Source organism: Nerophis lumbriciformis, linkage group LG13 (assembly GCF_033978685.3).
Source record: "Nerophis lumbriciformis linkage group LG13, RoL_Nlum_v2.1, whole genome shotgun sequence".
Lineage (NCBI taxonomy): Eukaryota > Metazoa > Chordata > Actinopteri > Syngnathiformes > Syngnathidae > Nerophis > Nerophis lumbriciformis.
Window position 1 is genome coordinate 39566012 of NC_084560.2, and position 69269 is coordinate 39635280.

The following is a 69269-nucleotide window of genomic DNA, read 5'->3' on the forward strand; positions in this document are numbered from 1 at the left end:
TTGAATCCGAGCTAATGTCGCTATAGCTTGCTGTTCTTTCCGCCATGTTTGTTTGTGTTGGCTTCACTATGTGACGTCACAGGAAAATGGACGGGTGTTTATAACGATGGTTAAAATCAGGCACTTTGAAGCTTTTTTTAGGGATATTGCGTGATGAGTAAAAATTTTGAAAAAAACTTCGAAAAATAAAATAAGCCACTGGGAACTGATTTTTAATGGTTTTAACCCTTCTGAAATTGTGATAATGTTCCCCTTTAATACTGACACGGACACTCGTAAACATGTTAGCATATTAGCAAATGTGTAACAACGCTCGCTTCCTTATGATAGCATGTACAAATATGCATGAAAACACTCCTACAGAGATTCTACTTCCGGTTCAAAGCTTTAAACAGTGGGAATTCACATTCACCTACTGTAGCCGCACCTGCAGTGGGCGAACTCAACTAGGAGATGGCGCCACAGCACAAACAATAACACACCATTTAATTGTTTTTGCATGTGCTTTATGGCTGTAAGTGAAGAAAAATCCAAAGCCGCAGGGTTCAAAGCATGGGAAAAAAGTAGTGGCTTATTGTCCGGACTTTTCGGTATATCCAGAAAATAATAGGTCCCAAGTACCACCAAGTGCTAACCCACAGATGACCAAAGACTAAATTTGGTCTTAACTCTTGGAATAAACTAGAAACATGTATAAATAAATAAATCATGACAAATAAAGTTCTGGACACTTTTTAAAAAAAGATCTACACCAGAACTAAACTAGAAGTAGATTAGCACTAATGTAAAACTGTGCTATTGAGAATGTTTGAATTCATATTTTTAAAAGGAAGCACAATTGTCTTTATTTTACAATTTTTTTAGTCATAGATAAGCTGGGTCTTCCACTTGAGACTCAGCTTTCATTGACTAATGGGACGGGAACAGAAGCGGATGCTGATGTGTTTGAGGACCTGTTAAAATGGCTAACCTTACCATAAGGATTCAGCTCTTCGTAATTTTACATTTAATCAAGTGGTGTTTTCTGCCACACTTGCACGTTTTTGGACAATTTTGCAGCCGAATCCGCCAATTTCATAAAACATGACATAGGCCAAAGTATGACTCAGAGTCATATAACTTGGTTTCTTGCGCAACAGCTATAAGGTATAATGCAACCGTAACTTAAAAGGGTTGGCTGAACAGCTACTAAGGCATGACGCAATCACCACCCATGTTAACTTTATTTATTGACCTGCAAAAGGCTTTCGATACCATTGACCACCAGATTTTGGTAAACAAACTGGAAAACTATGGCATAAGGGGAGTGGCAGGGAAATGGCTGAAGAGCTACTTGAATGAGAAACAGCAGATTGTTCAGATCGACCAACATCAATCTACACTCATGAACATAACCTGTGGAGTCCCCCAGGGGTCGATACTGGGACCCACACTATTTATAATGTATATCAATGAAATATGTAAAGTATCAACACTGCTGAAGTTCATCCTCTTTGCTGACGACACAACCATTACATGTGCAGGTGACGACGTTAAGCAACTTCTGGCCTCTGTAACTGAGGAGATGATCAAGTTAAAAACTTGGTTTAATACCAACAAATTGTCTCTCAATTTAAAGAAGACCAAAATCATGCTCTTTAGCAATCGCAAAAGTCAAATACCCATCAGGATTGTTATTGATGATACACCAATAGAATATGTTCAACAAAATTCATTCTTAGGAGTGGTAATAGATGAAAATATATCATGGAAGCCTCATATAAATTACCTGAGGACAAAAGTTGCAAAATGTGTTGGAATGATGAAGAGATCATGTCATTTATTGAACACCAATGCTCTGCTTGTATTGTATCATTCATTTATTATGTCATATCTAAACTATTGTGTTGAAGTCTGGGGAAATTGTTATAAATCCCATCTACAGCCTTTAGTCACTCTGCAGAAAAAGGCCATTAGGATTGTGTCCAATGTTCACTACTTACATCATTCAAATCCACTATTCATGGAGTTAAAGCAACTTAAACTGCACGATGTGATCAATTTTAAAACTGCTCAAATTATGTTTAGGGCATCCCAAAACTCTCTACCATCCAATATACAAAACCTATTCCAGGATAGAGATGCTCATCATAGTTACAGTCTAAGAGGAAACAACAAATTATATTTGCCTAAATTTAGAACAACTTTAAAATCAATGTGCATTTCAGTGCGTGGAATCAGTCTGTGGAACAACTTAGGGGACGAGTTAAAAACCTGTTCTAACATGATTCAATTTAAAAGACTGTTTAAAAAAGAAGTACTGAAGAAGTACGAGGAGGAAAGAGAGTGATGCCCTCAGCACAGAGCGATGGGAGAGAGGTGTATGGTCAGAGAGTGTTTGGGCCTGTGTGTGTGTGTGTGTGTGTGTGTGTGTGTGTGTGTGTGTGTGTGTGTGTGTGTGTGTGTGTGTGTGTGTGTGTGTGTGTGTGTGTGTGTGTGTGTGTGTGTGTGTGTGTGTGTGTGTGTGTGTGTGTGTGTGTGTGTGTGTGTGTGTGTGTGTGTGTGTGTGTGTGTGTGTGTGTGTGTGTGTGTGTGCGTGCGTGCGTGTGTGTGTGTGTTTTGTCTCGTCTTGTCTTGTTTTATAGTAGCAGTGGTACTATTGTATTGTTAGTGTACAGGAGCTTTTCTTGTTTTTGTTTGTATAGTATTGTTCTTGTATTATATTGTTTATGTTAAATGTGGAATGAGTGAGAGGGGTTGGGATATTATAAGCATCTGCTTCATCCAACCCCTTTTCAAGCCTTGCATAAATGTCCCTGCCAAAATGTTTAAAAAAAAAAAGTGTGTGTTGTTGTACTGTGCAGGTTTGAAATAAATAATTCAATCAATCAAAAAACTACCGAACCGTAACTTAAAAGGGTTGGCTGGAAAGCTATTAAGGCATGACCCAATCGCCGCCCATTATGACTACAAATCCATAAGTTAAAAGGGTTGGCTGAACAAATATAAGGACTATAAGGCGGCCGGGCACCCTGGGGGCCCGGGGGAGGCACAGCACGCATGGACTGCCCGGCGGCCGAGCAGGCCATCGCTGGTGTTGCCGGGAGGCACAGCACGCATGGACTGCCCGGCCATCGCTGGTGTTGCCGGGAGGCACAGCATGCATGGACTGCCCGGCGGCCGGGCAGGCCGCTTTTCCACTTATTACAAATAATTAATTATCATTTTCCACTTATTACAGATATGTCATTAAGGTGGTGTTTACTGCCAAGGCATTTACTGATATCTCAAACCAATTAGTTTGAATGATCAAACAACTCATGACATTTCAAAGTCCAAGGCTTTTGTTTTTAATAGAACATTGTCATCCTTCTTTACTGTCAGAGACTTTTTGGGTAGCCAACCAAAATCACCAGTCAATGGCACATTTGGTATGCAATGTCACTGTTTGGCAGAACTTTGTTTCAAGCTATTGCTCTATTATGTTTATTATCAGGAGACTGACACAGGCATTTAGCTATTCCACACACCATCCTGACTCACGGTTTCAACATTTGGTTCTTCTTAAAAGTGTATTAAATTACTTTGTACTTTCTGCAAACCATTGGCCTTCCCAATGTAAAGCGAGTGGAGACAATTGGGAGATAGCACTATAGCAATATCAGACAAGTGCTGCTTTGACTCTTTTTCTTGTGGTTAAACTTGCACGTGAACTTCTTGTTGGACAATTTTGCAGCGGAATACGCCAAATTCATATAACATGACATAGGCCACCGTAGAAAGGTCGGCAGAAAGGTCAACAGGTATGCTGAGGTCTAGTTATATACTGCTGACAACTGCTGTTAAAATTTACCAGTATATACACTTTCCTTTCGTCTTCTATTTGATTTTTCAATTAACTTTGGCTTTTTATTTTGCAGGTTTGTTTCCACAAGTTAGCTAACATTACTAAGGTAAGGCTTGATAGTAAGAAGGTATCCACAGTATCAATTAAACTGTTTGACAATACTGCACTGGTTGACTTTAAAACTATTCATGGTTTATTTTGTTATCATCTCAATTTTAAATTCCCTTTTTTAAGTTTTTAATCTGTCCATATGTTGCATAGGTATTAAAAGCCATTTCCAGTCATAGTCAATGTTGTTTCAGAAATCAAGTCACCTATGATCAGTTAATCTCATGCCATGTAAACATATTTGCAAACTCACAACCCCAGTGGAACGTCGATGTGAATGACTATGAGAAACCTTGGAGAGGACCGCATATGTGGGTGACACCCCCACCCCCTCTAGGGGAGACCGGATGCAATGGACGTCGAGTGGGTCTGACATAATATTGTGAAAGTCCAGTCCATAGTAGATCCAACATAATAGTGAGAGTCCAGTCCATAGTGGATCTAACATAATAGTGAGAGTCCAGTCCATAGTGGATCTAACATAATAGTGAGAGTCCAGTCCATAGTGGATCTAACATAATAGTGAGAGTCCAGTTCATAGTGGATCTAACATAATAGTGAGAGTTCAGTCCATAGTGGGGCCAGCAGGAGACCATCTCGAGCGGAAACGGGTCAGCAGGGCAGAGATGTCCCCAACCAATGCACAAGCGAGCGGTCCACCCCGGGTCCCGACTCTGGACAGCCAGCACTTCATCCATGGCCACCGAACCTGTGCCCCTATATTAGAGTGTTTTACTTGTTTTAAGTGTTTTGGTCCTAAATGATCTCAGTAAGATATTACAGCTTGTTGCTGAGATTTGATGACCTATATTGAGTAAAACATGCTTGAAACTAGAATATCAACTGTTGCAAAGCTGTGTCATCAACACTCACAAGTATAAAACTGCTTTTTTAAAGTAATAATTTCTTATTTCAAGCATGAAAAACAAAATCATGATTTTGACCTTAATTGGGTCTCATAGTTAAAACAGATGACAGCCAAATGGACTTTGCTGTTTTATTTTCAATGAAACAATAGAAAACACGTACTCATATAGTAGTACAGTTGGCACAGTACAGTAAAGTGACAGTTAATATTTAAACATTTAAAATGTGACATTTCAAACAATTTTAAACATAAATAGTTCATGCACATTCAGATAAATTCCTCAAAATTACAATTACATTTTTTTTTGCCGGGAGCCGGGCTGTATATATGCGCACTAATTGACTGAAAGAGCACGCACTTGGTGCTATGATGTCATGTTATCGACGGAAAAATGCATTTTTAGACAATATGATTTGCCTGAACGGCTAGGAGACCCCGAGAGTAACAAGCGGTTGCCTTGTTGCCTTTCCATTTAGAACAATAAATTAGTTTTTAGTATAAGTTTGCTGGTTTTAAGAAATGTAAGGCCGAGCGCATATCATTATGTCAAGATAATGGCACGAGCGTTTACTTAACTTAAGAGAATTTTTCAACATATTGAGCAAAAAAGGTCTCTTTTTTTTGTTTTTCTACCAAGAAAAGTGCACTTGTTATTAGTGAGAATATACTTATTTTAAGGTATTTTTGGGGTTCATTTGACTTGTTTTGGAAAGTCTTGACAAGCCAAATTTTCTTGTTCTATTGGCAGATAATTTTGCTTCGTTCAAATAAAATACCCCTAATTTTTGTATTATTTTTTCTTGTTTTTGAACACTGACTTTTTGCAGCGCAGTGGACACATCGAGAAACAGCAGTTTCTTTCATTGAGAAATTGTAGCTCATTTTTATAATTAGCAAACTCATCTTGCGGGCCGGATTAAATCTGTTTGCGGGCCGCATGTTTGGCACCCCTGAATATACCTCCTGGCCTTGGTTGAGGGACGGTTCGGGGATTTTGGGCTCAAAAAAAGTTTGTGGCCACTGGCTTATAGTACACTGCTTTCAAACTGTCCATTTGTCCAGCCTTTCCAAATAAACTTTTGCAAGAATGACAACCCTGGAAACAACACGAAGGCGATCGGAGACGTAATGAACTGAGCGGGAGCCGAAATCTCTGCCGTACCCTTTTAAGAATGTGATCAAATGAACCTAATAACTCTCTAATCCCGCACGTAAACGACTCCGTCGGCTACAAATCCGCCCCTGAACGCATGACAGTGAAGGTAATCAGGCAGCTCGGAGAAAAATAAACACTCATAAGTCAGCTCCCATTGTGTCAACAAGTGTGGCTTGCAGGGCAGCCTCTTTGCAAATGGATGACAGACTCTCTGTGACAGGATGTTTCCCACATCCAGGAAGTCAATTTGGTTTCCTTTTGAGAGGCCCTTGCATGTGATGTTTCTATCATAAAACATCTCGAGTGTGGCTTTTTCTCCACATTCATTGCAGTAATTTAGAACGTGTCTGTGTACACACATGACACTTTAGTCGGGGTTTCGTGCCGGGTCCAAATAATTGCCACGGTGGAGTTTACGGTACAATCATACGCTGCAATATTCAGCTGGCAGGACAACTCATTCCTAAAAGTCTTCATCTGCTTCCAAGTTCATTTCAAATTCAAATTCAAACCATCTTAGTCTGCATGTGTGTTCCCTGTGCATTGAAGAACTCGCACGGAATCTTCCAAAATGTAGTCAATAAAATTCACGGCGGTGTTTTTTTTTTTTTTAAATCGTAAATGTTATTTTCCAGAAGCAATAAAAAAACGTTTTAGGGCGACGTGTTTTAGTAAAACACATCACAAAGGACTGAGTTAAGACAGGGTACGCGGAATTATGTTTTGAAAAACGTCGCTGCTAAATGTGCACATTTGTAATTAGGGTTGTACGGTATACCGGTACTAGTATAGTATCGCGATACTAATTAATTAGAGCGTTTTCTATTGGGGCTCCAGTACTCTGGAATGCCCTCCCGGTAACAGTTAGAGATGCTACCTCAGTAGAAGCATTTAAGTCCCATCTTAAAACTAATTTGTATACTTTAGCCTTTAAATCAGGGGTCCCCAAAATTTTTTGACTCGGGGGCCGCATTGGGTTAAAAAAATTTGGCCGAGGGCCAGGCTGTATGTGTATATATATATATATATATATATATATATATATGTCTTAATTAGATTATCCAAAAAAATAGTGCTCGATACCGTGGTAGAGCGTAATATATGTATGTGTGGGAAAAAAAAAAAAGTAGTCTTGTGATTTTTTTTTACCACACATACATATATATATATATATATACATATATATACATTGTCTTTATAATCCGTTTTGTCTTTTAACATCAACATCAACTATGTTCATCAACATTTAACATTGTCACGTTATCGATGGGAAAATGAATTTTTAGACAACATGATTTGTCTGAGCAGCTAGGCGACACCGAGAGTAACAAGGGGTAGAAAATGGATTAGAAAGGAAAGATAAAAAAAATAAAAAAATAAAATAAAATTTAACTTAGGACTTCCCGTGGGCCGGATTTTGGATGCTGGGGGGGCCGGATCCGGCCCGCGGGCCGTAGTTTGGGGACCCCTGCTTTAAATAGACCCCCATTTTAGACCAGTTGATCTGCCGTTTCTTTTCTTGGTGGCCATGGATGAAGTGCTGGCTGTCCAGAGTCGGGACCCGGGGTGGACCGCTCGCCTGTGCATCGGTTGGGGACATCTCTGTGCTGCTGACCCGTCTCCGCTCGGGATGATCTCCTGCTGGCCCCACTATGGACTGGACTCTCACTATTATGTTCGATCCACTGTGGACTGGAATCTCACTATTATGTTAGATCCACTATGGACTGGACTCTCACTATTATGTTAGATCCACTATGGACTGGACTCTCACTATTATGTTAGATCCACTATGGACTGGACTTTCACTATTATGTTAGATCCACTATGGACTGGACTCTCACTATTATGTTAGATCCACTATGGACTGGACTCTCACTATTATGTTAGATCCACTATGGACTGGACTCTCACTATTTTGTTAGATCCACTATGGACTGGACTCTTACAATATTATGTTAGATCCACTATGGACTGGACTCTCACTATTATGTTAGATCCACTATGGACTGGACTTTCACTATTATGTTGGATCTACTATGGACTGGACTCTCACTATTATGTTAGATCCACTATGGACTGGACTCTCACTATTATGTTAGATCCACTATGGACTGGACTCTCACTATTATGTTAGATCCACTATGGACTGGACTCTTACAATATTATGTTAGATCCACTATGGACTGGACTCTTACAATATTATGTTAGATCCACTATGGACTGGACTTTCACAATATTATGCTCGATCCACTCGACGTCCATTGCACCGGTCGCCCTAGGGGGGGTCCCCCACATCTGCGGTCCTCTCCAAGGTTTCTCATTGTCATCCCACTGGGTTGAGTTTTTCCTTGCCCTGATGTGGGATCTGAACCCAGGATGTCGTTGTGGCTTGTGCAGCCCTTTGAGACACTTGTGATTTAGGGCTATATAAATAAACATTGATTGATTGATTGATTGATAATCAAAAACGGTACTATACTCTGTTTGAAAAGTACCGGTTCACAATTTATTCTATTAATTTCTTTTAACGGGCATGACATTGCTGGGTTTACGAGCAGAGGAGCATGTTCGGCAGCGCACAATCACAGAGTACTTACAAGCGGACACAGTGTGTAGACAGAAAAGGGAGAACGGACGCATTTTGGCCTAAAAACTGACGATAAAGGTGAAGTTATAACACTGAAAGGCCCTCACCAAATGATAATATAAATTCGCTCGGGATGGTCTCCTGCTGGCCCCACTATGGACTGGACTCTCACTATTATGTTAGATCCACTATGGACTGGACTTTCACTATTATGTTAGATCCACTATGGACGGGACTTTCACAATATTATGTCAGACCCACTCGACATCCATTGCATCCGGTCTCCCCTAAAGGGGGGTGTCACCCACATATGCGGTCCTCTCCAAGGTTTCTCATAGTCATTCACATCGACGTCCCATTGGGGTTGTGAGTTTTTCCTTGCCCTTATGTGGGCTCTGTACCGTGGATGTCGTTTGAGACACTTGTGATTTAGGGCTATATAAATAAACATTGATTGATTGATTGAAATACATTTAATAAAGTCAAATGCAAATAAGGCAACAAGAGAAGTATCCCACACTTCTCTTTTGTAAAGTAAATTTGTACAGCCGATATGGGCATCTACATCAACTATATGATTTGCCTGAGAAGCTGGACAGGACAAAAAACACAAAAAACGCCACACCTTCAAAATACGTTTTTTTTTAATTTTTTTTACATGAAAACTAATTTAAGTGAAATATTGTATGAATGGATACATCATATATGCTCTATTATTTACGTATTATTGGCTATAATAAGTTTGAAAAACAGCTCAAATATCATAAAAACGTTCCTCATTGTTTTATTTTGAAAAACAAAACAAAACCGTGCATCTAAATCGCCTGTCAGCAGCTGGTCGCGCACCTAAACGAGTTGACACCTGGCATAAGTAAGGAGAGAAAGTTGAAGAGGGAAGGTATTTTTTATTTGCATTCCTTGTTCAAGCTACTGTAAATTACCCTAAATCTTTTGACATTACTACCCACGATAACCTCTAACTTTACGCCGTGCGCGTCCTCAAACCTCCGTTGAGTGTGCACTTCTCCCCGTGCGTGTGTGGATGTTGTCCTGGCACTCCAGCTTCCTCCCGCATTACAAAAATATGCATGTTAACTTCATTGGAGACTGTAAAATGTTCATAGATGTGAATGTTAGAGTGAAGGATTGTTTATATACAGTGTGATTGACCGTGCTAATTTGAGTTAGCTTGTCAACGAGCTAGTCCGTGGGGTCAACAACCCGCGGCTCTTTAGTGCCGCCCTAGTGGCTCCCTGGAGCATTTAAAAAAAAGGACTGAAAATGGAAACATTTGTTTTTGCATTAGTATGGTTTTTGTTTGAGGACAAACATGACACAAACCTTCCCAATTGTTATAAAGCCCCCTGTTTAATACAGGGGTGTCAAACTCAAATACAGAGTGGGCCAAAATGTAAAACTGAACAAAGCCGCGGGCCAAGGTTGAACAAATTAACCTGCAAATAGGGACCCAAACAAGTTTTGCATTGAATATTGAACAAGCAAGGCTTATATAACTTTATAGTGACATGCAAAATCGTGTTTCAAATAATAATAATAATTAAAAAATATCAATGGCATTTCTGGGTATTTGTTCTGTTGTGTTTATGTTGTGTTACGGTGCGGATGTTCTCCCGAAATGTGTTTGTCATTCTTGTTTGGTGTGGGTTCACAGTGTGGCGTATATTTGTAACAGTGTTAAAGTTGTTTATACGACCACCCTCAGTTTGACCTGTATGGCTGTTGGTCAAGTATGCCTTGCATTCACTTGTGTGTAAAAGCCGCATATAGTATGTGACTGGGCCGGCACGCTGTTTGTATGGAGGAAAAGCGGACGTGACGACAGGTTGTAGAGGACGCTGAAGGCGGTGCCTTTAAGGCACGCCCCCAATAATGTTGTCCGGGTGGAAATCGGGAGAAATTTGGGAGAATGGTTGCCCCGGGAGATTTTCGGGAGGGGCACTGAAATTCGGGAGTCTCCCGGGAAAATCGGGAGGGTTGGCAAGTGTGAGTATTAGCGGTGAATGCGGTGTTACAGCGGCACCACCGCTGTATAATACCGGCGGGCCAGCTCTAATGTTAATTTGATATTGCCTCAAAACCCAAAACCAGTGAAGTTGTCACGTTGTGTAAATGGTAAGTAAAAACAGAATACAATGATTTGTAAATCCCTTTCAATCTATATTCTATTGAATAGACTGCAAAGACAATATAATTGTTTGGACTGGTAAACTTTGTTATTTTTTGCAAATAATAGCTCATTTGGAATTTGATGCCTGCAACATGTTTCAAAAAAGCTGGCATAAGTGGAAAAAACGGCTGAGAAAGTTGAGGAATGCTCATCAATTACTTATTTGGAACGTCCCACAGGTGAACAGGCTAATTGGGAACAGGTGGGTGCCATGATTGGGTATAAATGCAGCTTCCATGAAATGCTCAGTCATTCACAAACAAGGATGGGGCGAGGGTCAACACACTGTGAACAAATGCGTGAGCAAATTGTCCAACAGTTTAAGAACAACATTTCTCAACCAGCTATTGCAAGGAATTTAGGGATTTCACCATCTACGGTCAGTAATATCATCAAAAGGTTCAGAGAATCTGGAGAAATCACTGCACGTAAGCGGAAAGGCCGTGACCGGCAATACCCTCAGGCGGTACTGCTTTAAAAAGCGACATCAGTGTGTAAAGGATATCACCACATAGGCTCGGGAACACTTCAGAAAACCACTGTCAGTAACTACAGTTGGTCGCTACATCTGTAAGTGCAAGTTAAAACTCTACTATGCAAAGCAAAAGCCATTTATCAACAAGACCCAGAGACGCCGCCGGCTTCGCTGGGCTTGAGCTCCTCTAAGATGGACTGATGCAAAGTGGAAAAGTGTTCTGGGGTCTGACGAGTCCACATTTCAAATTGTTTTTGGAAACTGGACGTTGTATTCTACGGACCAAAGAGGAAAAGAGCCATCCGGACTGTTATAGGGGCAAAGTTCAAAAGCCAGCATGTGTGATAGTATGGGGGTGTATTAGTGCCCAAGACATGGGTAACTTACACATCTGTGAAGGCACCCTTAATGCTGTAAGGTACATACAGGTATTGGGGCAACATATGTTGCCATCCAAGCAACGTCTTTTTCATGGACGCCCCTGCTTATTTCAGCAAGACAATGCCAAGCCACATTCTGCATGTGTTACAACAGCGTGGCTTTGTAGTAAAAGAGTGCAGGTACTAGACTGACCTGCCTGTAGTCCAGACCTGTCTCCCATTTAAAATGTGTGGTGCATTATGAAACGTAAAATACTACAACGGAGACCCCAGACTGTTGAACAACTTAAGCTGTACATCAAGCAAGAATGGGAAATAATTCCACCTGAAAAGCTTCAAAAATTGGTCTCCTCAGTTCCCAAACGTTTACTGAGTGTTGTTAAAAGGAAAGGCCATGTAACACAGTGGTAAAAATGCCCCTGTGCCAACTTTTTTGCAATGTGTTGCTGCCATTAAATTCTAAGTTAATGATTATTTGCAAAAAAAATGTAGTTTTTCAGTTCAAACATTAAATATATTGTCTTTGCAGTCTATTCAATTGAATATAAGTTGAAAAGGATTTGCAAATCATTGTATTGTTTTTTTTTTTTAACAAATTACACAACGTGCCAACTTCACTGGTTTTGGGTTTTGTATTATTATTATTATTATTATTATTATTATTATTATTATTATTATCAACCCACATGACAGTTTGGACATGAGGCCTCATCACAGAAAGAACCAGCCACCGAGTGATCCCGCTGAAAGGTACATGGTTGCCAAGATGAGAGGTGTTTTCTTTTTTTAAACCATGGAAGTTGAGACACAGCTTTATTCACTGGAGACATTTAAGACACTGATGTGGGGACCAGATGGCCACCTGGTCCCGATAGACTCTGTGTGGCCCACCGCCACTATCCTGCATGACCTCGACGCAGTCGGAAGCTGACCCCAACGGCTTCGACACACTGTCAAAACGCGTAGCCACCTCAACCTCCACAGTCCCAGTGCAGCCCAGGATTGACTGAGCCAGATGACGTGGCGTCGCCAGCTGCCCAGGCACGCTCACAGAAGCACCAGCAGCCTAAGCACGCGTCTGCTCGCCCACTTGGTGACACTGGCTGCACAAACTCTCTCACTCTTGCCAAAACAGCCACCCAGCCTATGCCAAGCAGCACCCGCCAGTATCGGCAGCTCGGCTGCTCAAGGCTCCGCCTCCAAGTCCCGATCCTGCACCACGCCAGCTCCCGACACCCTCATCCTGGCTTTTTTATGTCCTCCCTTCGCCAGCTGCGGTAGGACCAGTGGGATTTGGTCGGTGCCAAAAAAAGTACTGGATTCGGTACCGCACCCTACTAGAGTGTAGTATCCTATCAACATCTGGTTGGTATGGTATGGTATGGCATTGAATGTTCCAGAATGCAGCAGTTTGACTTTTACCTGGCACAAATAAGAGAGAGCACATGCAATTGGTTTGGCTTTACACTGTTTTAGCCTCGCTTCACCTTTTAATGTCCAGTATGAAATTATTTTATTGTTTTTTTTATATCTCCACAAGGTCTTGCCCTGTCTTACCTTAAAGAGCTGCTACAGCCCTGAGCCCCTGTTTGGTACCTCAGGTCAGCTGAACACCTGCTCCTGCAGGTACCAGAATCAAAGCGCAAGCTTAAAGGACACAAGGCCTTCTTTGTTGCAGCTTCCAAAATATGAAGCGATCTCCCTCGTCATATGAGACAGGCCACTTCTTTTACTATGTTTAAAACCTTTAAATCTTTAAAGCCCCACTTAAGAATTTTCAGTTTTGGTTGATTTTGGCGGCGCCAGTGGACCAAAGCGGTAGTGTTTTGCCAGGAGGAGACCACATTTCTCATGAGGACTAGCGCATATAGAGTCAAACTGACATGATGTCTGCTGTAATATTGTCACAGATATTAAGTCTCTAAAGGCTATGCTGATGTTAAATAGCAGACACTGCCAAGAAATGATTTTGGATTGCGCTACAAACATGACTCGACTACCAAGAATGTATCGAAGCGGATGCAGGTCGGAAGCAAAGAAAGACTAGCAGGAGAGTTTTGTTGAAGGAAGTTGAAGTGAAACTATCACGCTGGCATTTTTACAATAGCTAACTTTGGCATTATCATTTTGATTTAACATGGAAAGGCATTTACTAGTCCAGCAGGAAAAGAGCCAAGGCAACATCGGTTTACAATTCCTTGTCAGCGAGTGAAAGCCGGGTCAATGTTAACGTCCCTTTTTCTTTTTTTGTCCCCTTAGACAAAACTTTTTGTTTCTTTGGTTGTTTTGAAGCTTCGACTATAATAGCATTAATTACACGTAGGTGTTTTCTGGCGGCACGCAGGCATTTGCATCAACCGTCTTTTTAAAGAATGGAGAAAGAGGGAGTGACGGATGCCTATAGCAAGTCAGCACAGTTGTAGTTTTTTTTCTTGGTTCCTGCCACCCTCCTAAAAATTGCTTAGTACCAGTGAAACCTACTCAGTGGTTAGAGTGTCCGCCCTAAGATCGGTAGGTTGTGAGACTGTATCAAAGACTGTAAAAATGGGACCCATTACCTCCCTGCTTGGCACTCAGCATCAAGGGTTGGAATTGGGGGTTAAAAATCACCAAAAATGATGACCGCTGCTGCCCACTACTCCCCTCACCTCCCAGAGGTTGAACAAGGAGATGGGTCAAATGCAGAGGACAAATTTCGCCACACCTAGTGTGTGTGTGACAATCATTGGTACTTTAACTTTAACTGAAAGTGATACAGACCTCCTGAGGCCACGACAGGGGTGTCATTCAACTAGTTGTAAGTCATTGTATCATCCCAAAAGCTATGAAACTATTTTATGAAGGTTAAAATGTTACTTAGGTTAACCGACATTTTACTCATTGGCTTTTCACCCAGCATGCGAATTGAACTCTTTTTAATTTACTTGACTCACTGATTTTATAATATTCCATCTGACATTTTTAATTCAGAACATCTGCTTTTTACTTCTGCTTACAAACTATATTTTAATGTGTTTTGTCTCTTTAGTTTTACTTATTATGATATACACCCTTTGTTTTTAACTGTTAAAGGGCTTACGAAATAAAGATGGTAAGGAATTGGTGAGGTAAATTGTCCATTGGTATGAATGTGAGTGTGAATGATTGTCTTTATATGTGCATGTATATGTACCCCACCTGTCACCCACAGAAAGTAGATACATAATAATAATAATAATACATTTTATTTATAAGGGGCCTTTCTGGGCACTCAAGGACACCGTACAAAGTCAAAACAATAAAATCAAATTGGATAAAAACAACAACAACAACAACAAAAATAGAGAAGAGAATATGATTACAATGAATAAGCAGTCAGGAATAGGTGTTTTGAGTCTTGATTTGAAGAGGGATATTGAGTCTAAGTTACGAAGGTCTGGTGGTAAAGAGTTCCAAAGATGTAGGGCAGAGCGGCTGAAAGCTCGGGCACCCGTGATGGACAGTTTATATAAGGGGACAGTGAGATGGATGGATGAAGAAGATCTTAGGGAACGTGAGGGCGTGGCGACATGGAGCAGGTCAGAGAGATATGACGGAGAGAGGTTATGGATGGCTTTGAAAGTGAGGAGAATTATTTTAAAGTGGATACGATGTTTGATGGGTAGCCAGTGGAGTTGATATGTTGGTTAGGAGCTTTGATGCCCTATTACAGAATTGTCATTTTGACATTGCCCATCCTTTTCTAATCACTTTCAACTGTCTGGATTTGTGAAAGAAGTCATCCCAACCAGGCTGCTTAGCATGTTGGCCTCACAGTCAGGAGACCAATGTGCGTTTGTCTATCTGTGCCCTGCGATTGGTTGGCAACCAGTCCAAGGTGTCGTCGGGTACAGTTGTGAATTGATGAGCAGACCATTCCAGTTCATCCCAAAAGTATTTCAAAGGGTTCTGAGCAAGTTTTCCCAAAGTTGGAAGAAACTATAAAAGTTTAATTATGAAAACATGATTGGTTTATTGATAGAGGCGTGTCACCGTGCTTTTGTTGTTTTATGTGACATGTAACATTAGGCTGGTGCTTGAAGACATTACAATTACGAATGAGTGCGAGTGGCACTATAAAGAACAATGCAAGCTGAGGAGAAATCAGGACAAGATGAATGGCATTCCGTCTTGTCCCAAGTCAGGGTGTGTTGCTTGTGTGTGTTTCTGGCGGTTTGGGCACTCTGGGAGTCTTGACTGATTTTTGTTCTCAGATGTTGAGACTGTCCTGGCATGACCATGGCATCTGACTCATCCCCATATTGTACCCACATCACAGACTCATCGGGATAAAGACGAGAGTCTACGTGTTAATGTTTGAATTTTCTTCCTATTTCACTTTCTGAATCGTGTTTGATACTGATAGGTGTGAGATATCTGAGAGGCGTGTGAGCCGGGGATTACGCTCAGTATTGTTGCAACATTGTGTGCGATTAGGACGGGGATTCCCTCTGCCTGTGCCTCTGTGGTCCTGACTTTGCCTTTTTTTCTTTTCTTTCTGACTAATATCCAGACGGGATGGGACGCGAGCTCGGTCGCCAAATGGGGAAAAATAAGATTTTTAGGTTTAGGCAAGGTAAGAAAGTCTGGTTGTGTGCATGTGTGGTTACATGGATGCATACATCACAGTCGACTTAGTGTAGTGTGTGTGTGTGTGTGTGTGTGTGTGTGTGTGTGTGTGTGTGTGTGTGTGTGTGTGTGTGTGTGTGTGTGTGTGTGTGTGTGTGTGTGTGTTAGCTTCGATTCAACCACAATGTCTTTCCTGTTTTTACAATTCCCCCCTCTTCTCCTCCTTCTGTGTTTCATTTCACATCCTCTGATTTACTGTGTGGGCTGCCCAGTGATCAGAGCCCAAAACACTGCAGGGTTTTTGGGCGTTGCGGGCAATAAAGCATGAAATATAATATTACATGAAACCAGTTGAATCCCCATAAGGTAAACGAGGAATAACATGATTGTGGGAATGAAACACATCCAATGCACATCTCTTTGCCACTTTTTGTGTGTCTGTTTTTGTTGCACATACAGAAACGAGTCATTTTGGACTTTGGATAGAAGCAATGGAGGTTATTTACTTTGTTGGTCCCCAGAAGGGTTTTACATCAGGGACTACCGAGTCCGTGGTCCAAGGACCTGGGAGAAAGGAGGTCAAAGGGCTTCACTTAGATTAGTTGATATAGCGGCGTAACAATCTACAAATTAATATCAAAGTAATTGTGACCAAAATGATCACGGTTATCATTATTATCGTGGTGTTAGTAAGTCCTCAAAAAGTCTTTAGACACACGTTAATGTTTTTTAACCAATTTTTTATTTTTTTTAAATAACTAAAATAAATAGACATGCATTATACTTTATTGGCAGAGGAAACATCAAATATCTTTCTGGCTTCATAAGAACCATTAGTTAGTTTCAGTTTATTTCGAACATGCATACAATGCAATGCAAGACATCACACGTTTTTTTTCACATTCCGAAAAGGAGTAGAAAGAAGCAGAGCTGATTTAATCCTACCGCTTTTCATATCATAGCAGTTTTATCCCATTTATTTGTTCTTAGAGAACAGTGAATAAATAAATACACCATAAGTAAGTAAACAAATACTTTCATGAATAAATATTAGACATACAAACAATTGAAATAGTCATTAATAAATAGTTAAGTAATTTATGGTTCACCTAGGAAATAATTGAAATTATCTTTTTATTTTTAGTTTTTTTAAAGAAAAGTTCAAGATATTTATCCTAATTTCTTCTTTGTATTTTGTGAACACTTGCAGTAGTTTGAAAGTCTCCTTAAAGTGGATCTTAAAGGGGAACATTATCACAATTTCAGAAGGGTTAAAACCATTAAAAATCAGTTCCCAGTGGCTTATTTTATTTTTCGAAGTTTTTTTCAAAATTTTACCCATCACGCAATATCCCTAAAAATAGCTTCAAAGTGCCTGATTTTAACCATCGTTATATACATCCATCCATTTTCCTGTGACGTCACATAGTGATGCCGATACAAACAAACATGGCGGATAGAACAGCAAGGAATAGCGACATTAGCTCGGATTCAGACTCGTATTTCAGCGGCGTAAGCGATTCAACATATTACGCATGTATTGAAACGGATGGTTGTAGTGTGGAGGCAGGTAGCGAAAACGAAATTGAAGAAGAAACTGAAGCTATTGAGCCATATCGATTTGAACCGTATGCAAGCGAAACCGACGAAAACGACACGACAGCCAGCGACACGGGAGAAAGCGAGGACGAATTCGGCGATCGCCTTCTAACCAACGATTGGTATGTGTTTGTTTGGCATTAAAGGGAACTAACAACTATGAACTAGGTTTACAGCATATGAAATACATTTGGCAACAACATGCACTTTGAGAGTGCAGACAGCCCAGTTTTCATCAATTAATATATTCTGTAGACATACCCTCATCCGCTCGCAGATTTCTTTGACTTTATCGTTGGAAATGCATCTGCTTTGAGTGTCGCAGGATAGCCACACATTCTTGCCATCTCTGTCGTAGCATAGCTTTCGTCGGTAAAGTGTGCGGAACAAACGTCCAATTTCTTGCCACTTTCGCATCTTTGGGCCACTGGTGCAACTTGAATCCGTCCCTGTTCATGTTGTTACACCCTCCGACAACACACCGACGAGGCATGATGTCTCCAAGGTACGGAAAACAGTCGAAAAATCAGAAAATAACAGAGCTGATTTGACTCGGTGTTTGTAATGTGTTTGAGAAAATGGCGGATTGCTTCCCGATGTGACGTCACAACGTGACGTCATCGCTCCGAGAGCGAATAATAGAAAGGCGTTTAATTCGCCAAAATTCACCCATTTAGAGTTCGGAAATCGGTTAAAAAAATATATGGTCTTTTTTCTGCAACATCAAGGTATATATTGACACTTACATAGGTCTGGTGATAATGTTCCCCTTTAATATGGCTTTGTTTGACCCTGCTTAATTTTAATTTGTGTTTAAATGTTTATTTTCTTCCATTTGAATTTGTACATGTTTTAGAAAGTATTTTATGATAAATACAAATTGAGCGATCGCTTTGCTTCACTTTTGGTTTATGTGACGTCACCCAAGTTCACTTCCTGTAGAAGACACCTCCGTCTGTTTCAACTCAAATCTGTGGAGTTTATATCGATCACTTCGTGCAAAGACATCACAGCCTTTATGTTCAATGTAAATACTGTATTTTGGTTGTTTAGATAAGTGGTCCCCAACCACCGGGCCGCACAAGAAATGTAAAGTTTTTAAAAATTAAATCGACATAAAAAACACAAGGTAGACTTACAATTAGTGCACCAACCCAAAAAAACCTCCCTCCCCACTCATTCACACTCATTCACACAAAAGGGTTGTTTCTTTCTGTTATTAATATATCTGGTTCCTACAATATAGATCAATACAGTCTGCAGGGATACAGTCCGTAAGCACACATGATTGTATTTTTTATGACAAAAAAAAAAAAAATTATATATATATTTGTATGTAGAAGAAAAGTTTTGTCATTTTATTTAATCTGAGCAACAACTTGAGGCAGTTTAATGTTGACTAACGTGGACCCGACTTAAACAAGTTGAAAAACTTATTGGGGTGTTACCATTTAGTGGTCAATTGTACAGAATATGTACTGTACTGTGCAATCTACTAATAAAAGTCTCAATCAATCAATCAAAAAAAAGCACTTTATATGTCAAAAGGTTTTGTTAAGAAACCATTCTGAGCCTTATCTCATTTAGTTTTTATTTGATATATGTTGACCACATTAACCCTGGCAATGAACCCTGTGTGTTATGCCATTGTTTACAAATTTGGTAAATAAATAAATAACCAAAAAATTTATATTTTGTTGTTTTCTTACTGTACTGAAAATGAACCGAACCGAAATTTTTGTGTACCGATACACCCCTAATGATTAGTGGTTCCACCTGCTACCGTCCTAATTATGTCCTTTTTATTTGTAAGCCCAGGTCACTGTGCACTCAGTTGCATTGTTCGTTTTTTTACGACAAGTTACGTTTGTGGTCTGGTAAGCTATTATCCCTTGTTAAGTCCTGTTCTTTCATGCTATGCTAGGCTGAGCTAGTTTTGATTCTCAGCTGCAAGTAGTTTTTTTTTGTATTTTTGCCTTTTCTTTGTGGATTACATTTTTTTTACCTGAACACTGCCTCTCCTGCCTGTCCCTGCGCACCCTGAGGAACACAATCCTCGCGACAGCAGGACCCGAATGCAACAACTATGGTCGGTTATTTACCAAGATCATTGCTCATTTTACACATTAAAATGCTTCATCTAAGTAAAGTCACGGTTCAAATCGAACCCCTTTAGGGGATGCAAGTTGTAACAGAATTCGAGTTATCCTGCCTTTTTTATGCCTGTCGTCAATCCAAGAACTTTCATTAGCTTTTCATGTACGGCAATATCGTCCTGTCAGTGTGAGATATACAACTTGTAAAGAACATCATGTCATGGCTGTCTTGAGTTTCCAATAATTTCTACAACTCTTTTTTTTTTGTGATAGAGTGATTGGAGCACATACTTGTTGGTCACAAAAAACATTCATGAAGTTCGGTTCTTTTATGAATTTATTATGGGTCTACTGAAAATGTGAGCAAATGTGCTGGGTCAAAAGTATACATACAGCAATGTTAATATTTGCTTACATGTCCCTTGGCAAGTTTCACTGCAATAAGGCACTTTTGGTAGCCATCCACAAGCTTCTGCTTGAATTTTTGACCACTCCTCTTGACAAAATTGGTACAGTTCGGCTAAATGTGTTGGTTTTCTGTCATGGCCTTGTTTCTTCAGCATTGTCCACACGTTTAAGTCAGGACTTTGGGAAGGCCATTCTAAAACCTTAATTCTAGCCTGATTTAGCCATTTCTTTACCACTTTTCGAAGAAAAAAAAAAATTCAGTCTAAGCCTGGGCCCCTGAAGCGGCCAAGGGGGGAAAAAAACTCATAGCCATAGCATTTCTTTTTTGTTTCTGCTTTAGTGGATTTTGCCCAGGATTGTATAGCCAATTTCTGTCTCTTTGACTCCCTCTCCACTTCTAACTGCTCCAAAAGCAAAAATCATAAAGAGTACAAACAATGTTTATCCTATTAGCTAACTTCCTTTGTCTGAATAGCTATTTGGGATTCATAGCATGAAAAAACAAATATCTTACAGTCATGTTGTGTGTTTCAAAATGATTCAGCTATTCAATAGTAGCCATCCACAAGCTTCTGGCAAGCTTCTGGTTGAATTTTTGACCACTCTTCTTGACAAAATTGGTGCAGTTCAGCTAAATTTGTTGGTTTTCTGACATGGACTTGTTTCTTCAGCATTGTCCACACGTTTAAGTCAGGACTTTGTGAAGGCCATTCTATAATGTATTTTTTTTTTCATCCGACCACAGAACTTTCCTCTAGAAGGTCTTATCTTTGTCCATGTGATGTCAGATGAAGCAAAAATTTAACTGTTTGGCCACAATACCCAGAAATATGTTTGGAGGAGAAAAGGTGAGGCCTTTAATTCCAGGAACACCAACCTACCGTCAAGCATGGTGGTGGTACTAATATGCTCTGGGCCTGTTTTGCTGCCAATGGAACTGGTGCTTTACAGAGAGTAAATGGGACAATGAAAAAAGAGGATTACCTCCAAATTCTTCAGGACAACCTAAAATCATCAGCCCGGAGGTTGGGTCTTGGGCGCAGTTGGGTGTTCTAACGGGACAATGAACCCAAACACATGTCAAAAGTGGAGAAGGAATGGCTAAATCAGGCTAGAATGAAGGTTTTAGAATGGCCTTCCCAAAGTCCTGACTTAAACGTGTGGACAATGCTGAAGAAACAAGTCCATGTCAGAAATTCAACAAATTTAGCTGAACTGCACCAATTTTGTCAAGAGGAGTGGTCAAAAATTCAACCAGAAGCTTGTGGATGGCTACCAAAAGTGCCTTATTGCAGTGAAACTTGCCAAGGGACATGTAAGCAAATATTAACATTGCTGTATGTATACTTTTGAGCCAGCAGATTTGCTCACATTTTCAGTAGACCCATAATACATTCATAAAAGAAGCAAACTTCATGAATGTTTTTTGTGACCAACAAGTATGTGCTCCAATCACTCTATCACAAAAAAATCAGAGTTGTAGAAATGATTGGAAACTCAAGACAGCCATGACATTATGTTCTTTACAAGCGTATGTAAACTTTTGACCACAACTGTATATTGGGCAAAAATTCCGTTTTGGAATACTCTGTAGTAGATGTCTTTGGATTTTGAGCGATGATTCAAGAGTCATAGGGTAACCATTGGCATATAGCAGTTTATTATAGACACCTGATACCATGCTTGCTATTTTTTGCCACAAGGAAGACATTGAAGGAAAGATGGAATGTTGGCAGCGGTTGACTGTGATCCAGGTCTCAACTAATTACATTATTTGGATTATGTCGACATTATAATATGGACAAAGCCTTTTTTTTTTTTTTTTTTGACAAAATGTTGCTTTGCTCCTTCTGCTCAGTCCAATCCCACCCTCGGATGTTTTTCCTGAAACGCAAAGACGGATTAATGTCGGAGAAATTGACTGTGACGACTGGAAAAACACCACAGTGGTCTGATTAATACATACAAATATGTTGATGTAATTAATGTCTCGGGAAGTATTCTGTTCCACGGACTAAAGCACGTTTTGGTCCGAGCATCCTGTCATCAGTTTCGAATTGATTGCATCTGAGTTTTAGTGGTGGAGTCCAGCAAGAATTTGATAGCACACATGGTTAGCGCCATCAGTTTGTGTCGCTAATATGAGTTAAGTGCCTATACCTCTGGACATACTTGCCAACCTTGAGACCTCCGAATACGGGAGGGGGGGGGGGGGTTTGAGGTTTAGGCAGCATACCCCTTCCCCTTCGAGCTTTTCTGGATGAAATTAATTTCTTTTTTTCCAATCGTTTTGGAACTTGCAAGCGTATTTCTTCTTCTTACTCGTCTTCGCCATGTCTCTTCTTCGTTCTTCTGCTTCGTCTCCTTCTTGTTGTGTGTGCAGTTGTGCACTGAGCTCCCACTACCATCAGGGCGCAGGTACAGAACTATCAAATTCCGGAGGGCCCGCCTCAGGAAAAGCCTTATCCCTGCAGCTATAGCCGCCCTTAACAGCAGGCCCGGCCGACCCGTCTGACAAGCCTGTAAATGTGTGTTAGTCTTGTATGATGTCTTTTTGTTATTTTTTGTGTGTTTGATGTGTAATGTCTAGTGTTTAAATGTACGGCAGTGACAATGAATTTCCCCAAGGGGACCAATAAATCTAAATCTAAATCTAAAAGCCGTAGATGTTATTGTAGCGTCCCGGAAGAGTTAGTGCTACAAGGGATTCTGGGTATTTGTTCTGTTGTGTTTATAAAGTTAAAGTTAAAGTTAAAGTACCAATGATTGTCACACACACACTAGGTGTGGCGAAATTATTCTCTGCATTTGACCCATCACCCTTGATCACCCCCTAGGAGGTGAGGGGAGCAGTGGGCAGCAGTGGGCAGCAGCGGTGGCTGAGCCCGGGAATCATTTTGGTGATTTAACCCCCAATTCCAACCCTTGATGCTGAGTGCCAAGCAGGGAGGTAATGGGTCCCATTTTTATAGTCTTTGGTATGACTCGGCTGGGGTTTGAACTCCCAACCTACCGATCTCAGGACGGACACTCTAACCACTAGGCCACTGAGTAGTTATGTTGTGTTACGGTGCGGATGTTCTCCCGAAATGTGTTTGTCATTCTTGTTTGGTGTGGGTTCACAGTGTGACGCATATTAGTAACAGTGTTAAAGTTGTTTATACGGCCACCCTCAGTGTGAACTGTATGGCTGTTGAGAAAGTATGCCTTGTGTTATCACTAAATCAGTGCAAATGTTCTCCCGAAATGTGTTTGTCATTCTTGTTTGGTGTGGGTTCACAGTGTGGCGCATATTAGTAACAGTGTTAAAGTTGTTTATACGGCCACCTTCAGTGTGACCTGTATGGCTGTTGAGCAAGTATGCCTTGCGTTATCATTAAATCAGTACAAAGATAATACGACATGTCAGCATTACTTGCCATCATTCGAGTAAAGACCATTGTAAAACCCGTCCAACGCTACAATTTTATGTGACTGGGCCGGTACGTTGTTTATATGGAGGAAAAGCGGACGCCTGGACAGCATGCGGCTGTTAAGGGGTGAAGGTTTCAGGTTGTAGAGGACGTTAAAGGCAGTGTCTTTAAGGCACGCCCCCAATAATGTTGTCCGGGTGGAAATCGGGAGAATGGTGGTCCCGGGAGATTTTTGGGAGGGGCACTGAAATTCGTGAGTCTCCCGGGAAAATTGGGAGGGTTGGCAAGTATGCCTCTGGATGGCCGCCGACCTGCACATTTTTCCAAGCAGTATGTCTGGTAGACGTTGCGTATGAGATGACACGGCCTTGTTACAGTAATAACCCTCCTTTTCTCTCTCACGCCCGTGCAAAAGCCCGTACAGTAAATCTCACCCTGTTATTGTTTTTAATAATACCACTGTTCGCATTAGCCAAGCGGCACCAGACTTCAAACGCCACACACTGTAACGCGTTTGACGGGGTGAAGGCTTGTGAAAATAGGCCGGACTCGCTGACTCGGCAGAGGAGCGAATGGATTCTGAGTGGATATATGTGTGTACGTTCGCTGGTGCTTAGCCACAAACGTATGCACTGATGATAGCGCGCTGGCCAAAAAGCTCTCCATTTCCTCAAAACCACAAAGGCTCGTAAAGCCCCGGCATTCAAAGTCCCCTAATTGTATAAAGTTTGATGCTTTCTTCGCCGCTCCTCTGGGAGGAAAAAAAATACCCTGATTTACTTTCCAGCACAATGCTTTTCCCGATAAACAGCTCCACCTCGTCAGCGGAGGACGTTTAAGTCACGTCTGGATCCGGGCAAGGTTCTTTTTTGCAGCAGGTCATCAGGTAACCTCTAAGACCAAAGTGAAAATCATGAAGTCTGAAGTATTTTAACGCCCAACAAATGTTAAGAGTCCAGTGCTTTTCATTGCCATGGACCCTCGTGTTTTTACATATGTGAGCAATAAAACAACCCAGTAAGACTTTCATTCCTGCCAAATGGGTCGCTTTTATGGAATGCAGGGAGCAAGTGAAATTCCTTTCGTATATGTGATTGGTGTTCAGCTCGAAAGGGGCTGCCAGCAGGGCCTTTTAATGTTTATGGACACAATATGTTGAAATGGTTCGGCGCCACAAAAATGGAAAAGTCTAATTGCGTTTGATTATGTACGAAGTTTTTCTCACATCTGCATTAGCTCCAATGGCACCGCATCTGGACTGTTCCAAGTCAGTCATCAATCATTGGGCCATAACTGTCTGGACTCATCAGTGCCAAACACCTTCCATTCCTCACCTGATTTCTTTCTCTTTTTTTTTTGTCTCCTAAGTCATGGGGTTGTTTCAACAGCGACTCGAGCACAGTGTGAGGTTTATTTCTACTTACAGCCTACGTCTGCGGAGACACAAACAAAATGTCTTGCAGGTTCAGCTATGACAGGGACCTTGCAATCACGGCTCTGGTCTGATGAGGTCTGTTATGGGTTTTAGTCTGCAGATCCAAACGTGTGTTGTGCGTTAGTAATGGTGTGGGTTTAGAGTGAGGCGACTATGTACCTTCCTTTCTACCTACCAACCAACCCAACGTACCAACAGTTCCTTCCTACCAGACATACAGTACCTCACGACCTACTAGTCTACCTTCTTACCTATATGACATACCTACCTACCCAGCCCCCATAGCTCCCGTATCTTCCAACCCGGCAGGCTTTTCTACCTACCAACCAACCCAACGTACCAACAGTTCCTTCCTACCAGACATACAGTACCTCTCGACCTACTAGTCTACCTTCTTCCCTATATGACATACCTACCTACCCAGCCCCCATAGCTCCCGTATCTTCCAACCCAGCAGTCTTTTCTACCGGTCTACATTCCTACATACCAACCCGACACACTTACCTACCTACCTACCAACCAACCCAACGTACCAACAGTTCCTTCCTACCAGATATACAGTACCTCTCGACCTACTAGTCTACCTTCTTCCCTATATGACATACCTACATACCCAGCCCCCATAGCTCCCGTATCTTCCAACCCGGCAGGCTTTTCTACCGGTCTACATTCCTACATACCAACCCGACACACTTACCTACCTACCAACCAACCCAACATACCAACAGTTCCTTCCTACCAGACATACAGTACCTCTCGACCTACTAGTCTACCTTCTTACCTATATGACATACCTACATACCCAGCCCCCATAGCTCCCGTATCTTCCAACCCGGCAGGCTTTTCTACCGGTCTACATTCCTACATACCAACCCGACACACTTACCTACCCTTCTGCCGACCTACCTAACTTTACGTACTGTGTTCTCGTAAGTTGTTGCGTTTTTCGTAATTTCTTACATTGAACAAAGAGCATGGTCTATAATGTCAAATTATTTGTGTTAAACATACTTGGCCAAAAAAGCTGATTCTGATTCTATTAGAGATGTGACATTTGCGAACAAATGAAATATTTTTAACAGCTATACTAAGGGCACGACGAGAACTGATTCCCAGTAGTTAGATGTTCGTTTGGGTGTTGTTTTTCATGCAAGTGCAAATTAGAGTCGGCAATTGCCCACACTGCAAATGCGTGCCATCTGACTGGCAGCTAGACTAGAAAATGAGTCAGGTTTGAAGGAAATTTAGCAGCATTTAGATTAACATTTTTTTAAATTAAAAAATAAATATATACAGTACAGGCCAAAAGTTTGGACACACCTTCTCCTCATTCAATGTGTTTTCTTTCTTTTCATGACTATTTACATTGTATATTGTCACTGAAGGCATCAAAACTATGAATAAACAAACACATGTGCAGTTATGTACTTAGCAAAAAAAGGTGAAATAACTGAAAACATGTCTTATATTCTAGTTTCTTTAAAATAGCCACCCTTTGCTCTGATTACTGCTTTGCACACTCTTGGCATTCTCTCAACGAGCTTCAAGCACACCTGTGAAGTGAAAACCACTTCAAGTGACTACCTTATATCATTCTCTCATCGAGAAAATGCTATATATATATGTGTGTGTGTGTATATATATATATATATATATATATATATATATAAAACGTAAAGGCCCGCGGACAGATTTAATTTGGTCTGCTTCCCGCAAGATGAGTTTGCTAAATATAAAAATGAGCTGCTTCTTGATGAAAGAAAGTGCTGTTCTAAATGTGTCCACTTGATGTCGCAATACCAATTCAAGTGTAACCCACCTGATACGACACGATGACGTGTCAGCTGACCTTAAGCACCCTCTGGATTGGCTGCCGCTACTCCAATCAGCGCAGGGGAAAGCAATCAGCTGCTCCTGTTGTGTCTGGCAGCAGATGGCGGCAGACGGATTCAGTATCGCCGCACAATACCTTCTTTCATTGTAAATCATCCATTCAATGGATAGGATAATGAAGCGGTGAGATGCAAAGACTTAAGTCAACATGACCATCGTCTTTGGAGTTAAAGTTCCAAACAGCACTCAATTGGTTGACAGTGAAATGCACACCCTGAACTCCATTGTAAAAATGTGTATTTCTACATTTGTTCTATTTTATTTTATGCTTAAATCTGCCATGTTCACATTGGTTAAGTTTGTAGGTATTTGACCTTGATTTCTGTGTATAATTGTAGTATTTGAATTATGATAAATGAATGTGTTGTGGCAGTTGTGGATGTCACTAATGCGGCGGTTTGAGGGAACACTTGGTTGCTTTTCCAAAGCTATTTTTAATGGTGAACTGTCAACATAACAACGCAAAACAGGAAAGTGCTTAAAGTGGCTTTGTTTCTTCATGGTGTTTTTGAAATTGCACCAATTTTTTCCCTCAGAATTTTTGACTAACTTGAAATGTTTTGCCAAGAGGATTATTTGTAATGTGTACATTTTCAGAACGTGCTTGATCTAAAACTAAGAAAATAATCTGAAGTTGTTTTATTATTAAGTTATTATGCCATGATTTTACCAGTCCGGCCTATGTGGGAGTATATTTTCCTCCATGTGGCCTCTGAGCTAAAATGAGTTTGACACCCCTGTTCTAAAGGGTAGTAGTTTAAACATACACACACCAGGTATTGTAGTATAATTTTGTAATCACATTTTTTTTTGCTTCCTATTTTTTAAAATTTTGCTGTATTTATACTTTCTATATCCAGTAATGCATTTTATCATTACTTACTGTATTTGTGCATTTTTTTTCTATATTGTTAGATACTGCACATTTTTCTAGGTAAGGGAAAATTCAAACTAAAGGTATCACTCCAAAAGCATGAAAATATGTCACCGCCTTTTGGAATGTTTATAATGAAAACACAACAAAAAATTAAATTATAGCCAATATATCTCATAATAATTCCCACCAATAGAGTAATATTTGTGTAAATTCAATTACTCTGATCTACATCTTATCATGTAACTCGGGGGTCGGCAACTAGCGGCTCTGGAGCCGCATGCGGCTCTTTAGCGCCGCTCAAGTGGCTCCTTGGAGCTTTTTAAAAAATGTATTAAAATGGAAAAAGACGGAGGGAAAATATATTTTTCGTTTAAATATGGTTTCTGTAGGAGGAGAAACATGACACAAACCTTCCTAATTGTTAGAAATCCCACTGTTTATATTAAACGTGCTTCACTGATGAGAGTATTTGGCGAGCGCTGTTTTGTCCTACTAATTTCGGCGGACCCCATCAACTCACCGTAGTTTGTTTACATGTACAACTTTCTCCGACGCCATCACAGAAAAACGTGTTTTATGCCACTCCATGGTTTAATTTTGTCCACCAAACTTTTATTACTGTGTGTGAATGCACAAAGGTGAGCTTTGTTGATGTTATTGACTTGTTGGGAGTACTAATCAGGCATATTTGGTCACTGCATGACTGCAAGCTAATTGATGCTAACATGCTATTGAGGCTAGCTGTATGTACTTACTGCATTATTATGTCTCGTTTGTAGGTATATTTGAGCTAATTTATATTCCTTTACCTATGTCCTCGGTGTATTTAATTTATGTTTGCATGTCTCATGATACATTATCTGTATGTAATATTTCTGTTAGTTGTTTGTGTGCCATTTTGTTCCAGACCACAGCAAACATTACCCAGCTTGCAAAGATTGTAGTAAATCCATTAGAAGAAGACAGCCTGCCGTTTTCTTTAACTTGGACACACCCATCTATACCTTTTGGCCAGTACCGTATTTTTCGGGATATAAGTCGCAGTTTTTTTCATAGTTTGGCCGGGGGTGCGACTTATACTCAGGAGCGACTTATGTGTGAAATGATTAACACATTACCGTAAAATATCAAATATTATTTATCTCATTCACGTAAGAGACTAGACGTATAAGATTTCATGGGATTTAGCGATTAGGAGTGACAGATTGTTTGGTAAACGTATAGCATGTTCTATATGTTATAGTTATTTGAATGACTCTTACCATAATATGTTACGTTAACATACCAGTTGGTTATTTATGCCTCATATAACGTACACTTATTCAGCCTGTTGTTCACTATTCTTTATTTATTTTAAATTGCCTTTCAAATGTCTATTCTTGGTGTTGGCTTTTATCAAATACATTTCCCCAAAAAATGCGACTTATACTCCAGTGCGACTTATATATGTTTCTTTCCTTCTTTATTATGCATTTTCGGCCGGTGCGACTTATACTCCGAAAGTGCGGTAACTTCCAGGAGTTATCTCACCCTCTGAGAAGCCTCCGTTTTATTAATGTTTTCCAATGTTGTAAAAACGTGTAGAATAAATATTACATTTCTGTCAACAAAAATCTGTGTCAGCCTGCGACACATGGTCATTTTGATAGTAGGCTAATATAGACACTTACATCATGTGTTTCCTTTATTATAACACTTTTTTTTTTTTGGTGATTTTTGTCCAATATGGCTCTTTCAACTTTTTAGGTTGCCAACCCCTGGTATAACTGATACTCGTGATTGCTTCCTTGATAAAAAAAACAAACTGTTAAAACTATAATAACAAGGAACAGCTCTTTAAAAACAATGGCTCCTCCAGCTTCCTCCAAAAAGCCATAAATCCCATCTTTACTACATATCATTGGCAGGACAGCTGTCTGTAGGAAGCGCCACCCCACCAGTGGCCCTGCCCTAACCATGGCAGTTCTTTCTGGAGTCGGTGCTGCTGAATGTCAGGAACTCCGGTACAACACACAAAACAATCTAAATTACAAAAGTAGTATTTTTATTAAAACATACACAAACATAAATTAAAAAAAAAACAAAAAAACATCTGTCTGTTGAAATCAGGTATGCTACAATCTTTGCGGATGAACAATAAATTCATATTGCTTTTAGCGAGGCGACACAATTGTCAGAACTGAGATACATAAATATGGAATTAGAAAATGAAGCCCCTGTGTTTTTTCTTTTAACAAAAAAGCGTGCCTACTATTTCCTAAGTGCTGCATTATGAATGGTGTACAGACAAAAAAATATATATACATGACTTATTGTTTTTTTATGTTTTTGTTTTGTTTTCTTTTACAGCTGAAAGGCCAATGTATCAATGACCCGCCTCTGTACTTCTATGGCTAATAAATAAATAGTTAGTGCATATTCCCATTTACCTCAACGGAGAGCCAAATGAAAACCAAAATTAAGTTAAAGATGAAACCAAAGTCAATTTGGTTCCACTTTGTAAAAGTCTTTTTTTTTTTTTCTTGTGTCAATCAAGGACAGACAGGCCAGCTATCTGCATCGCTTGTTGACCGTCACACGTAGAAGCAACCATGTTTGTCGAAAATGCAGTCAAAATGTCAAAAGACGGACATGAGTACACTCGTGACGCTAAAACGTCGAATCCAATAACCAGCTCGTTCCAGCGGTGCTGATGAAAACGCGGCAGGCTACGTTTACATGGACCTGAATATTGCGATTCCAACCCAATCAGGATAACCCTGACGTAAACGCCCTGAACCAGAATGAAGTGAGTCAGACTACTTGAATCCACCAGTACTGTTTTGTTGTTTGTCGGTTTTGATGTTAAGTGACGTTTGGCAAAAGATGTTCAAATCCCAAACCCAATGACCGCTAAAAAGAAGACACGCTTCTGGGCTTACGTTATGATGGAATAGTTCTGCTTCATGTTCGGAGATAATTGCTGTGTCCTCAAGTTCAAAGGATTGCATCCTACTTTTGAAGGCATCTGGCATCACAACAATTGGAATGATCCTTCAAATGCAGCTTTGTTTTCCCCCCCCCGGTTTTGTTTTTGTCGGGATGCATCGCGTTTCCCAAGATTCCTTATGGCGGCCCAAATGTTTTACATGTCATTTTTAATTATTTGAGTTTGTAATGCTAGACTTTATTGAAAACATGCTGCGTCTGTAAAGCTAATATGTAAGCATTTTGCATCGTGATGAACCCATTTTGTGGAGATGCTAACGCAGTTCATGTGGTCCTGGTACTCTGAGGGGTGAAGAGCCTGACATTGGTTACAGCTAATTAGGGATGGGTACCGTTCACAGTTGAACTGATACAGGACCAATTCCTGGTGTCTGGGAAATGATACCAATAATCAACGGTATCAATTTTCTTTACTTTTGTGTGTTTATTAATTAATACTTGTTTCTGGTAATTAAATTACATTTTATTGCAATATTTACAAATGAGCTAATTATAACTGCTGTCCAGTTGTTATATCTTCTTTCATTATGTTTATATTATCATTTGCAAGTATGACTTGTAGCTGTTCAAGATGTTCGATGACATTAGTCCATAGTTATCTTTTAGTTTTTTTTTGTTCCGACCTAAAAAGTGATAATAGTGTAAGTATTGTACTTACAATGAATTAATTACGTGGATCCCGACTTAAACAAGTTGAAAAACTTATTTGGGTGTTACCATTTAGTGGTCAATTGTACAGAATATGTACTGTACAATCTACTAATAAAAGCTTCTATCAAACAATCAATCAATCAATCAAAATGCACTAGCTGTTATATTTGTAACATGCATCTTAGTTGTAGTTTTTATTTTAAAATTTGGAGGTGTTGAATTCGCCATGTAAAATCGCTAATGCTAGTCAATAGCAAAGCCAATGTATTAGCATCAAGCTAGCACAATTTAGAAATGTGGAGCCTTATTTTACTTGCGTTGAGGCGTTTTTTTTTTAGTTAATTACTTTGTGCTGCTGGAGGGATTGCCAAGAGCCGAAGTGTGAAGAACCGAGCTGAGTCGGCAACCGGGCGTGATGTCACGCGCAACCCAGGTACCGTGATAAGGCACCATTACGTGAATCAGTGCCAAAAAAATACTTGATTCGGTCATACTTGCCAACCCTCCTGGGACTCCCGAATTTCAGTGCCCCCTCTCGAAAATATCCCGGGGCAACCATTCTCCCGAATTTCTCCCGATTTCCACCCGTACAACAATATAGGGGGCGTGCCTAAAGGCACTGCCTATAGCGTCCGCTTTTCCTCCATACAAACAGCGTGCCGGCCCAGTCACATAATATATGCAGCTTTTACACAGACATACGTGATTGCAAGGCATACTTGATCAACAGCCATACAGGTCACACTGAGGGTGGCCGTATAAACAACTTTAACACTGTTACAAATATGCGCCACACTGTGAACCTACACCAAACAAGAATGACAAACACATTTTGGGAGAACATCTGCACCGTAACACAACATAAACAGAACAAATACCCAGAATCCCTTGCAGCACTAACTCTTGAATATACACCCACCCACCCCCATATCCCGAATTCGGAGGTCTCAAGGTTGGCAAGTATGGATTCGGTACCTATCCCTACAGCTAATAACGTACAGTACAGCGTTACCTCTGATTTGGTACGTCCCATTTTTCGTATGATTCGGTTTGCGGCGAACGCTTTTGCCTAAAGTTTGCCCACGGTTTTCATATGGCGGCTTGTTAATCGTGCAGCCAAACATTCCGCATTACGAACCAGTCCGCGAAGTACAGTGCCCACATTAAGAATTATCTATTGAACAGCAAAATGTGTTATTTCTCTTCACCATCTTTGTTAACAAGAGTCATGTAGGTCAAATATTCATTTATCGATTTTATTTGTCATTATGTAATTATTCTGTATAAAATGTGTTTTGTCGAACTTATTATTTAGATGTTTTCGTTTTTCTGTACGATTTGGTTTTGTCTGACCTTTTTGGGAGGGATTACAAACCAAAACTTAGATCCCAGTGAGTTTCAACACACCATGCTTGAAGTAAACATGGAATAGTGTAGTCGCAGCTTTTTTGGGGGGCGGGGGGATCAACATTGTCCATGTAAACGTAGCCGTCGCGAAGACGCCTCATCACGCCCCCGCCTCGTTCACACCAACGGCAACCTTTTTCTGGAAAACATTGACAGCTGTGGTTGAGGGATTACTTTGGTCATGTGATTTCATCCCGCTGGTGTTAAAGTACAAACAGATGCTGCGTCGGTTTCAATGTTTCCATGATGACACCCATCTCCTTTTGCCAACGCGCTCCTCACTCACTTCCTTTGTTTGTATCGCCGGTGCAGACAAACAAACAACCAATGAACATGCAGTCTTAATGAATACCAGGCGCAGGAATACCTTTCAAGAATCCAGTGCTACTTTGGACCGGGTTGAGGGTGGTTTTGTCCAGAGTTTGGACTCAAAAGGCTATGTGGTAAAAAACTATCAAATGTTTTTTTTTCTAAGTCACTATCAGTGGTTCCCTTTGCGTCACTTCAGTAGCATGGTGGCGTCCCACACGTCGACCTTGTCAGTTGCCCAACTTTACGGCGCCAAAGTACGTCCCTACTCCCTCCGGGTCCAGCATCCACGCGTTGGACACGGTGACAAACAAGGCGTCACCCTGATCAAGCCAGAGGCCTCGGCCCTGCTGGGCGCAGTACATGTTGTAGCTGGTGTTGTCCCAGCGCATGGTGCTGCCCGTCTTCATCAGCAGGTCCACTTTGCTGTTCTGCTTGATCCTCTCGTGGTAGATGTACTGGATGAGCTGCGTGTTGCTCACGTCCACCGAGGTCCCGCCGCCGCCCTGCCCGCCGTCCTCCGGGACATACTTGTAGTAGCGGAAGCAGGTCTTGGCGTAAACGTAGTAGAAGCCCGACTTGACCACGAGTAGCTTGCCCTTTTCGTAGTTCATCCTGTGGCGGTACCCGCGCACCTCGTCCCAGTCGATGGTGATGGCCTTTGGCTCACCCTCTGCGATAGAAGAGAGCGGCTTAGTGCGGTTAAACGTTGCGGCAATTTGTTGCGAGATGGGGAAAAACTTGAGGCAAATCAAATGGAACAACTGTGTAAACAGGAAATTACAGTAGCAGAACATCCAGTCTTAGGATGGGCTTGGAAAATCAGTTTTGCTAAAAAAAAATGTTTTGTCAATTATGTTGTGGAAAGCCTGGTTTATGCTACAGCGTCATGTGGGGTCGGTGGGGGTGTAACGGTATTTGTATTTGTATTGAACAGTTTCGGTACGGGGGTTTCGGTTCGTTGCGGAGGTGTACCGAACGAGTTTCCACACGGACATATTAATAGCGTACTCCACGTTGTGTGAACAATACTCAAAATGCCGGACATTTGAGGCATTTAAGAAACTCCGCCCTGACAGCTCCGCAAAAGGGGACATGTCCGGTGAAAAGAGGACGTATGGTCAGTCTATCCTAGCCCGGTCGCTGCTAGCATGCTAGCAAAAGAGGACATGTCCGGGCTACGATAGACTGACCATACCTGCTCTTTTCACCGGACATGTCCTCTTTTGCGGAGCTGTCAGGGCGGAGTTTCTTAAATGCCTCAAATGTCTGGGATTTTGAGTTAGGATTGCGTGTATTTTCAATGTACGTTCAGGGTTAAGAAGGGGTTAAAAACAAAACAAATTGTGCGCGCAGCAGCATTGGTGAGGGAGGGGCAGAGACAGAGAGAAAGAGAGAGAGAGTTATGATAAACGCGCATGCGTCGTCAGGCTCTGCTTTTTATCCATAGATTTATCAGATTACATTTTGTATTATCTATAGCAGGAGTGTCAAAAGTGTGCCCCGGAGGCCATTTGCGGCCCACAGCTAATGTTTCAAAGGCCCACGGCGCACATTCTAAAAATACTATTAAAATAAACAAAAACATAACAAAAGTGAAATAAAAAAGCTTAAAGGTTAAATGTAATTTATAAAAAGTTGCAATGTTGACTAATAAAACAAAGCTGTTTTTTTTTCTTTCAAACTGTCATTGCTCAAAACATAATATTGAATCAAAATCAATGTTATTATGAATTATTGACCTATCCAAGGTTCCGATTACTTCACATTAAATATTCCACTAAGAAAAATATTTTTGGTGGAAGATTTTGCAAATTTGGTAAATAAATAACCCAAAAATGTATGTTTTGTTGTTTTCTTACTGTACCGAAAATGAAGCGAACCGTGACCTCTAAACCGAGGTACGTACCGAACTGAATTTTTTTTGTACCGTTACACCCCTAGTGGTCGGCTTTTTATAACGCATCGTTTCCTGGTTCCTGGCGGCATTTTTTTAATCGAACACTTTCTTTACCGCTTTGGGGAACCGTGTACAAAAAAAAGTGACCAATGTTCTACAACAGACCTGGGCAAAATACGGCCCATTAAGGTTTTCAATCCGGACGCTCTACATAATTTTTTTAGACCTTTAACTAAACTGTCGCCGCCATTATGATGTGCAGTATTGTTTTTAAATTACCGTAAGTCTTGAACTATAGAAAGTATTTCAATGGTTGAAATCTGCACTTTTGAGTGTTATACGAGGTACTGGCGAGAACGACACAAAAGGCTCTTGTTTGAACTTGATCCTATAGGACCCTGGCAGCCAATTAAGTTCTTTTAAAATAGGGGATGTGTGGGTCCTTCAATTAGTACAGGTCATATTTCTCGCTGCAGAGTTTTGGACCAGCTGCATCCACGAAAACAGACTGTTTCAATTGGTATGAAAGTCATCTTCATCATTTGAACCTATTCTTTTTGAGATCTGAAATTGTGGAGCCGAGTAAGAAATGTTGAAAGTTTCGTGACAAACTAGCAGATCAAAGTTTGCCTTCGCAATTTATCAGCGCCCATCTGTCTAGTTATGTGTCGTTTTAACTAGAGATGTCCGATAATGGATTTTTTGACGATATCCGATATTCCGATATTGTCCAACTCTTAATTACCGATACCGATATCAACCGATACCGATATATACAGTCGTGGAATTAACACATTATTATGCCTAATTTTGTTGTGATGCCCCGCTGGATGCATTAAACAATGTAACAAGGTTTTCCAAAATAAATCAACTCAAGTTATGGAAAAAAATGCCAACATGGCACTGCCATATTTATTATTGAAGTCACAAAGTGCATTATTTTTTTTAACATGCCTCAAAACAGCAGCTTGGAATTTGGGACATGGAGAGGGAGAGCATTAGGAGGTTGAGGTGGGTGGGGTTGAGGTGGGGGCGGGGGGGCTAGGGAGTAGCGGGGGTGTATATTGTAGCATCCCGGAAGAGTTAGTGCTGCAAGGGGTTCTGGGTATTTGTTCTGTTGTGTTTATGTTGTGTAACGGTGCGGATGTTCTCCCGAAATGTGTTTGTCATTCTTGTTTGGTGTGGGTTCACAGTGTGGCGCATATTTGTAAACAGCCACCCTCAGTGTGACCTGTATGGCTGTTGACCAAGTGTGGTTGCATTCACTTGTGTGTGTGTTTCAAAAGCCGTAGATATTATGTGACTGGGCCGGCACGCAAAGGCATTGCCTTTAAGGTTTATTGGCGCTCTGTACTTCTCCCTACGTCCGTGTACACAGCGGCGTTTTAAAAAGTCATAAATCGTACTTTTTGAAACCGATACCGATAATTTCCGATATTACATTTTAAAGCATTTATCGAGCGATAATATCAGCAGTCCGATATTATCGGACTTCTCTAGTTTTAACCATTTGGTCAAAGTTCGTTGAAGCACGATCCTTGTTTTTGGCCTAAAAATGGCACACTGAAACCAAGATGGCCTACTTCCTGTTAGTTATTAAACTTGGGATCTTTAGACTTTGACGTGCGTACGGTCATGATAGACGTCTCCAGCGATTTCCCTAACGATACGTGAATCTGATGACAGGGGCATTTTTTTTCTCCTAATTTTAAAGGAAAAAAGTGAGTTCCGTAGGACTTACAAAAGTTATTTGTGTTCACGTCTGAAGATGAGAACCGCAGAAGGGTGTATGACTTTAAACATTCAAGAGTGCGAACAAATTTGAAACAAATGTGCTTGTCTATTACTGGTGTGAAAGCATGGAATTCTCTAAACAAAGACTTAAAAAGTTGCAAGAATATCTTTGAATTTAAAAAGAGACAACTGGAATTATATCAAACTGATTTTTGATTTTGATTGGACGTGTCATTTTGAAAATGCTTAAACGAAAATTAAAAGTATGTTGGTGGAGGGAACAGTGATAAAGTCATCTAAAATAATTTGTGTTAAAAAGGGGGCAGATAAATATAAGAATAGTATTCTTCCATCTGCTCCTTTCTGATCATGGAAATGTATAGGAAACAAAAAAACAATGAAAGTGTCAACTGTATATGGCTTGTATACCGTATTTTCTGGATTATAAGTCACAGTTTTTTTCATAGTTTGGCCGGGGGTGCGATTTATACTCAGGAGCGACTTATGTGTGAAATTATTAACACATTACCGTAAAATTTCAAATATTAGTATTCATCTCATTCACGTAAGAGACTAGACGTATAAGATTTCATGGGATTTAGCGATTAGGAGTGACAGATTGTTTGGTAAACGTATAGCATGTTCTATATGTTATAGTTATTTGAATGACTCTTACCATAATATGTTACGTTAACATACCAGTTGGTTATTTATGCCTCATATAACGTACACTTATTCAGCCTGTTGTTCACTATTCTTGATTTATTTTAAATTGGTGTTGGCTTTTATCAAATACTTTTCCCCAAAAAATGCGACTTATACTCCAGTGCGACTTATATATGTTGTTTTCCTTCTTTATTAAAGGGGAACATTATCACCAGACCTATGTAAGCGTCAATATATACCTTGATGTTGCAGAAAAAAGACCATATATTTTTTTAACCGATTTCCGAACTCTAAATGGGTGAATTTTGGCGAATTAAACGCCTTTCAAATATTCGCTCTCGGCGCGATGACGTCACAACGTGGCGTCACATCGGGAAGCAATCCGCCATTTTCTCAAACACGTAGTCAAATCAGCTCTGTTATTTTCCGTTTTTTTCGACTGTTTTCCGTACCTTGGAGACATCATGCCTCGTCGGTGTGTTGTCGGAGGGTGTAACAACACGAACAGGGACGGATTCAAGTTGCACCAGTGGCCCAAAGATGCGAAAGTGGCAAGAAATTGGACGTTTGTTCCGCACACTTTACCGACGAAAGCTATGCTACGACAGAGATGGCAAGAATGTGTGGATATCCTGCGACACTCAAAGCAGATGCATTTCCAACGATAAAGTCAAATAAATCTGCCGCCAGACCCCCATTGAATCTGCCGGAGTGTGTGAGCAATTCAGGGACAAAGGACCTCGGTAGCACGGCAAGCAATGGCGGCAGTTTGTTCCCGCAGACGAGCGAGCTAAACCCCCTGGATGTCTTGGCTCACACCGTCTCTTATGCCACCGAAGATGATCAAGAGAAGAATATCGACCCTAGCTTCCCTGGCCTGCTGACATCAACTCCAAAACTGGACAGATCAGCTTTCAGGAAAAGAGCGCAGATGAGGGTATGTCTACAGAATATATTGATGAAAATTGGGCTGTCTGCACTCTCAAAGTGCATGTTGTTGCCAAATGTATTTCATATGCTGTAAACCTAGTTCATAGTTGTTAGTTTCCTTTAATGCCAAACAAACACATACCAATCGTTGGTTAGAAGGCGATCGCCGAATTCGTCCTCGCTTTCTCCCGTGTCGCTGGCTGTCGTGTCGTTTTCGTCGGTTTCGCTTGCATACGGTTCAAACCGATATGGCTCAATAGCTTCAGTTTCTTCTTCAATTTCGTTTTCGCTACCTGCCTCCACACTACAACCATCCGTTTCAATACATTTGTAATCTGTTGAATCGCTTAAGTCGCTGAAATCCGAGTCTGAATCCGAACTAATGTCGCTATAGCTTGCTGTTCTATGCGCCATGTTTGTTTGTGTTGGCATCACTATGTGACGTCACAGGAAAATGGACGGGTGTATATAACGATGGTTAAAATCAGGCACTTTGAAGCTTTTTTTAGGGATATTGCGTGATGGGTGAAATTTTTAAAAACTCTTCGAAAATTATAATAAGCCACTGGGAACTGATTTTTAATGGTTTTAACCATTCTGAAATTGTGATAATGTTCCCCTTTAAGCATTTTCGGCCGGTGCGACTTATACTCCGGAGCGACTTATAATCCGAAAAATACGGTATATGCATCTTCATGAAAGGAATAAAAAAGAAATGAAAAATGAAAAACAGTTTTAGTGCTTGTTAGGGGCCTTGAAAATGCGATCAAAGTGGGAGAATAATAATAAACGAAGCAATTTCAATAGGGCCTTTGCATCTTTTTGTTGCTCTTGCCCTAATCATTGCAAAATAGTGAAAGGCGGACTGGTGACAAGGGGGCGGAGTGAAGTTCCCCGGCTGGTTAAACTACCAATACACAACCTTGCAATTTTGCAGATGAGTGTTTTATTGTTACTCTTCCATGTGAAAATGCAAAGTATGAACTGCTGGACTGTGCGGACAGACGATCAGGTGTGGAGCACTCACTCTTGGAGAACTCCTGATACTCCTTGATGGGGAGGTGGGCAGACGGGGGCTTGTCCTTTGGGTTTTTGAATCGGTTCTTACTGGTGTCTCTCAGCGCGTTCAGGACCGGTCTGTCTGTCTGCACTTCCTGCCAGAAAAACAACAAAAAAAAAACACCAGACCAGATGACAAATAGTGACGAAAGACGACATGAGTATTGGATGTGTTTTTCCCTGGCCAGAAGAAATGTAAAACTATAAACCACATCTGTAGAAAAAAAAATCTGTAATAATCAAATGTTGTTGTATTTCACTACAGCTGCGCTCTGCTGTCAATTTAAATCAACGTCAAAGTCGTCTTCGTCGAGACAGAGCGCGCGCACACTGTCTCGTTCAGTCCAAACATGGTCTCTAGGCAAGTAAACAGTCACCGCCGACTCACAGCTGGCTTGAAAGCGGCAATGTTTACTCATTTTGCGTTAACATAACTCCATCATTTTGGTGCTGCACTTGGCCGGTGATAGTGAGGACAAACATCGCTGATGTTTCCATGGCGAGCCCTCACAGAACAAGTTCAGCTTCGTGTCATCGTCCTGGACCGGTCAGGACACCTCTCAGGGCATTCCCCCAAACTCTCCCCTCAAAAACTGTAAAAGCTTGAAATTGCTCAAAAAGCCCGGCTAAAACGAATGACTGAACGGAGCGCTGGGATTCAACCTTTGATTTAGTGGTAATTAATCTTGAATACCAGGAAATATTATCACATTCTATTCTAAACTGTTGTAACTTGTCTGCAATCAGTATAACTGGCACCGGCATCTCCGGTATGTCATCCTGAGCCAGCAGGAACCAAACAAGCGAAACACGTTCCTGCCGAGTTGGCAGATCTACGAGGTATTCGTCAAATTGACACCGCCATCCAATAAACAATTACAATTCGGAATTTGAGAGAAATCTTTAGACGCATCAAGACGCGTAAAAATTTTTTTGGGTCATTGGCTCTGCATGTGTTTTATTTGTGAGAATTGTCTACAATCACTATGACTCCAGCGTCACTTGTTCTACAAGCTAAGGTTTAATTTTTTTTTACCTTCCACAGTGGTTTTTTTTTTTACCCTCAAAATGGTATGTTACGCATTTAGTTCACACTTTGCCTAAAAGTTAGACTATTTAGCTTAAAGGTGTCAAAGTCATTGACTTTGAATGAATGCTCTATGGCCCCCGGGATGATATGTGATTAGTATTAGAATCGGCCCGCAGGCTAAAGCCGCCTGCTGCTGTTTTGCACGCACCAATACTCCATCAGTGTTGGCGCTAGGAATTTTCAAAATGGGGTCCCAGCATACTTGCCAACCTTGAGACCTCTGAATTCGGGAGATGGGGGGGGGGGGGGGGGGGTTTGGTGGTAGCGGGGGTGTATATTGTAGCGTCCCGGAAAAGTTAGTGCTGCAAGGTGTTCTGGGTATTTGTTCTGTTGTGTTTATGTTGTGTTACGGTGCGGATGTTCTGCCGAAATGTGTTTGTCATTCTTGTTTGGTGTGGGTTCACAGTGTGGCGCATATTTGTAACAGTGTTAAAGTTGTTTATACGGCCACCCTCAGTGTGACCTGTATGGCTGTTGCATTGCATTTACTTGTGTGTGTGTGTGTGTGTGTGTGTGTGTGATTTTATGTGACTGGGCCGGCATGCTGTTTGTATGGAGGAAAAAAGGACCTGACGACAGGTTGTAGAGGACATTAAAGGCAGTGCCTTTAAGGCACACCCCCAAAATTGTTAACTGGGTGGAAATCGGGAGAAATTCGGGAGAATGGTTGCCCCGGGAGAAATTCGGTAGGGGCACTGAAATTCGGGAGTCTCCCGGGAAAATCGGGAGCGTTGGCAAGTATAGGTCCCAGGGACACCATAAAGTCATAAAAATGGGGTCCCACAGTACATTTTTGGGGTCCCACTTTTTTGTAACCGTTTTAAAGACAATTGATAAATGTATGCATTATCCTGTTATATTTTAAATTCTATAATGTGTTTTGGAAAAAGGTTGCCATAAACGTTACTTAATTCATTAAAAAAAAATAATACAAAAGAAAACATTTTTATACATATGTAAATTTATTCAGTTATAAACATTTATTCAGTTTCTTCTTTCCTTCATGGACCTAAACTTTTCTATACGTTTATTGTAATATTTTCAGAATGTGTTTGTTCTATTTTTGGCCAAAGTAAGACAAAGAAAACAATCTGAAGTTGTCTTTATTTTTTTTATTTTTTTAATGCCATGATTTTAATAGTCTGTGCACAGATTTTCTTCCTTGCGGCCCCTGAGCTAAAAATGAGTTCGGCACCACTAATTTAGCTTGTTTGATTCAATATGATTAGTGGTTAACTTCTATTCACACGTTTAAAAAAAAAAAAGCCAGTTAAGTACATTTAATGACACTCATAAAACAGTTTTTGGGCAGTCAAACAATTAAAATACAATTAATCGCATTTTGTCCTTAGCTAACTTGTAATTAGTTGTGATTAATTGCAGATAGAAGTTTTTTTTAAATCTTTTAATAAGTGTACTTTAATCATGTTTTTAATCCTGTCAACATGGGACGGGACAAATTGTTTGCTTTATTAACTTTTTTTAAATGGCTTAATACAAATGGACAAAAAATGAAAGTTTCTCCAGACTTACCTGCACTCGTGTCATAAAAAAATGATCATCTGTAAGGCTTTACCGCACTTGTTTCACAGTTGTTTCGATGCCAAAATAATAATCACATGTAGGGATGGGTACTGACTGAATCCTGCCAGTCCTACCGGGCCCTGATTCATGTAAAACTCAACGCTTCGGCACTTGGCGATCACGGAGAGCACATTCAGCCAAACTACCTCCAGGTAATGTTGCAATTTTCAACGCCAACAAAGCACTTAATTAAAAAAACACTCCAAACTGAGTTAATTAAGGCTACACTTTGCAAAAAATGCTCTAGCTTGATGCTAATGTACAGTGCCTTTGCTATTGCTATCGATTAGATTTAGCGATGGTAATTTCAACATCTCTAAATTTGTTCATGACAACTACAACTAAGAGGCACATTATGATCAAACTAATGTACAATACTTACATTGTTAACACTTTTTAGGGTGCAACCAAATACTATATTCAGGAATGACAAGCCAGCACACCGTAAACTATACACTACTGCCGTTAACGTCTTGGACCTGCAACTGTAAGTGAAACTTACTATTGTATACTTGCAAATGAGTCTCAGAAATGTCACAATAAACATTCACTACTTTGTTGGCTGGAAGTCTCATTGTGCTAAATTGGAAGGCGCCTTCCTGCCACACTCGCCGGATTAGAGATATTGTTTTTTTCCCTTAAAATTGGAGAAAATTAGGCTGAGATTGAAAGGTGGTTCTGTGAAGTTTCAGGAAGTATGGGACGGTTTCCTAAAATATGTCAAAAAGACCGATCCCCGATTGAAAAGTAATTGAAAGGTAAATAATTGATGAGCCTTTTGTCTGATTTTGTGTATTGCTGCACCGTGTTGGGGACATTCAGGAGTGCAATTGTCTGTGGCTTCATGTCAATATTTGCTTGTACTTATTTGACTGATGCATGCTTTTTATTTAAAGGGGAACATTATCACCAGACCTATGTAAGCGTCAATATATACCTTGATGTTGCAGAAAAAAAGACCATATTTTTTTTTAACCGATTTCCGAACTCTAAATGGGTGAATTTTGGCGAATTAAACGCCTTTCTAATATTCGCTCTCGGAGCGATGACGTCACAACGTGGCGTCACATCGGGAAGCAATCCGCCATTTTCTCAAACACCGAGTCAAATCAGCTCTGTTATTTTCCGTTTTTTTCGACTGTTTTCCGTACCGTGGAGACATCATGCCTCGTTGGTGTGTTGTCAGAGGGTGTAACAACACGAACAGGGACAGATTCAAGTTGCACCAGTGGCCCAAAGATGCGAAAGTGGCAAGAAATTGGACGTTTGTTCCGCACATTTTACCGACGAAAGCTATGCTACGACAGAGATGGCAAGAATGTGTGGATATCCTGCGACACTCAAAGCAGATGCATTTCCAACGATAAAGTCAAAGAAATCTGCCGCCAGACCCCCATTGAATCTGCCGGAGTGTGTGAGCAATTCAGGGACAAAGGACCTCGGTAGCACGGCAAGCAATGGCGGCAGTTTGTTCCCGCAGACGAGCGAGCTAAACCCCCTGGATGTCTTGGCTCACACCGTCCCTTATGCCACCGAAGATGATCAAGAGAAGAATATCCACCCTAGCTTCCCTGGCCTGCTGACATGAGGCTATGTCTACAGAATATATTAATTGATGAAAATTGGGCTGTCTGCACTCTCAAAGTGCATGTTGTTGCCAAATGTATTTCATATGCTGTAAACCTAGTTCATAGTTGTTAGTTTCCTTTAATGCCAAACAAACACATACCAATCGTTGGTTAGAAGGCGATCGCCGAATTCGTCCTCGCTTTCTCCCGTGTCGCTGGCTGTCGTGTCGTTTTCGTCGGTTTCGCTTGCATACGGTTCAAACCGATATGGCTCAATAGCTTCAGTTTCTTCTTCAATTTCGTTTTCGCTACCTGCCTCCACACTACAACCATCCGTTTCAATACATGCGTAATCTGTTGAATCGCTTAAGCCGCTGAAATCCGAGTCTGAATCCGAGCTAATGTCGCTAAAGCTTGCTGTTCTATGCGCCATGTTTGTTTGTGTTGGCTTCACTGTGTGACGTCACAGGAAAATGGACGGGTGTATATAACGATGGTTAAAATCAGGCACTTTGAAGCTTTTTTTAGGGATATTGCGTGATGGGTAAAATTTTGAAAAAAACTTCGAAAAATAAAATAAGCCACTGGGAACTGATTTTTAATGGTTTTAACCCTTCTGAAATTGTGATAATGTTCCCCTTTAAATTGTTTTTTTATTTATATTTTTTCTATAATTCTTGTGGGTTACTTGTTTGTGGGAGAGGGAAAAAAAAGAATATTTGACATGTGTTTAATTGTATTTCTGGACTGTACATGTCAAAAATCCAATGAAGAAATGTTAAAAAATAAGAAATGTCATAATAAAACAAGTTATAACAAATAATCAGCAGTTATCTTAATCAGCTATTTATTTATATTATTTACAAAAAATTGGTACCGTAAACAATACTCATTCCTGATCGCGTGTCAAAAAAATATTGCAGTTAAAGGAAATTATAGTTATGATTGCATGAGCTTTGACAGCCCTAAAAAGGTCACATTTCCATTGTTTTTTATGTGAAAACATGATATTCTAATCAGAAAAAAGAAGGAATGGCTAACGAGAATGCACGCAGGCTTTGGGCTCGCACGTACCATAAATCAAAGTGAATAAGTAACTAAAACATGGCTTACTTGCACTTAAATCCATTGACCTTTTAGCTGAGCCCATCCCCGGTACCGCACGGTGTAGGCCGGGCCTGCACATCCTGCCTCTCAACAAAGGGCTCTAACAACGGGCTAATAAACGGTCCACCGAGGTCGACCATCCAGCCAATCCTCACGGACCTTTTTAAATCGCAACACGGGCGGCGTGTTCCTGTCATGGGAAGTAGCCTGGGCGTAGCGACACAATGAGCATTTAAGTCCACTCAGCGTCACGTCATCTCTAAGGAAAAAGAAAATGATTTCCATTCAGAGAATTATGGGTAAGCTAAAACTAGAAGACACATCTTGACATGACCTTTGAGGGTAAATGTATATTATCATTTATAGTACAGCATGTATGCGCACGCACGTGCTTGCAAAAAAGATGCCCTAGGGTGCTCGCTAAAGTAGCACACAAAGCCTTAATTTCTGCGTATATTAATACCAGAAAAAACTCTCACTCAGCTATTTTTATTGTGCACAGTCTGTAGTGTTCAAGTAGTTCCACTCTCATGCACCATACACTGTTGCATGGTTGGAGGACACTGCAAAAACTGAAACCTAAGTAAGATTAAATATCTCAAATAAGGGTGATATTTGCTTATTTTCTGTCTGATAAGATCATTCTTCTCACTAAGCAGATTTTATGTTAGTATTTTACTTGTTTTAAGGGTTTTGGTCCTAAATGACCTCAGTAATACAAACCCCGTTTCCATATGAGTTGGGAAATTGTGTTAGATGTAAATATAAACGGAATACAATGATTTGCAAATCATTTTCAACCCATATTCAGTTGAATATGCTACAAAGACAACATATTTGATGTTCAAACTGATAAACTTTTTTTTGTGTGAAAATAATCATTAACTTTAGAATTTGATGCCAGCAACACGTGACAAAGAAGTTGGGAAAGGTGGCAATAAATACTGATAAAGTTGAGGAATGCTCATCAAACACTTATTTGGAACATCCCACAGGTGAACAGGCAAATTGGGAACAGGTGGGTGCCATGATTGGGTATAAAAGTAGATTCCATGAAATGCTCAGTCATTCACAAACAAGGATGGGGCGAGGGTCACCACTTTGTCAACAAATGCGTGTGCAAATTGTTGAACAGTTTAAGAAAAATCTTTCTCAACCAGCTATTGCAAGGAATTTAAGGATTTCACCATCTACGGTCCGTAATATCATCAAAAGGTTCAGAGAATCTGGAGAAATCACTGCACGTAAGCAGCTAAGCCCGTGACCTTCGATCCCTCAGGCTGTACTGCATCAACAAGCGACATCAGTGTGTAAAGGATATCACCACATGGGCTCAGGAACACTTCAGAAACCCACTGTCAGTAACTACATCTGTAAGTGCAAATTAAAACTCTCCTATGCAAGGCGAAAACCGCTTATCAACAACACCCAGAAACGCCGTTGGCTTCGCTGGGCCTGAACTCATCTAAGATGGACTGATACAAAGTGTAAAAGTGTTCTGTGGTCTGACGAGTCCACATTTCAAATAGTTTTTGGAAACTGTGGACGTCGTGTCCTCCGGACCAAAGAGGAAAAGAACCATCTGGATTGTTATAGGCGCAAAGTGTAAAAGGCAGCATGTGTGATGGTATGGGGGTGTATTAGTGCCCAAGACATGGGTAACTTACACATCTGTGAAGGCACCATTAATGCTGAAAGGTACATGCAGGTTTTGGAGCAACATATGTTGCCATCCAAGCAACGTTACCATGGACGCCCCTGCTTATTTCAGCAAGACAATGCCAAGCCATCAACGTGGCTTCATAGTAAAAGAGTGAGGGTACTAGACTGGCCTGCCTGTAGTCCAGACCTGTCTCCCATTGAAAATGTTAGGCGCATTATGGAGCCTAAAATACCACAACGGAGACCCCGGACTGTTGAACAACTTAAGCTGTACATCAAGCAAGAATGGGAAAGAATTCCACCTGAGAAGCTGAAAAAATGTGTCTCCTCAGTTCCCAAACGTTTACTGAGTGTTGTTAAAAGGAAAGGCCATGTAACACAGTGGTGAACATGCCCTTTCCCAACTACTTTGGCACATGTTGCAGCCATGAAATTCCAAGTTAATTATTATTTGCAAAAAAAAATAAAGTTTATGAGTTTGAACATCAAATATGTTGTCTTTGTAGTGCATTCAACTGAATATGGGTTGAAAAGGATTTGCAAATCATTGTATTCCGTTTATATTTACATCTAACACAATTTCCCAACTCATATGGAAACGGGGTTTGTATATTACAGCTTGTTGCTGAGATTTGATGACCTATATTGAGTAAAACATGCTTGAAACTAGAATATCAACTGTTGCAAAGCTGTGTCATCAACACTCACAAGTATAAAACTACTTTTTTAAAGTAATAATTTCTTACTTCAAGCATGAAAAAAAAAATCATGACCAGCATATCATTATGTCAAGATAATGGCACTAGCATTTACTTCATTTAAGAATATTTGTCCACATATTGAGCAAAAATGTCTCTTTTTTTTCTACCAAGAAAAGTGCACTTGTTATTAGTGAGAAAATACTTATTTTAAGGTATTTTTGGGTTTATTGAGGTTAGCTACCGGTAATTTGACTTGTTTTGGAAAGTCTTGACAAGCCAAATTTTCTTGTTCTATTGGCAGATAATTTTGCTTAGTTCAAATAAAATACCCCTAATTTTTGTAATTTTTTTCTTGTTTTTGAACACTGACTTTTTGCAGTGGAGGCGGGCTGGTGAGCCTGGCCTTGATAAACAATGCGATCGTTCCTCCCGCCAGTTATTTATTATAGCGGCCGCCTGTAGCCTAATCAAGTCAGAATGACTCGTAAATTAAATTGGCGCATAGATGAGTACAGAGGAGGAAAGGATTGTGCCAATACCAGTTTAAATTTAAGGGGGCGGGACATACATGTTTATTTTTTATGATTATTTTTTTTGCAGAATTGCGCAATAACTACCCAACTGATTTCTACAAAACTCTGAAAGGGCGGTGCATGGACCCATTGCACTTGTGGATCAGTAGAAAGTAAGGATGTTCCGATCAGGGATTATGCTGCTGTTTCTGATACTAATCATCCATGAGTGAGATCAGCAGTTACCAAAACCGATACCGATCACATGCATTAATTGTTAACTTTTCTATATATTTATGGTGAGTGTTATTGATAGTTTAACAATGTCAACACAATATTTAAACTACTTCGTTATTCTTTTTTTATTACATAGAATTGTTTGAGCAAAACAAAGTACACAATCTATTACTCTTTTAAATCCCTTTTGCCCTCAAACCCTTCCTGTGTCCAAGGAATTATTTAACAAAATGTGTAAGCAAAAAAAAAAAAATTTTCTTAGAACATACATATTCTAAGAAAATAAAAATATCCCCCTAACCTCTCTAGTATCGACCATATGCTGATATCGACATGGTGTCGACGCCGCTAATTTATGAGTCGACCCACCCTTCTTACGCAGTGTACTTCCGGCTGCGACATCAAAAAGTTAAGAGCTGTTATATTATCTTCTCTTTCACTCTTATTAATCTGCTTGTTAGTTTCTGTTGTAACCTGGTTTTCAGCTACACTTCTGAAATTTAACTATCCATTTTGTTTATTGGTGTTTTTTCATGCTAGCTTAGCAGCTACCTATTTTAGGTAGCCTGCCTGCTCCTGCTTGTTCTTGTTGTCTAACACGTTTAACACCGTTCTAATAACCGATAATGATACTAAGAAATGCAGTTTATTTGCTGTAATGTAGGTTATTATTATTAACTTAGGGGAGTGTATCCACACTGTATATAGAATTTCACATTTTGCTGGTAGATAGTCAACCGGGGTACTCCAAATAATTAATATAGCTGGGTTGCATGTGACGTCATATCCGTTTTTCTTCTTCGCGGCTTAATTAACATGATGGTTAAGCAGCTTGAGCATAGACATCTTCCAAGTAAACGCAGCATTGGCTGCTGTGACGCGAGAAATTCGGCCGCCATCTTGAAGTGGTGATGAGCCGGCGAGCAGCCTAAACTGACAGTTGACAGGTAGAAAACAAAGATGCCGGGCTGGTGTTCAGCGTTTTCCTGCTCAAATGAGCGGACTGTTGAAAATAGGAATCGGGGGATTACTTTTCACAGGTAAGATTTAACATTAACGTACTATTGATTGCATTTTGTGAAAATAATATTACCACAGAGTTGAGAAGGAGCAAATATCTTCAATAGTACTGAAATCGTAGCCGCTAGCAAACAAGAGTATGACCATAATAGAATTGCAATCAATGAAATTAATTACATTTAAAAATGTTATACTTGAATAACATAAGGGGGGGGGGTAATATGTTAGCTAACTAGACAATCAACAGTGGCTATACAGTAGGGGTGTGGGAAAAAATCGATTCGGATTCGAATTCGAATCGTGATTCTCACGTTGTGCGATTCAGAATCGATTCTCATTTTTAGAAAATCGATTTTTTTTTTTCAATTTATTTATTTTTATTTAAACTTTATTTTTTTATTTATTTTTTTAATTAATCAATCCAACAAAGCAATACACAGCAATAACAATGCAATCCAATTCCAAAAACAAACCCGACCCAGCAACACTCAGAACTGCAATAAACAGAGCAATTGAGAGGAGACACAAACACGACACAGAACAAACCAAAAGTAGTGAAACAAAAATGAATATTATCAAAGACAGTATCAATATTAGTTACAATTTCAACATAGCAGTGATTAAAAATCCCTCATTGACATTATCATTAGACATTTATAAAAAAAAGAACAATAGTGTCACAGTGGCTTACACTTGCAGCGCATCTCATAAGCTTGACAACACACTGTGTCCAATATTTTCACAAAGATAAAATAAGTCATATTTTTGGTTCATTTAATAGTTAAAACAAATTTACATTATTGCAATCAGTTGATAAAACATTGTCCTTTACAATTATAAAAGCTTTTTACAAAAATCTACTACTCTGCTTGCATGTCAGCAGACTGGGGTAGATCCTGCTGAAATCCTATGTATTGAATGAATAGAGAATCGTGTTGAATTGAAAAAAAAAAAGATTTTGAATCGAATCGTGACCCCAAGAATCGATATTGAATCGGATCGTGGGACACCCAAAGATTCACAGCCCTACTATACAGTATTATAGAAGACTAAATTTAGTCTAGCTTTTCCAACCCAATTTTGTGTAGCCCACCTTCGTGAAATGTGTGGGACTTTTATCCAAAGCGACATACATAAAAAATACATATAAAACAATCACTGTAAACATTATCATTCAAGGGAAGAATGTAATACAAAATATCAATACAAAGTTTCAAGACAGAATAGCAACAGAGATGCAGTTTACTGGTCCCTAAGATATATAGATATCTAATGTATTCATACATTGTTTATGTAGGATATACGCATGTATATATAACCTAATCATATAGTTTCTTCAACTTAAAAATAGCTGACCGTTTTTTTCCCCCTTCTCTGGTATTATATTCCCAGTTTTGATCTCGGACGTCTGGTCACTTAGAGCATATAAGAATATTCTATTACTGTTAAGCAAACTATGAATAAGAAAACAAGCCAAAACATGTGTCCTTTATCATAGCTACACGTATGACAAAAAAACACGTGAAAATAAGAGGTATTCAGTAAGGTAAGATTAATTAAATGCGCTGACAGTTCATTGCACTGAGTGGAGAGGATTACCACTCCAAGATGGCGGCCCCGCGTCTCGTCAGCGCCAGTAGGCAGTAGCGGTCGATGCTGCGTCTACTTATAAGACGTCTATGAGCTTTAGCGTAACATTTAAACAAGTGAGAGTGAGTGTAGAGTTTGAGCATAACATTTTGTAATGTTCTTGGGTGTTCTAGTCGTTCAAATAGAAAGATAGGAAAGAGCTTTCAGAGTCCCGAAAGAAGTGGTTCATGAAGATAATAAAGTCAGGAAAAAAACGAAAGTGTGTCGAAGGAAATGACTCTTAAAAATATCCCTTTCATCATCTTGTGGAATACAATCGGACCATGCTCGTGTCTGCAGTGATCACTTTGTAAAATGTTTGTTTAAACATTTGATTTGTTTGAGAACTTTTCCGTGTTTCTCTACTATATTAGTAGTGTTTGAGAGCGGAACTAAACGTGAAGAAAGGACAAGAGATCGTATTAGTTTGTGTTCTTTTGTGGTTGCTATGCCTAACTATAACTATGAAGACCTGGTGGTGCATAAAAACTTAGGTCATGTTAAGTCCGAGTGATAAATATTGTAATGGTTGGTCCAAACAGAAACTAAAAGCTTAGTTGTTTTGCAGAAAATGCCAAGTGCTTTATTTATTATGTCATCTTTGGTGCTATTTGTTAGCATCAAGAAAATATCCTTAATAGTAGTATTAATAAACTAGATGAATAAATCTCTCATAGGCTCAACAGCATATACTGAATCTTGATATCACTAGTAAACATTACTGAACAGGGACGTCTATAGCTAAAAAATGAAACAAAATATGAACTTCATACCATTAAAAACAACTGCAGACATGAATTGCCGATGAGACTAATATTTGTAGCAAAAAATAAAAAAAATCAACTGCAAACCAACTTATCCTTTTTATCATTAGCATTATGTCAATGTACGTTTCAATGTACGTTACTTGACGATGCACGAGTAAGTCCAACATCGTCTTTCACAAATTAATGCTTAATTTTTGGACTCCTCCAGATGTAAAGAACTGATGTGCTTCCAATCTTTTCTTCTTTAAATTCTTGTAAATGTAGAAGGAAGTGAGGTCGAACTGAGCAGGAATGTCTTGGTGATGATGAATGGCTTAAATCTTTCAAAAAATATTTTTCTAAAAAGTGTATATATATCCATTCCATCCCATTTTAAATATTTTTTCGTGAACGCTTGTATATTTGTCTCTAAAACTGTCAAAATACACCCAGATTTGCACTGATGCAGGTAAATAAACAGTAGCCTAATGGGGCTCTAGGCAAGGGGTCCCCAAACTTTTTGACATTGGGCATTGGGTTAAAAAATTTGGCCGGGCGAGCGCGATGTCACGTTATCGATGGGAACATTTATTTTTGGATAATATGATTTGCCTGAGCGGCTAAGAGACACCGAGAGTAACAAGCGGTAAAAAAAATATTAGAAAGGACAGATTTAAAAAAATAATAATAAAAAAAAAAAAAATAAAAAAATATATATATATATATATATATATATATATATATATATATACATATATATATATATATATATATATATATATTTAATTTTTTTACTTTATTTTTTTTAAACCTGGATTTACCGCGGGCCGTAGTTTTGGGTCCCCTGCTCTAGACTATCGCTTGAAACCCGGAAGTGTCTCTGGGTTATTTGATTGCAACACAGCATTTAGAATATAGTTTTATTTAGCCCATCCATCCATTTCCTACTGCTTGTCCCTATCGGGGTGCTGGAGCTTATCTCAGCTGCATTCGGGCGGAAGGCGGTGTACACCCTGGACAAGTCGCCATCTCATCGCAGGGCCAACACAGATAGACAGACAACATTCACACACTAGGGCCAATTTAGTGTTGCCAATCAACCTATCCCCAGCTGCATGTCTTTGGAGGTGGGAGGAAGCCGGAGAACCCACGCAGTCACGGGGAGAACATGCAAACTCCACACAGAAAGATCCCGAACCCAGGACCTTCGTATTGTGAGGCACACGCACTAACCCCTGTTCCACCGTGCTGCCCACAATGGATATTTAATTGATTAATTCCTTATTACTCCTTATTAATAAAAGGGCTTTGGGCTTATCTACATTTTCCACAATGCATTTTAGAAGACGTTGTTTGTAAATTGTTGTTAAATCATTAACATTCATCAAGTGATACTGATAATGCCACAATCGAGGTGAGAGATATAAAACGTACTTTTATCGCAGGTTATTCCTGGACAGGAAGATAGCGGCTGAACAGAAGAATGAACGGCGAAGGCGAGATTGCTGCAGTCAACCGATCCGATGTGACGTGCAACGGACAACTTTGTGTTTGTTTGGATCATTTAATTTCAGGTAAGTTATAAATTAACAACATTTTGTAAGTAGAAATTATTATAAATTATTAAAAATTGTAAATAACAGCCCCACGATGCATGACTGTAGCCTTGACAACACCATGTCCACTGGGTTTATACAGAGACACAAACATCACAAACCATCCACAAACAAACCAATCATAGCTTTCTATTTCTAGACTCTTATAACTGTGAAAGTTCTTCAAAGTTCCCATTCTGGGTGGAAAAGTTACGAAGTTCATCAAGTCTGGATATGAAACATCGGGGAAGATGTTGTGATCTCTATTGCACTCACACTTATCGATCTGGTAAGGATCCTCACATCCAAATACGGAAGTTTTCTCCTTGTAAAGAGTAAAGGACTTCTTATCTAGTGACTCAGAGTATTTCTCCATCGTACCAAAGCCGGTGCAATGTTATTTTCCACTGAACACTTCGTAAATATCACGTGTGCATTGAATAGCGCTATCATGAACAATTACTCTCTTAATGCATTGCGGAATGCTTTAGCAAAAAGGACAAAGGCCTGTATTAGCCAGAGAGGGTCGGTGTTTGAGAAAAGCTGTTTCGCGGGCAAATAGGATAGGATAGGACTTTATTGTCATTGCACAAGTACAATGAAACTATGTTTTCAGCACAAACCCGTAAAGCAGTCAGATGTTGTTTCCTAAATAGTCAGAAGCATATCCGTCTGACCATGTGTGAGGAATTGGAACTGCACATTAAGTGCTTTGCGTACACAACTAACTGACAGCTAGCAAAGAGAGCGAGCCTCTGCGTTTTCCACGCTAGCTTCTCCCTTTCATCTGGGTTTAACCACCGCACCGCGGGTAAGTCCAAGCATGACAATCACGGACGCCAAGACACTGGATTGCTTCCTCGAGCAGCAAGCTGCCACTACAAATATAAAACAAAACAGCCGAATCGATGATGTACTTGACAGCTACAACATCAGAGATGCAAAGGTCCTCATAATAGACAGATGGAATCATATTTACTTAATTTTTTTAAAATAATTTTTCATTTTAGTTTTTGTTTGTGGAAATAAGTTATTCAGTAAAAAGCTCACACATTGGCCATGTATGCAACGTTGTAATAGACTTCAAAGTACACCTGCATGGTTTTGTGACCCAGACACATTTTTTATCCTGTCATATAGTACCGATGATATCGTATTGGTTTTCCTAAAAAACATGAGTGCTAAAAAAAACAAAAAACCTTCCAGTCAGGTGCCTTTGGAATTTTCCTGAGGCTACCACTGCTTGAAATTAATGTTGAAATATTTTCTTGTTCTCAATCTTATTTACTTTGACTGACTTATTGAAATGAGAGTATTGTCAAACCCCTCCTGAGTGTTCAGCCTGTTCTTTTGAGTGACATTCTAGCATGCATCTTGCCGAGTTTGGGCTTCTCAGTTGCATTGCACGTGGATTAGTTGTACACTCCCGAGTTCGCTGTGTTGCGTTGCAGTCAATCAAACGTGTTTAGACATAACATTCCCCCCGCAGTAACGCTTTTGGAGTGTATAACAATGTTAAGTTGTTGATCTTAGCCCCAGGCAGCTTGTGCAGTGTTATCATCAAGCCTTCACACTAAACCCATCCAAGGGGAAAGAAAATCTACCCCTGCTATAAAGTTCTCCAATTTGGTTTTAACAAAACAAGCGCATCATTAGCAATCGTCAGTCATGACGGCAACTTAGTGGAGATACCAGGAACGCTTGGAAGTGGTCCTAAAGAGGTTGATCTGGGTTTCCTTTAATAAGGCCGGGATAAGTAGAATCAATGTCTATCAAGCAGCGGCTTTGCAACAACACCGTCAATTTGCTGAGTAATGTTTTACAATGTGAGGTTCGACTTGTTGTAACCATTTTTAAGTGTGAGCTTTTAGAGTTGACAAACTAGCAACTAGGGGTGTAACGGGACACAAAAATTTCGGTATATATAAATATAAATTTTTTGGTTATTTATTTACCAAATTTGTAAACAATGGCATAACATACATATACACACAGGGTCCATTGCCAGAGTTAATGTGGTCAACATATAAAATAAAAACTAAAGATAAGGCTCAGAATGGTTTCTTAACAAAACCTTTCTACATATAAAGTGCTTTTTTTGATTGATTGATTGATTGAGACTTTTATTAGTAGATGGCACAGTACAGTACATATTCCGTATAATTGACCACTAAATGGTAACACTATTGTTTTAACAAAAAATAAATTCCAAATTTGGGTATCATACCCTGCCATGTAAACGTAGACTGGTAAAGTATGTGTATTGACCCTTTGGCGTCCATGGTAGTTTTTTTTTAAGTTTAAGTACTTTTGTGTACATTAACATTATCTTGGTTAAGTTAATGTCCTTTTTTCATTACAGACTAACGTGTGCAACTGTACACTTACCGGTACTTGTTAATTTTGTGTATAAACACATTGGGCCTACAGTAAAATCTATCCCAAACCTAAAATCTGAGTCATCAAAATGTATATTTTTTTAGAGTAAAAATGCCAAACGTGAATTAACCTTCCTCGTAAATAAATGCCGTGAACTTACTAACGATGTACACAACAAATATGTTCTGTTACAAAGTCAAGAAAGCTAAATATAACATCGTTGATAATCTAGAAAGAAAAGTCAGGCGAGTGTTGTTGGCCTTTAAAGCCATGGCATGCATCTTTGCATCAGTTGGCCACTTGATGGCACTGTTGGCCCAAATTTTCCCGTCTCCCTCTGCAACCAAACGGCTGTTCATGCTTTGATTGATTTGAAAGATAGAACTTTTTTTTTTTAAATAAATGTTAATTGTTTTTGATATTAAAATTTATTTTTTAATTAAAATGTTAACACTTAGCTTACAGTATTTTTCGGAGTATAAGTCGCCCCAGAGTGTAAGTCGCACCAGCCGAAAATGCATAATAAAGAAGGAAAAAAACATATAAGTCGCACTGGAGTATAAGTCGCATTTTTGGGGGAAATGTAATTGATAAAAGCCAACAGCAAGAATAGACATTTGAAAGGCAATTTAAAATAAATAAAGAATAGTGAACAACAGGCTGAATAAGTGTACGTTATATGAGGCATAAATAACCAACTGGTATGTTAACGTAACATATTATGGTAAGAGTCATTCAAATAACTATAACATATAGAACATGCTATATGTTTACCAAACAATCTGTCACTCCTAATCGCTAAATCCCATGCAATCTTATACGTCTAGTCTCTTACGTGAATGAGATAAATAATATTATAATGTGTTAATCATTTCACACATAAGTCGCTCCTGAGTATAAGTCGCACCCCCGGCCAAACTATGAAAAAAACCCAACTTATAGTCCGAAAAATACGGTATTATAACTGCTGTCGAGTTGTTATCTTGTTTTATTATCACATTTCTGAGTCTTTTTTGCAAGTATGACAGTACGTTGCAATTACAGTTGTAAGTCAAAGATGTTAGATGGAAATAGTGTATATTTTGTGTGTTGGCTAGTCAGTTCAGTGTTTGTGGACTCTAGTCTTTTGTTCAGCACCTAAAAGTTTTGATAATGTAAGTGTTGTACTTATTACGCACCGGTTGTTTGATTGTAAAATGCATCTTAGTTGTAGTTTTCATTAACAAATTAGGAGGTGTTAAAATCGCTAATGCTAATCAGTAGTATGTCAATAACTAAGCTAATGTATATTAGCATCAAGCTAGCGCAATTTTGGGAAAGTGGAGCCTTACATTACCTACTGTGGAGCGTTTTTTTGAGTCAGTTTCTTAGTTGGCATTGAAAATTGCAACAGTAGCGATAGGTAGTTTGGCTGAGTCCGCTCTCAGTCCTGCTGGAGTGATCGCCAAGTGCTGAAGCGCAAAGAGCAGCGGCAACGGGGTGTGACGCCACGGCCACGCGCGACCCATAACATGGCACCGTTAAATTTTATGAGAATCGGCGGGATTCAGTCAGTGCCAAAAAAGGACCGGATTCGGTAGCCATCACGCGACGCCACCCTTTATGCTGCACTTGCATTTTCCTCGTGTGCAAACAAAGACTCTTGTGTGCAGTTATATACCATGAAACGCCTTCAACAATGAAGTTTAAACTTTGTGTTCACTAGTCCGCCTATATTTCCATTGTCTTTTTTTTTTTTTTTTGTTATCCGTAAATTGCTTTTTTTCATTTCTCAGATTGGCTAGCCTTATGCCCGCTAGATTGTTATAGCGCCACCTCTTGCTGTGGCCTACAAATCATTTCAACAGATATGTTTTTTTAAATAATTATTCAAAATGTCCATTGACATGACAATGTGGCCTACAAACAAGTGTTACGCAATGACAAAGGCTCTGAAGGGTCATTGGGAGATTGTGTGTGTGTGTGTGTGTGTGTGGAGGGGCTAACCAGGGGTGGGACTCACCTCGATTGGTCGATGTGGAGCAGTGGTCAAATCTACCTGGAGACAGGAAGAGAGGTTAAAGGTCAGAGAGGTCTATACATTAAGATAAGATAATCGTCAGCACACTATTTCTAAGAAGCACAATGTGCTGACATTTGGGAGGATTACTTCTTAGAACCTAAAAGAAATACAGTCAGTGTGTTTGTGTGGGAGTAGAGTTAAATTCCCTCAGGTCACTTCACGTTCCAGAGCAGCAGGCACAAGTCAGAATGATTTGGAGCTTGGTTCTTCTTGTACGACTATGTCAACAGGGCTTTAGGGGAAACACACATTTGATCCAAACGATCAGCGCGGCATTCCTGCACTCGTCTCGAAGCTCCAACCTGGAAGTCGTGCAGGTGTTGAAGTCCCATGATGGTGTGGTGCCAGACTGCAGTCCTCGCACATCTCCTGAGTCATGCAACCATGCGCCCGCCGCCTGTCAGCAGCTTCTTCCCAAAGCAGCTCATCAACCAAAGCTCAGTCTCACTCTGACTGCTATTCCAAAACCACTCCTCCACTCCAGCGTCCAGCTCTTTCTGCCCCTGCTGGCCCACGACCAATACAACTATTTTCTAACAAAACAAAGTCTGCTTAATAAGCAGTCCCGACTTCCATAATTTAGTTCGTAGCAGGTCTTGAACCTGTGACCCTCCAAGTCTGTCATCCGCGTTAATACCTCACAGAAGTGAGTACAACCCTGAGGGACCATACTACAGCAATGAAACAGCTTGTATAGCAGTATCAATTTACTGTAAACACAATTGTGTGTATACATGTTCAAATAGTGTCTTTGGTGTGAACATTTAAGTGTAATCTAGCACCGCCTTAATGCTTTTGGGCATGAAATTGTGCAGAGCTGCACAGGTTGTTACAGGACAGAACATCACAGATGGAGCTGGGGGACACCTTTAGCTCCTCCACCTTCCTTTCTTCCTTTCTGCCTCTTGAGCATAATTGGCCACTACATCGATCAATCAATCAAATGTTATTTTCATGTATAAAATAAATGCGACACTAAGTGCTTTACAGACTTAAAAACAATACAATACAATAACCTCAAACACACACACACAAACAAATGAATGCATGGCGGAGTACAGAGGAGCCAGGTGCGTAAACACTATCACCTTCATCTTCCCTAGCAAGACACTTGATCATCTTGGAAAGTGTATTTGGCCTACTTAATATGTTATAAAACAGCCACACGGGACAGTTTCTGCTTCTGTACATGTCATCTTTGCCCTCAGTGAACCGCGACTCCCTAGCAGCACTCATGCAGCCGCAGAAACTGACCTCATCAACGAGCTTGACCGTAGGCAAGATTCTGTACAATTATCTTTCTACCTGGTTTGACAGAGATTTAGACCAATGTTTTTAATATAGGGCCATCGTTGGGCCGCGAGCGCTCCCCAGAGCGGCGCCCAAAAATATTTGTTTCTCGGCTGTGGTCCGTACTGGGGCTTACTTGTAATACAATTTTTTTTTTTACCAGTTGTGACAGTAATGACAATATCAAACAAACAGAAGAGGTCTGAAGCTTAAGTCATAGAGAAGTTTCTTAAGCGCAGAAAATATGAGTAAAGTGGTATTTTCATTTGCACTTAAATTTTATTGACAGTTTATTTAGGAAACATATTATTATATTATTATTATTGTTTTTCATTAGTTTTATGATTCCCTTCTTTTGAAGTATACCTGATTAGTACTTGGTACTCAGCCTGATTTAATCTTTGATAATAATCTTTGTGATTAACACATGTCTTCATATATTTTGACAAGGTTTATCCTGTTAAACAGTAAATAGATTATATATAATTATTGAATGTCAATGGAATTAGGATTGCTAATTCAGTGTTAATATTTGATGGGTCCTAGGCCCTTTTTATAGTGGAAAAGTTGGGCCCTGAGGTCAAAAACAACCCTGATTTAGACAATAATTGTTGTGTGCTGCACTATGCGCTGCAAGATGTACACTGACTACTCTCAAGTCTACTTTCTGTAGTATTGTCCTATGGCAAGATATGCTTGCAGAAATATGAGGGTTGTACTGTTTTATTCAATAGCTATTACTGTACTTTGAGAATATGTAGCAGTACCATCCCATGCATCAAGAACACAAACATGCCAAACACTTTTATTACGTGTCTGTAAGGCATCCGTACGCAGACAGTACTGGAGAGGATTTGTTAGGACACACCGTGATGTGTTTACGTGTAAGACCAGTGAAAGTATTTGATTCCGTAAACACGCTTGACAGGAATTAGAAACCAGTGGGGAAAAAAAATATCACCCGGATGCTTTCCAGGTGAACTCGGAGCACCCTGACACAGCTCAAATGTGGTCTGCTCTCTTTCGGCCTGTCGAAACATGACCCATCATCCGACGCGGAAACCACCACAAAGTCTCCGCAAACCCCAATGGTGGCACAATGTAAATATTACGGGGAGGGAAAAGGAGGGGTTGTTGTGTTGACCTGACAAAAAGCAAGTGAGCCGTGTCGACTTTTGCGAGTTGGAACGTCTTCTTGAACTCTTTGAGCAGACTTGTTGTGTCACCGTGTTTACACTGCACTGCTTATCGGCCGCGTATCGATTACAAATAAAAGAAACAAGCCCTGCTGGCCGCGGAGTGGAAACATCTGCACGTTCGCAAGGCTTCCTGCAAAGATGAGAGGTCGGGCCTGAAATGTCCCCCCTGCAGGGTTCATTCTCTAACCTCAACATACTACGTACCACTTGGCTGCTCACCAGTGCCTTCCCCATAAGCATGCTGCCTCCTGTCCAACTTTGCAGCCGAACCACCTTTTTATGGCATTATAAAATTGCGCAAACGCCGCCTTGTACAGGGGTGAACATTCCCTCGCGAAGATCCAGACTTACCTCCTGCAGGTAGCCCGTCAGGTGCAACAGGATAGCCACGCTGGAGGCCACCTGGAGCAATCCCATGACCGCCAGAGTGCCGAACAGGAGCGGCCGGTGCGAGGGCTCCGAGCTGGCCACCGGCTGGAAGCGTTGCTGGGCGGCCTCCACGTCCATGGTGCTGCGCAGGTAGCCTCTGTACTCGCCGTGGGTAGCTGCCATGCTCCCGTGCGTGCGTGGACTCTACCGTGCGCACTGGAGGCACCCGAATGCAAGCCAGAGAGCGAGAGAGAGAGTGGGGAAGTGGGTGGGCCAGGACGGAGAGTGAGAGAGTGTGAAACCTCCCCCTGTTGTCCCACCAGCCTTCTATTAGTCCAGATGGGTCTGAGTGAGTGAGTGAGTGAGTGAGTGAGTGAGTGAGTGAGTGAGTGAGTGTGTGCTCTGCAGGTGGTGCACAGGTCCTTATCAGAACCACAGGAACCACGTGACCCCACCCACTCCCTCTAGGCTTCCACACCCCCAACCCTCCCAGAATGTGTCGGACATCCGAAATTACTTAATAGACGCGTCAGGTTATGTCATCTAGGAGACAACAGAAAAATCTGGAAACTAAATTCCACTTAGATCAAATTCACTTATTACCATTTAAAAACAGTACTGTATTTTTTGCTTGTATTTATTAATTTTTTACTAAAAATATTTGTATTTTATTTATATTTAATTATTTTTTCTTAAAATGTTTGAAAACAGTACAGTAAGTATATTATACATTTAGTTATAATACTAAAAAAGTTAAAAAAAACAAAAAAAAGGCTGTAATCTACTATGTTGTTTTAATACAATGCCACAACCAATTAAAAGAAATGTGAGGTTTTTGCATGCTTTTTGCTGCATTTTTAAAATAACAGGTGGCGCTGTCACTTAAATGTTTCATTTCTGGAAAAGGTGCATTTATAAAACTTTGTTGGCGTGGAACACAGACATCCACCAAGGCTGAACTATTTACGAACAAGATACCGTATTTTTCGGAGTATAAGTCGCACCTGCCGAAAATGCATGATAAAAAAGAAAAAAAAAACATATATAAGTCGCACTGGAGCCCGGCCAAACTATGAAAAAAACTGCGACTTACAGTCCGAAAAATACGGTAGTTGGAAATTACATGGGTAGGTTCTCTCTTTAAGTGAAGTCTCAAGCAATAACTATAAAATTCACTTTTTATTGTTTGAAAAAGACATAATGACATAAAGACAAATGTATTTTAAAAATATAATATTTGCAGTTCCCCGACAATAATGTTCAGGGATTCATTTAAAAAATATTTTTTTACTTATTTGAAGGACTTAATTGAAAGCGTTTTCTCAAAAGCAACAGTGAGGCTTGCGCTTTAAAGACATGTCAACCAATCAGAAGCCTGAAGAAAAGTCATTTCTGGAAAAGGCGCAACAAGGAAAGTCATTTTGGAGCCACCACAAATGCATTTTACCACATTTTGCCCTCATTCATAAACACACTATAATGGGACTTTCTGCGAAATAGCTTGTCGTTACGAGTCTGTACAGCAGCTGGCGGTATGACATTTTTAACTCCGCTTCTTAGCATATCTCATTCCCGAATAGGAAGATGTAGCTATATTTATCTAGTATTCAGATTCCCCCTAAGCACTCTTTTTTTTTAATATATATAAATATGACAAATTTTGCGACTTTTTCTTGTCTTATTGGACACTTTTGGAGACTGACATGAAAGCACGTATAATAATATTGTTGTCGTGGAACTATTAACGCTTCCCATCCATCCCTTGAGAGGTGCTGCGAAGAGGAATAGGCAAAACTGCCCAAAGATAGGTGTGCCAAGCTTGTGGCATCGTATTCAAAAAAGACTTGAGGCTGTAATTTCTGCCAAAGGTGCATCAATAAGGTATTGAGCCAACGATGTGAATAGTTATGTGTGATTTTTATATTTTAAAAAATTCAGAAAAAAAAACAAAAAACTTTGTTATTATGGGGTATTGTGTGGAGAATTTTGAGGACAAAAATTAATGTATTCCATTTTGGAGTAGGGCTGTAACATAACGAAATGTGGGAAAAGGAAAGTACACCGTGAGTACTTTCCGGATGTACTGTATTGCTCATCCTAACCCCAATCTGAAGACACTCACAGGCGAACAAAACGACTCACTTTTTGTCTCTCCTGTAACGTCCGTTACAATTACATGCACATGCGTCATGGCCAACTATGCAAATTTGATGACATCATTTAGCAACCGCCACAAAGAGAGTCCTGTGGGAAACGTATTTACTGTTACTGATTCATTCCAACATTTAGTCCAAAGTATACAGAATTTAATTATGTTGTTTTTGTGTAATCCTTAAAATTATTCAAATTTGTTTATATGTTAAGGCTTATTTAATAAGCACCTTTAAAAAAAACAGCCCAAGCTGCGCCAAAATGCTGTACAAGTTAGGCAAAAAAAGTTTAAGTAAGTAAGTTTATTAATAAAATTGCTAAGACATCTGACAGGTTTTTTTGTTATTTTTAATGGGTGATAAAAGCAAATAAAACTGAATAAAATGTTTAAAACATTACTAAAATGTCAATAAAAATCTAGCTCAGCTTGTTTTTGGACAAGAGGTTTCCAGAGTGGTAATTTTTTAGTTTTTGTCTGTTTTTCGGCCTATTGTGAAAACAAAATGAAACACAAACCGCATTAGAACATAATGAAGGAGGGCCAGTGTGGCGTTATGATGTTGACCGTTGTTGGTCTGGACCCCAGGATGCAGAGATGGCAGGCAAAGTGCAAGTAAAATGGATTTATTACAAAAATAGATAAATAGTGCGCCGAAAGCATAGGGAAGCAAAATTGATTCAGCCTAGAGGACAGACAGGGTTGGCTCAGACTAGAGAAGTGGTGAAGGCAAACAGGAAGTGGTAAACAAAAATAAGAGCGCTGGGCAGGAAATAATACAGAACTAAGGAAGCTAATGAATTCCAAACTGTCGTGTGAGTTAATGACAACCAGGGGCAACGCTAAATAGAAAACAAACGTTTTTTTAAAACGTGTTTGTGAGTAGGTGACTTGAGACACCAGCCATCACCAAACTTTCAGAAACAAGTTATTTTAAGCAGAGCTCATGCCCAATTTAAACTCCCCCCACCCACAAACCTATAATCTTGTAATACTCTGCCTTTCTAACCTCATCAAACCGCACACACCATGTTGGTTATGTTTGCACGCTGGCTTCCCCTCCTTCACAGTTTTATCTTCACCTCTTTTTTTTGGTTTGTTACTTTTTTGTCCATGCGAGCTGGCTCAGCCACCTCCAGCGCTTGGCTTTGGCGAGGAGGCCCGGTCCTGGCAGCGGCGCTGGATGTGGTGCATGTGGTACTGTTTCTCAGTCGGGGGGTCGTTAATAACGCCGTGAGAACCCGTGTTGTTTTGCGGCGAGGCTGCAGCCATTTCCCGCCAGGGTCTGAGGTATCTGCGTGTGCTGCGTCAGGGAAGGAGAAGCCGGGGCTGTTCCAATTTTGGGTGTTTTTGGATCCGCAAGCATGCGCGTGGACATGATGCTACTTGTAGTGGAAACATGGAAAAGAAAGCAGGACATAGGAGCCTCATTTTTTACCTTTATCGTCACTTTTTAAGAGCGTTCCTTGTCCTCCCTGCCCCGATGTTAAACCCGGTGACCTCCCCAGACGCATACCGTCTAGGTTCAGAGTTCAGAAGCAAGCGTCCTGCTTTCACTTGGGACCAAGTGTGGTGGAGTTTGGTGAGATCTGGTGAGCGAAGGATGTTTGGTTAGGTGAGGCGTTCCAAAACTGACGTTTTAAACAAGCTGCTTTTTCGTCTCATACAAGTATTATCAGAATCCATCCATCCATCCATCCATCCATCCATCCATCCATCCATCTTCTTCCGCTTATCCGAGGTCGGGTCGCGGGGGCAGCAGCCTAAGCAGGGAAGCCCAGACTTCCCTCTCCCCAGCCACTTCGTCCAGCTCTTCCTGTGGGACCCCGAGGCGTTCCCAGGCCAGCCGGGAGACAGTCTTCCCAACGTGTCCTGGGTCTTCCCCGCGGCCTCCTACCGGTCGGACGTGCCCTAAACACCTCCCTAGGGAGGCGCTCGGGTGGCATCCTGACCAGATGCCCGAACCACCTCATCTGGCTCCTCTCGATGTGGAGGAGCAGCGGCTTTACTTTGAGTTCCCCCCGGATGGCAGAGCTTCTCACCCTATCTCTAAGGGAGAGCCCCGCCACCCGGCGGAGGAAACTCATTTCGGCCGCTTGTACCCGTGATCTTGTCCTTTCGGTCATAACCCAAAGCTCATGACCATAGGTGAGGATGGGAACGTAGATCGACCGGTAAATTGAGAGCTTTGCCTTCCGGTTCAGCTCCTTCTTCACCACAACGGATCGATACAGCGTCCGCATTACTGAAGACGCCGCACCGATCCGCCTGTCGATCTCACGATCCACTCTTCCCTCACTCGTGAACAAGACTCCGAGGTACTTGAACTCCTCCACTTGGGGCAAGATCTCCTCCCCAACCCGGAGATGGCACCCCACCCTTTTCCGGGCGAGAACCATGGACTCGGACTTGGAGGTGCTGATTCTCATCCCAGTCGCTTCACACTCGGCTGCGAACCGATCCAGTGAGAGCTGAAGATCCTGGCCAGATGAAGCCATCAGGACCACATCATCTGCAAAAAGCAGAGACCTAATCCTGCAGCCACCAAACCAGATCCCCTCAACGCCTTGACTGCGCCTAGAAATTCTGTCCATAAAAGTTATGAACAGAATCGGTGACAAAGGGCAGCCTTGGCGGAGTCCAACCCTCACTGGAAACGTGTCCGACTTACTGCCGGCAATGCGGACCAAGCTCTGACACTGATCATACAGGGAGCGGACTGCCACAATCAGACAGTCCGATACCCCATACTCTCTGAGCACTCCCCACAGGACTTCCCGAGGGACACGGTCGAATGCCTTCTCCAAGTCCACAAAACACATGTAGACTGGTTGGGCAAACTCCCATGCACCCTCAAGGACCCTGCCGAGAGTATAGAGCTGGTCCACAGTTCCACGACCAGGACGAAAACCACACTGTTCCTCCTGAATCCGAGGTTCGACTATCCGGCGTAGCCTCCTCTCCAGTACACCCGAATAGACCTTACCGGGAAGGCTGAGGAGTGTGATCCCACGATAGTTAGAACACACCCTCCGGTTCCCCTTCTTAAAGAGAGGAACCACCACCCCGGTCTGCCAATCCAGAGGTACCGCCCCCGATGTCCACGCGATGCTGCAGAGTCTTGTCAACCAAGACAGCCCCACAGCATCCAGAACCTTAAGGAAGTCCGGGCGGATCTCATCCACAAATTAAAAAGACGGTTTGACAAAAACAGACTATCTTTGAGTCTCAGTAAAACTAAAATAATGCTATTTGGTAACAGTAGAAGGGAAAGTCAAACACAAATACAAATAGACAAGCCCACTAGTTTTACATATCTGAGTTATTGTGTAGAAATATGGGGAAATAGCTACAAATGTGCGCTACATTCGTTAACCGTGTTACAAAAAAGATCAGTTAGAATAATACATAATGTTGGATACAGACACATGGATACATACAAACCCTTTATTTATTGAGTGAAAAATATTAAAGTTCGGTGATTTGGTAAAATTGCAAACAGCTAAAATGATGTACAAAGCAAACTATAACCTGCTACCAAATAATGTACAACAATTCTTCTCAACTAAAGAGGAGAAATATAACCTTAGAGGAAAAAATAATTTATAACTTTTGTATGCACGTACAACACTTAGAACCTTTAGCATATTTGTATGTGGAATTAAATTATGGAATGGATTAAGTAAAGAAGTTAAACATTGTACTGATATGATCCAGTTTAAGAGTATGGCGTCACATTAATGCCAAAAATCCAAGCGCATAAAAACTGTTATCGCGCGCTGATTCTTCACTGCGTGCGCGCGGTGCCTTTCTGCGCGCGCGCCGTCTCGGTCTGTGCGCTGTCATGTTTCGTTTTGGCACTTTGGGGGCGGTTATGCTTAGACGGCCCCTTCTTTCTGATTGGTCAGGCGAAAAATGCTCAGAGCCAATCAGAAGTATAGCAGGGCGGGTCATCGTCAATATGTATCAAGATTTACGGAGGAAGAAGTGGATAAAAAAATGTCGCGCGCTGATGAAGGTTATTTCATACCACATAAACACAATACAGGGTAATACAAAATGTGACCCAAATAAATAATAAGACAACAAACACCATAATCACATCTTTCAGCCAGAACTGGTCCACCAGCAATAACATTATTTTATATTTTCACTTCTTCTTGAACATTTGTTTTCTAATTTATGGAGTTTCTTTTGATTCAGCCATAAAATTAATGAAATAATCTTTGAATTTTGTTTTTAAAATGTTAAAAATAGCTTTTAATAATGTATTCTGAAACAGTTTAAAATAATCAGAGAACTGACTAACACTGACCCTACACAACTATGTTGCACAATTAAGTTATTTTTTTTTTAAAGCGAAAGGTCATTTCAACAGGTACAGCATCCTATGTCATATCTACATGTAATAAGATTTGTAACAAGGCAAACCGTTTGTAAATTGGTCGAAAATCGAGCAAGTTATGGTAATTTAATTAGTACATGTACCATTGACATCAATGTAATGATTGAGGCTAGATGTCCGAGGTAAGATGGCTACAACGTTGCTACGCTGGAGAATGATTGGTCATATGAAAAATGCTCAGAGCCAATCAGAAAGAAGGGGCCGTCTAAGCATACCCGCCCCCAAAGTGCCAAAAAGAAACATGACAGCGCGAGGAGAGATGCTAGGAGTACACAGAGAGCGCACAGACCGAGACGGCGCGCACGCAGAAAGGCACCACGCGCGCGCAAAAGGGTGTCGCGCGCGCACGAAGTGGAGAATCAGCGCGCGATAACAGTTTTTATGCGCTTGGATTTTTGGCACTAATGTGACGCCATATAAGAGGTTCAAATGAATAGTGCTTACAAAGTACAAAGAAGAAGAATTATGAAAAATACTTTCAACCTTATTGAAAGTAAGATATTCTTCATCTCTGTATGTTAATAATGACTGAATTAATTCATTACATATTACAAAACTGTTGTGTTTTACTAATTCACAGATGTTATTTTATTATATAAAAAGGTCAGTAAATGATTCTATATAATTGTAAACGCTCTGAAGTGGGAAAGGGGTAGGATTAAATAAGCTTTGCTTCTTCCTACTCCTTTTCGGACATGATGTAAAGTGAAATGATATGAAATTGTGTGATGTATTATACTGTAAGTATGTTCATGTTCGAAATAAACTTAAAGAAAGATATTGAAAGGGTAAAAGAAAACACATTTTTGGGTGGAATAATAGATGATAAAATGAACTGGAAATCTCATGTAAAGAATATACCACATAAAGTAGCAAGGAACACGTCAATAATGAATAAAGCAAAACATTTTCTAGACCAAAATCATTTCATACTCTTTACTGCTCACTGGTGTTACCATATCTGAGTTATTTTGTAGAAATAAGCGCAAACAACTACAGATGTGCGCTTCATTCACTAACGGTGTTACAAAAAAGATCAATTAGAATAATACATAATGTTGGATACAGAGAACATTCAAACACTTTATTTATTGAATCATATTTATTGAAATTCAACGATTTGGTGCATTTGCAAAGAGCTAAAATTATGCACAAATCAAACTATAACCTGCTACCCAAGAATGTAGTACAATTCTTCTCATCAAAAGAGGAGAAATATAACCTTACAGGAAAATGTAATTTAAAACATTTGTATGCTCGTACAACACTTAAAATCTTCAGCATATCAGTATGTGGAATTAAATTATGGAATGGATTAACCAAATAAATCAAACAAAGCACCAATAAGATTCAGTTTAAGAGACAGATTCAAACTACAAGTGTTCACAAACACAGAATAAAGTTATGATGAACATTTTTTTAGATGAAGATTATTTATGTGTTTGTTTACTTACTACGGTATATTATTTATGTATTCACTGTTCTGTTACAGAGAACAAGGAAATTGGGTAAAATTGCCACGGTATGAAAAGGGTTAGGATTAAATAAGCTCAGCTTCTTCCTACTCCTTTTTGGACGTGCTGTAATGAAACAACTGGAGATATGTGATGCATTACATTGTATCGTATGCATTTTCCAAATAAACTGAAACTGAATTGATGTGGAGACTTGCTTATGGAGAGCAATAAATTTGCCTCTTGCCTCACTCCCACATCTTCTGTGGTAACAGGGTCACTCCAAGTCTTCCATGAAACTCACAAAAACACTCGGAGGATCGTCTTTCTTCACGCTCGAAGCGGCCGCCTCCGTAGCAACCATCCCCGCTACGCCGGCGCTCCTCCCATCGCACCGCATCTCATCGACTTTGCGGTTTTAATCAAAAGTTGATATCCGAACGTGGCTGTTCCACTCATTAGGAGGATTGGGTTTCCGTTCATTTGCTCAGAGCGGAAAGGAGAGCGGGAAGAGGGGCACTGTGACATATTTACAGGGCTGTCAGGTGATCCATTCATTTTTAAAATCAGATTAATCACACTCTTTTTTTAACCTGTGATTAATCACGATTAATCACGGGTTATTCGCTTGCATAAATCAAATTTGCTGAAAAAAATACACCAATATTAAGGTACAAATGCAATTTGGTAGTCAGAATGTAATACAGAAACATTTTCTAAATGTTTTACTTAACTGCAAGTCATTGATTTGCTCCAAACTTGGTAAAAATAAGACTAGTAAAAATTAAGTGCATCTTTTGAAAATCTTTGCAGTTACTAATCGATAAAGTCAGGGTTTCCCCTAAATGGCCAAGTTTCCTGTGGGGGTGTGATAATAGGCGTGGTCACGATGATGTCATCAAGTAATTTGCATAATTTGCTATGATGATATGGCAACACTAAATTGGCCCGAGTGTGTGAATGTTGTC

At 40.3% G+C, this 69269-nt stretch overlaps 1 protein-coding gene across 1 annotated transcript; it reads right to left on the bottom strand.

Moving 5' to 3' along the window:
• Positions 1-31668: 31668 nt before the first annotated feature.
• Positions 31669-60637, bottom strand: tnfsf11 (TNF superfamily member 11). Its single transcript, XM_061970814.2, has 4 exons — positions 60276-60637; positions 57376-57411; positions 39512-39638; positions 31669-33927 (listed from the first exon to the last, which is right to left on the bottom strand). Exons 1-4 carry the CDS (start codon positions 60474-60476, stop codon positions 33485-33487), a joined length of 807 nt encoding a protein of 268 aa, XP_061826798.1. The 5' UTR covers positions 60477-60637; the 3' UTR covers positions 31669-33484.
• Positions 60638-69269: the final 8632 nt, after the last annotated feature.

Coding starts and splice junctions, on each gene's coding strand:
- tnfsf11 (XM_061970814.2), bottom strand. CDS start 60,476: ATGGCAGCTACCCACGGCGAGTACAGAGGCTACCTGCGCAGCACCATG. Junction 57,412..60,275: donor TGACGGGCTACCTGCAGGAG/GTAAGTCTGGAT, acceptor TCCTGTCTCCAG/GTAGATTTGACCACTGCTCC. Junction 39,639..57,375: donor CTCCACATCGACCAATCGAG/GTGAGTCCCACC, acceptor TTTTTCTGGCAG/GAAGTGCAGACAGACAGACC.